General features: G+C 37.1%; 1 protein-coding gene across 1 annotated transcript; it reads right to left on the bottom strand.

Moving 5' to 3' along the window:
- Nucleotides 1–15244: 15244 nt before the first annotated feature.
- WDR36 (WD repeat domain 36) lies at nt 15245–53191 on the bottom strand. Its single transcript, XM_065874903.1, has 23 exons — nt 53027–53191; nt 51745–51772; nt 49987–50087; nt 48437–48554; nt 46495–46627; nt 44961–45015; nt 43562–43694; nt 42818–42993; nt 42379–42499; nt 41808–41873; nt 40774–40860; nt 39432–39577; nt 34097–34211; nt 33432–33597; nt 32527–32635; nt 30460–30539; nt 24375–24482; nt 21578–21675; nt 21003–21148; nt 18650–18769; nt 18381–18462; nt 16714–16901; nt 15245–15588 (listed from the first exon to the last, which is right to left on the bottom strand). Exons 1-23 carry the CDS (start codon nt 53186–53188, stop codon nt 15439–15441), a joined length of 2688 nt encoding a protein of 895 aa, XP_065730975.1. The 5' UTR covers nt 53189–53191; the 3' UTR covers nt 15245–15438.
- Between the last annotated feature and the right edge of the window lie 18898 nt (nt 53192–72089).

Here is a 72089-nt window from a genome sequence, read left to right as displayed (position 1 = left end):
GGAGTATCACAGTTACTACAGAAAATATCAAAATATTTGTAAGCACTAGGGAAGAATAAGAGAGCCAATCACTTGGATGATTCTTAATTACTACTTAGGTTCCCCATGCCCTTTTAACTTTAGAAGTTTATGACTCTTGACTGCATGGCAGTATTGAGATACAGTCCTTTTGAAGTATTGGGAGGGAGAAAGGGTGGGGAGGGGTTGCTTACCTAATAGATCCTTGGTGCTGCAAGGGCAGAGAAATATATCACCATCACATTAGGTGACTGTCAGAGGAGAAAGTGGGACATGTTAGCAGATTCAAGATACCTTTAAAATGATAGATTGACAGATTCCGAGACTGCATTATCTATTAGCTTCTGTCAAGGATTTTATACACGTGAGACCTGAGGTCTCTGACAGAATATGATGATTCTAGCGTTCTCCACACTGATATCAATCGATAAAACGCATAAAAAGCATTATGATGCATCACTCTGGATGAATAAAATAGCTAAAATAATGTTCAAGGGCTACTGCATCTACACCTAGACAAGAACTGCCCTGGGCTTAATCCATTTGGCTAATTAGTATGCTGGGCTCTTCTATCCAGACAACATATGTAAATTTTGGTCAGCTGTACAACTTGAGAGCAATGACTCTGAGTGGGTAAAAGTGAAAGTATTTGTGTCCCATGTGAATAACACCAAAGGGCATTCACTACAGAGGGAGCTTTCAGTAATCCAGTGGACAAGACACATACTGTGGATGTCAGCTGGCCTCTTTCCCCAGCCACCCTAGTGCTTGTTTAAAGTGCCCATGTTACAAAATGGCCATGGAGGCAGGGATGAAAGCAATGCATAGGCTTTAAAACATGCATAGGCTGATATGACTACCGCTATTGTTGTGTGCTTTGCTTTTGCACAGCAGAGACTAACGCTGAGCCCTTAATATGCTTGTACTTCCTGAGAGAACCAGCCAGCCATACAGTGGCAGGTTAATTATATTGGATTTCTTCCATCACAGAGGGGACAACAATTCGTCCTCACTACAATAGACTCATATTCCAGATACGCATTTGTGTTCCTTGCTTTTAATACTTCTGCCAGCACCACCATGTATGAACTTACAGAGTGCCTTTGTCACCGCCATGGCATTCCCACAATATTTTTTCAGGTTAAGAAACTCATGCCATAGCAAAAGAAGTACACCAAAGGGCTCATGCTTATGACATTCACTGATCTTACTATGACCCTGAAACTTCAGAAGAACGTGACCTGATAGACTATTGGAATAGTTTAGTGAAGACTCAGTTATGATGCTAGTTTAGAGAAAATGCCCTAAAATAGGACAGATATTATCTTGCAGAAGGCAGTGTATGTTTTGATTCTACAACCAATATATGGTGCTGATTCTCCCATAATCAAAATATCTGAATCTGAGAATTAAGTAGTTGTGAAAAAGTGGGAGTGACTAACCTATTGCAATGAATAACCCTCTCTCAGAGTGCTTGGTTCCCTTCCCCTCAAGTTTCAGCATTTCTGGTTTGGAAGTCTTGGTTCCTAAGGGAAGAATGCTTCCACCAGAGAACAAATCAAACTGAATTGGAAGTTGAGACTCTACTTACCTACTAGGCTCCTTGTGCCACTGAACAAACAGGCAAAAGGAGACAAAGGAGAGAGGGTCTACTGTCTGGGTGATTTTTCCTGATAACCACAGGGAAATTACATTGCTACTATTTCCCTTGGGGTAGGGAAGACTGGGATTCTCTCCAGAGTCCTGTCAGGCTCCACCAATAAGAGGCTGCTGAAGGAAGACTACAAGACGAGAAGCTGGAGTTGGAAGAAGAGACATTCTCTTTCTTGTTTGCTTTCTTCTCTATTCAGCAGACCTCTAGCAACACTCTTTGATCCAGAAGCAGCAGTTTATTCCAGAAGCAATGGTTGATTCCAGGTTGCAGTTTTTCCAGACTACTAGGGCCTCACAGTATTCACTCAGAGGCAACAGCGCCAGTTGGCCAAAGCAGCCTCCTTAGAGATCTGTTCTATCTCCTTTTGGCACCTCCTCCAAGTTCCTGAGGCAAAAGTAACCAGCCAGGCTGCACCACTGTCCTCAGCATTCTGAGTTCCAGGTCCAGGGCACCAGTAGTATTTGGACAGGGTGCGTGCCTCAGAGATCCTACTAATCCCTGCTACTCAGAGGCCCCTCCTCCAAGCTTCTACATTTTAACAATTCCAACCTTTTCTCCTTGTTTCTCTGATCCTACAAATGGATAGTTTCTGAATAGACTCTGACTGAACTGCTTGTCAGTAGCTGCTCCTTTAGTATAAACAGACCTAAGGAAGCATCTAATAATGAACAGTATTTTCTAAAGTCTGTTTTCATCAAAACCTTTCAGATATTAAGTGTCAACCTTTGCATCAGATCCCCATGTTGTATGCTTTTTCATACTTTTCATATATAATTTTCATTGCTGGGAAAAAATGAACTAAGTTAGTTAAAAATATGTGTTCATGTGTTTAAATTAAACAGTATTTTTAGAAATAAGTAGACAATCTGAGGATAAAGTCCTGCACAAAATAAATAAACAAGGGTAAAAAAGTCAAGGACTGATAAAATACAGACAGATAAACTAGTGTTGACAAATGATGTCTACAAGGCATAATGGAAGGAAAATCTCTGGTTCTTTGCATGTGACAAAAGCGTAATGTCGTTGGCCTACAATGAATAGAATATCAAGAATAAGTAAGGATAACTCCAAGGAAAGACAGTGCAGATGTCAACAAAGACTAAGATACCAGACCATCCAATACATTATAAAGACATGGTGTACAAAGAGGCAGATGTACACAGCTAACTGGGACCTCGGGTGCAAAGACCACCTCAAGGGAAGCATTAGGTAGGCATCTGGGTGAAATCAGAAGGAACAAAGGAAGAGGGGTTTACAATTGTGAGAAAATTTGTAAATCTAGTCCTGTATGTTTGAGAACTTTTGGGGCATTGCAGACCTGCTGTTTCTCTCTCTGGAAAAAGGTGGAGGCTCACTCAGTGATGCCATTGTGACTCAGACAGGGAATAGGTATTAACCTATTTCTCAGACTGCTCCCCAAACTAGGAGGGTTAGGCCTCTCAGAAGCCAGAATAGAATAGGGAATCAACTCTCAAAATAACCTTATGAGGTAGAATTCTTTTTATCCTCTCTTTACAGATGAGGAAATTGAGAGTCAAAGAAGCTAAGATCTCCTGGCTGGCAAGTGGCAGAGCTCTGCTTAGAAGCCAGGTGCTTCTGACTCCAAAGTCTTCTAATGTCATACTTTGTGCCCAACTGTAAGTTCGAAGTGGAGACAGTTTAGTGACTGCAGAATGGCCCAAATATGCTATTTGGGCATAAGGATTATTTTTTGCTAAAGACTCGAAAAGCAGTAGGTGTAAGAAAGGTGCTTTGACCTCAGCTTTTATTCTTGAAAACAGAAAACTCCCATGTGAAAGATGTCCTCCCTGTACTGGGGGAAAGAAACATTATCACCAGAGACTGGAAGTCAAGGCTGAGAGAATTCTGTATAAGCACGCCTTATTAAAATACTTCTCATCTTCCTTTAGCCTCCCCATATATTTAGTTACTTTCCCACAATTGCCTCTCTTCGTTCAACCTAGTATAAAAGCATTTAGATTTTGTCACTTCTTTGGGTCTTCATTTCCTTATAAGGATTCCCACGGCACATGAATCTTATATGGAATAAACCTGTGTGCTTTTCTCCTGTTAATTGGTTTGTGTCAATTTAGTTTTCAGGCCCAGCCAGAAACCCTAAGAGTGGAGTACTAACTACAACTGGCAATTCAGTTTTCCACAGCCAACAACTTTCTGGTCACTGAAAAAGTGCCAAATGATATGCGGTTTTTAAGCAGGCACTTTTGTGGCTGCTGTTTTTGAAGGAAGGAGAGGAAGAGATATATTTTTAAGTTGCTATAATTAGGCATAATGAGAAAAACATGGATTACTCTATAGTCTATGTTATTTACATTTGTTTTCTTTAAAAACGTAGCATTTCATTTAAAAACGTAGCATTAGTTAACTGTCCCTGGAAAGTGGCGTGACATGTTTTCTCTCCTTAAAACATGTCATTTCTCTTTTTGTCACTTCTTCTTAATGGAAAGTAAAATTTATAGCTATGTCTTTATTTTTAAAAGTAAACATTCTTTTTTCTGAATGTAACATATTTTCATGCAGATCATACTGAGATGGCTTTCAGTTCAATATAAACCCCTGGAAAATGTTCTAAAATCTTCCCTAGCATCTTCTGTCCGATATTAAGTTACTTAACATTTTTAGATGCGAGAAAGAGATAGAATCAGCTGTTTGCCATCCCTTGATTGAAAAGTCCTTTCGATCCTTAATTTTCACAAGGTGTTGCTGCTTACAGATGAGATGCTGAGAAGACTGACTCATCAGCACTTTGACCACACATCCTGGACTAGACCTGAGTAAGACTGCTTTAGTTAGTGCTGAATGAACATGGGACTCTGGGAATCAGCAGAGGGCACTCTGATTCAGCCAAGGTGGGGCGATGCTATCATGGGTCTATGCATATGCCCCAAACTCATCAAAACATATACAGTCCATGCAATTTTTTATATCCATTATACTTCAAAAAAAAAAAAAACACAACTATGTGAGCAGCTACAATGCTCATAATGACTTAGCAGAGTGAGGACCTGAGGCGGGTGGGGCAGCTGAGAGCAACGAGACCACCCGGCACCACCCCTTGAATTGAAAGGAAGTCTGGAATTTAGGCTGCTATTAAAAAGCAAATTTATACAGGAGAATACTGTCAGACCTTGTCACAAATGTCACCTTTGGCTTTAAATCTTCCCTTCTAGATTGTTTTCTAAGAGCCACATTGCTGCCAATTCTGGAAGTGTTGTGTTCATCACTCATAGCTACTCAGAAATGGTGAGCCAGGCTCACAAGGCAGAATAAGCGGGACTATTTGGACCATTTTCATCCCTTAATATCCATTCCCTTTCATTTCATACTAAAATATTTGACCACTATTAAATTATACACCAAATTTCATTTAAATCATATTTAACTCATAACTCAATAAGAACAATCTCCAGTAGACAATGAATGTAGTTTTTATGTTTTTGGTTATTATGAACCAAAGACAGTGTCTATTGCCAATGTAACAGCAATGTCTGCCATTTCTTCCCTTCTAATAGCACCCCAATTTCATGTTTAGATAGTGCCCATTGCTCTCTTTCCCAGCCCTTGGGGATAAATCATGTTTGGTCTAAGTTAATCATTTCTCTTTATCAGTGATTGGCCAAGTGGTAGTCATGTGAGCCAGTTCTGTCCAGTGATACTTAGGGAGAATCTGTTTGGGTGGTGATTAGGGGTCTTTCCTATTAAAAGAACAAAGCCTCAGAAGAATAAATAATTTTGCCAATCTCCCTTCTTTCATGCTTGGGAAGGTTTGATAGGTCTGATGTCTACAGTTGTTGGCAGCCATCCTAAGACCACAAATGACAGATATGAGGAACTATGTTCCTGTCATAAAAATGAAGCAGGGAAAGCAGGAAAACAAAGCAAAGCAACACAAAAAACCCCCAAAACAAACAAAACCCTATGCCCTTTACAGCATCACTGAATAATTGAACCAATGTGAAAAACTACCTACCTCTAGACTTCTTGATGTATGAGAAAAATAATTCCCCATTTGTTCTAATCATGGTTAGTTGGGATTTTCTGTTACTTAATCCTCAAATCATTTATAACTGATAGAGAATTGTTTCTCCATTTAAGAGAAAGGGTGAGTGTGTTTTTATTTGTATGAAAGATAGTATTTTATTATTGTTGCTGCTGTTATTGTTGCTGGGAAGAAGGGTGTGTGTTGGACAGCCAAGGTAAGAACTATAGGGATATCTATCCTACTTCTTCACTCCAAACACCTCCTGAACATTCTTCTCACTTAAAGTCCCTGGATCCCCAACACAGAATCCAGAACCTCACTCTCTTGGCCTCCCTTGTGGCTTGGATATAGGCATGAGCCTTAGACTGTTCCAATTGGATGTGTCCACATAATATGAATTGTAAGTCATTGCCATGGAGGAGGTACTGTACAGAATCTGTTCCACTGAGAGTGTTTGCCAAGATCCCCAGCCTTCAGAGGTACCAGAGACACCCATCACCCAGGGTTGGCCATGCAAGTGACTTGGGGTGATCTGGACATCGTTCTTAACTACGAAGGCCACAAAAGATTTGGAAAGATTCCTAATGTTCTTTTTTTTTAAATTAATTTTTATTGTAGTTACTTTACCCTAATGTTCTTTAACATTTTTTTCTGCTGAAAATAGCTAAAATTGATTCTAAACACCTGGATTGATTCATTTCATTATCTTAACAATTTTAGCACTCTTGATTTGTCACTTCATTGTCTTAGCCTAAAGTTTGCCATCTAGTCCTCACTGAACTCAACAGACCACTGATTCCAACTAAATATGACGTTGAATGGGATCTCAAAACCTGACAGCTGCCCTGGTCCCACCGGCCCTCTCAGAGAATCTAAGAGCAGTACTGATTCATATTCCATATCTTGGAACATCAGGTTTTAAGGCATTTTCAGATATGAGCATAAGGTATTGCATAGTTTATGCTAGCACCTCTTGGTGAGGTTATGTATTTCTTTAGCCAATTAATAAGGGCAGTAATTCTCAGCATTTTTGGTCTCAGGACTTCTGTACTCTTAAAACTTATTAAGGGCGCCACCAAGCTTTAGTTATATAGATTATACCTATTAATATTCCTGTATTTGAAATACCGAGATCCGAAAGAGGCAACTAACTTCTGAGTCTTATTACTAAAATGTTTTTTTGTAATATTTTGCTGACCCCCTGAAAGCATTTCAGGAACCCCCGGGCAACTGTATCACGCTATGAAAACCATGGAACTAGGTATTTATTGTACACCTGTTGTGTGCACAACACTGAAATGGACTTTATACCAAATCTGGAAGTTCAGACAGCACAAACAGAGGCAGATCTATGAGAACATGACTGCCATGTTAACAGAAGAGGAGGAAACCAACCAGGCAGAGCAATTTGAAGATAACAGAAAACAATGAGAGACACTTTCCCATATGATCTAAATTTACCCTAAGTGTCTCTGCGCAATGCTCTTTGTTCAGGGGTTTTGCTACATAAGAACTATAAGAAAAAGGCCTTTTGTTTTAAATAAAGAATAATTTTTTTAAGGCTTAGTATTTTTTAAAGATAAGCTTGGTTTCAAGCGATACAAGGTGTGGTATATTTGTTGTGAGACTGTTACTTCCCAGCAGGAAGGAGAATGGTAATTTCCTTCTGTGGGCTCTAGTAAAGGGTAAAGAGATAAGCTAATGTGATACTGTGTCTCTATTAGACATTTAGTTCATGAGGAACCAAGTGGGTTATTTCTTTCTGCTTACCGCTGAAGAACAGTGAAACTCTCAGCCCCAATATTCCTCAAGCTTTCTGGGAAACTTCAGGCACGCACCACACCATTTATTTAGGTGTGGATCTCTTTTGCCAGTTGTCCTTCCCACCACTTCCTGGAAGAACTCCAGGCTCAGCCCAGCGCCAGGTGAGTCATGGACACTTCCATGGGTCTCCTACATCCCAGCTCATGTCAACCAAGTGCCGAGAGAAGACGGGAACTGGAGAGTATCACCTCCTCTCCAAGAGCCAATGCTAGGGACTTGCAACCCCAAGCGAGTGTCATCAGCTTAAGTTTGAAGGTCTGGGTGAAGGTCCAGTAATTAGGGCAGCAAGCACAGTTGTAGCTCCAGTGGTGCTTTCCAGGAGGAAATGCAATTCTGGCCAGCCACATAGCATATCTGTGCATAACAGGATGTATGTACATTTGGGTGGATGGATGTTAAGCTATATACATAAACAAATTTTATTTGAAAAACTAAATGAAGAGTAAAAAATAAAGTAAAATAGAGTAAAAGAAACCAAACAAACACCTAAATATAAAGAGTACTGAAATGTAAGCATACAACACCCAGAATCAACATTTTATCCGATTTTGTCTAATTTTAAGTAAGAATACATAAAATATTGCAGAAAAGTTCGTTTCCTTTGTACTTAGTTCAAGGACCATTGGTCTCCACACTCCCCCAGAGGTAACAAAGAGCAAGTGGCCACCCCTGACTTTCCACTGCCTTTTTCATCTCCCCTTGGTCTCTGAATTCTTGTCTCTCTCTACTCCACCACTCCCCTGGCCACCCACCTCTCTTTTTTTTTAAGTGTTTTTTTTTTCCCCTCCCCCCGGTACGCGGGTCTCTCACTGCCGTGGCCTCTCCCGCCGCGGAGCACAGGCTCCGGACGCGCAGGCTTAGCGGCCATGGCTCACGGGCCCAGCCTCTCCGCGGCATGTGGGATCTCCCCGGACCGAGAAGATCCCGTGTCCCCTGCATCGGCAGGCGGGCTCTCAACCACTGCGCCACCAGGGAAGCCCCACCCACCTCTCTTTGAGCTCTCCTGACAGTTGTCCTCTTCTCCACGCAGCCTGCCCGGGCTCACAGAGGCAGATGTTCTCCTCCTGTGTGGCTCATGTCTTGGAGTTTGGGGTCAAGTGGCCTTATTTGCATCGGTATCTCCAACACCTTGTCCAATACCACATAGGATTGTGAATGAACCACTGAGGAAAGGTAATGGGATGGATTGAGGGAAGCACACGGTCCCCACGTGTACCTATTATTTCCTCACCCGTTACAGTCCCCGCCCTTCACCTCACCTTGTCACCGCAGCAACAGGCATCCTGTCTCCACCTTCCCTTCAGGTCATACTGTGTCCAGTGTGCCAAGAGCGAACACTGGCACCCAGCCGCCTGGGGTGTGGCCCTCAGATCCTTGAGCCCAGTCTAACAAGTGGGGCCGGGCCGATGCCTCGCTTCCGTTTCCGCTTCCGCTTCCGCTTCCTCAAATCTGGCCGACTGGTACCAACCCGTTGTCTCCAGAGAACGAAGAGGTAGCGTCTTCTGAGTAAAAACGTAGGTTTTTTTCCCCCCTTAATTATTTAATCTCATTATATGCATTGCTTTTCTAAGTTGTAACCAAATCCTTTGTTAAAAAAGAACCGCAGCGAAAGAGCAAGCAGGCGTTTCCTCACGTCGTACTCTCTCTCACATAGGTATCTTGCACGCTTAGAAGCTGCTTGAGACCTTCTGTCAGGCAGGCACGCACGCACACGGGGTCTGCGCTTTGTAACAAACTCCGGGCAGTCGCTGGTTTTGCGAAGTGTGGAGGCTTAGAAACGGTCTCTTTTGTCTTTGCACTAAAAGAGAGCAAAGGAAAATGGCCAACCAAGAGATTTTGAAAGAATGGTGAGTTAAAACTCAGCCCCACAAGGACCAGAGTCCTTGTATGTTTTGTTTTTCTGAAGTAGTTCAAGAGCATAAAACAGCACCTGAGACAGAGTAGGTGCTAAGTGAGTAGCATTTGATGAGGCAGAATGAGTAAGTCAGTGACTGAAGGAAGGAGCGAAACACTGTGCTGGGTGGGGAGGCTGTCACCTTTTCGTATGTTATACTGCTTAAGAGACCCAATCAACAGGGCAAGGTGAATCCAGGCCAGAAAATCCTCGCACCTGCCACTAATTCGGCCACTGTGCTTGCATAATATTTACTCTAGACAGCAGGGTGTGGCTAGGAGTGAGGAAACAAAGCCAGAGTTATGGGATAGAGGCCAGACTTGGAAAGTTCAGGTAGGGAAAAAGAGCCAAAATAAGTTGTAACTGGTTAGTCAGAGACAGTGGAAAAAATTAAAATGGTAACAAAACTTTTTGATTTGAAATATACATTCTTGGCTGTAATAGAAAATAAATGATATTGCTAAAAATTGTCTGGGATTTGTGCCATTCTTATTTTTTCCCATGAACATTAAATCATTGTTATCTGCATGTCTGTGTAGATAAATCACTTTAAAAGATGAAAACTAATACTTTATGTACTCCTTTAGAGATATTTAGTAGAATTCAGCTGTAATTGGAAATTAGCATAATTGGAATTGGAAATTCAGCCTACAGTACAGACACTGAAAAAAATCCCACAGAATTCTGAATTTCATCCTAAACCGTCATGCCACTGGATTCAGGAGTTGGGGGAAACAAATTTACCAAATAAAAAGTATCTCAGTGTCTTTCACATTAGTTTAGGCTCTTTTGAATACACATTTTGTGAAATTTTATTTTCAAATTATCCACTAAGGCTTGCTTTCTTCTCAGTGGTTCAATCCACTCCCTGCTCCTTACCAAGATGGCATGTGGATAAAAACCTTCTGTGTTGCCAGATCCTTTCCTCCTCCCTCCACCCACCACTGTCATCCCATTTAGCCTGTGCCTTAAGTCTCAGCTAGCCTTCCAGCTGCACCCTGGGCTAGGATGGTGCAGTTACACTCTGCTATGGGGTCATGGCTCACTGTGTCATAGTGGCTCTGCAGCCAGCCTGTGGACACTATACTTTCAGCTCTCCCTCGTTCCTCTCGTGAACAGGTGGAAAGTTCAGAGCTCTCCAGATGTCACCCACAGTCATGGAAAACTGTGATGTTACAGGCCTCTCTCCCTCTGCCTAAATATATCACCATACAGTCACCCTTAACTATGGTTCAAAGTTTAAGTAGGCTCATTGAAATTCTGTTTCAGGATTTGTTTAAAGATAATCACTTTCTAATTAGTTTAAGTGGAAAATATGTAAATTCAGAGCTGCTGGCAGCTGTATTTTTTCAAGTTTTGATCGCTTATATTCCCAGCACAAATAAGATGCTGGCACATACTAAGTTCTCAATAAATATCTGATGAATCAGGGAATGAAGAGAGATCTTGACTTAACAGTTAACCATAATGAGAATAAAAAGGAGAGATGGAGAAAGGGACTAATTCCTATGGAACCCATGGATCCATCAATAGGCAAAACCAATTTTTATCCCTGGACTTTGCAGATACTCATGTATTTGAGTTAGGTTTTGGTCACTTGCAACCTAGTAATTAATAAAAAGGCATAATCCTAATATAATTTACACTAATAAATTTGAAAATCTAGATTAAAGTCATGATTTGTAAGGAAAATATAGTTTACCAACATTGGCTTGAGAAGAGACAGGAAGTCCAATTAGTTCAGTAACCACAGAAAAAATTAAGTAGGTAAAAATCACCATATAATAAAGACTTTATGCAAGGTTTTTTTTCCCTTTTGACAAGTTTAAAAAAATATATCAAGGATAGCTGAATTCCATGAAGCAAACAAATGCACCAGTTTCATCTCACTTATAAAAAGTTCTATTCCAGAAATAAAAATGACTCAGTGTTAGAAATCTTTGAATAAAATTCACCAATTACAACAATTAAAGATATTGATTTTCCAATATATGCTGAAAAAAATCACTTGATAAAATTCTATACCTCTAGTTTAAATTTTTTAAAGTAGCAAATTAATAATAAAGTAGAACTTAACCAAGGATATCTACCAGAAATTCAGAGCATACATTATCCTTAATGATGGAACACTAAAAGCATTTCCACTCAAGTCAGTAACAACACAAAAATCTCTGCTAAGCACCACTAGTATCCAACATTCTATGCCAGAGTGCTAAAGCAATCCTAACTAAAAACAAGTGAAATATGAATACTGGATAGAAAATAAAGGCCAATCAATTGAAGAAGATGGGATTCTCTTGGATTTTCTAAGACTATACTGACAAACTTTTTTTTTTTTTTTGCGGTACGCAGGCCTCTCACTGTTGTGTCTTCTCCCGTTGTGGAGCACAGGCTCTGGACGTGCAGGCTCAGCGGCCATGGCTCACGGGCCTAGCCACTCCGAGGCATGTGGGATCTTCCCGGACCGGGGCACAAACGTGTGTCCCCTGCATTGGCAGGCGGACTCTCAACCACCGTGCCACCAGGGAAGCCCTATACTGACAAACTTTTAAGAGTTCTGCAGTGTCATAAAAGATCAACACATAAAAAGCAAATTGCTTTTACCATGACAGCAATAACCAACTATAAAATATATTAGGAAAAGTATATTTCACTGTAACAACAAAAATAAAATCCCCAGAAAAGAGTCTGTCAAAAAAATGTATGATTATATAAAGAAATCTTATGAAATCAAGAGAAGCCCACTCCTGGTTTAATGAAGATACAGAGTTTTCTCAAAAAGAAATACTATTGTATGGTTGACCCTTGAACAACATGGGTTTGAACTGTGTGGGTTCACTTATACATGTTTTTTTTTCAGTAGTATATACTACAGTACTACAAAATCTGCAGTTAGTTGAATCCACAATGCAGAACCACAGATATGGAGAAACCACAGGTATGGAGAGCCAACTATGAATTATGCTCAGATTTTGACTGCATGAAAGGTTGGCACCCCTAACCCCTGCCTGTTTAAGGGTCAACTGTAATTCTTTTCAAATCAATACTATAAATTTACAGCAACTAAAATCAAAACTTCAAAAAGATATGCTCACCAATAGCCAAAAATTTTTGAAAAACATTAGGAATGCTTTACCCCCATCTCTGAAAACATACCAGAAACTATAAGCAATGCATTATTTATTAGGAATATCAAATACCTTAATTAGAGAATTTAACACATAATAAAACAGCATCCCAAATCAGTAAAAATGAACTTCAAATGGTTTTTGGACTTTTGAGTAAGTGTAGCTCTGTTCCTTGCACTCTTCACAGAAATCAATTCCAGATGGAGATCTGGATGCATACATAATTATCTTAAAAGAAAATATAGAATATGCTCTATATTTTGAAATAAAAGTCATAAAAATACTTACCAATTTTACTATATATAAAACATCTCTTTAAAAGAGACACCAAAAGTAAAGCTAAAGACTTAAGTGACCAACTGGGAGAAAACATTGCAGCAGTCATAAAAGACTAATGTCTATCCAAACTATATGAAAAACTCCTAACAAATCCATGAGATAAAAAGACAAATCATTCAACAGAAAAATGAGCAGTGTTGGCAAAAGGCAATTCACATGTCTAAAATAAATGTATGAAAAGATGCCCATCTTCACTAGTCAGTTTTTTTAAATATAAACAATAAAAATGGTAATTTTTACCTATTAGATTAATAAAAAAAATTTAAAAATCTAAATCAAATGGGATTTGATTAGGGATATGGGGAGCAGGTACTCATTCCTTGCTGAGAAGCTGTAAATTGCTACCAGTCATTTTGGAAGCCAAATGAAGTATCTCTTTAAAACTGCCTAACTCTGGCCCAGCAATTCAAAGCTTAGGCATACACTAGAGAAATCCCTATATGCACATAGTCATACAGGATGACATTCTTTCAGCATTGTTTGTAAACAAAAAACGAAAGGGAAACTACCATAGTGTCCCTTATAGAGTAAATAGCTTGTGGCATACTATATAAATGTAAACAGGTGAGATTATACTCAAGTAAAGAAATCACATAGAAAAGTTGAATGATATACATATATTTATGTAAAACCTGAAGCTATACATTTTATTTCCTGTAGCTATACATAACATATATATTTACAGAAAAAGGTCTAGATGGAAGGTTAACAACTGTTACTTCTAGGGAAGGTATTAGGATTGAAGGTGACTATAAAAAATAGACTTGTTGGGCTTCCCTGGTGGCGCAGTGGTTGAGAGTCTGCCTGCTGATGCAGGGGACACGGGTTCGTGCCCCGGTCCGGGAGGATACCACATGCCGTGGAGTGGCTGGGCCCATGAGCCATGGCCACTGAGCCTGTGCGTCTGGAGCCTGTGCTCCACAAAAAAAAAAGAAAAAAATGACTTGTCTTTGATGGTTTTACAAGTAAAATGTAGTCATATACTACACTTGTAATTTAAAATGTAAAGAAAAAGCAATATGCACAGAATGATACATTTTAAGAAAAAATATACACAAAAAATTATCCATTGTATTTCTTTCTCCCTCCCTTCCTCGATGGCAAACATACAGGAAAGGTTTTAGAAGATTACCTGACAAAATGATGCTTTAATACTATCTAAAGCTATTGCCAATAAAAACAATACACTCAACTCCTCTATTCTCACCTGAAAAAGAAAGCTCAGTTCAAGATTTGTCACAGCAATACAAATTCAGTTTAGAACTCTTGTTTTAGATATTTACAGTCTTCACATAGTACATAATTGTATACTGAAATTTTGCCATATCTTTAGAATATAGTATTTGGGGCAAGGGGAAATAGTTTTTAAAGTTACAACTTAAATCACTATTAACATTTAAGTCGATGGCTTAAGTTTATACACATTTCTAAAAGAACAAAGTACCAAACCAGATTGGCTTACTTCCTCAGCCATTTACTACTTCTACCTTTCACCATTAAACAAAACCACTTTGATAGTTAAAGTTATCGTTGATCATCTCCTTGTGAGGACTATTCCTTCTGGAGATTATTCTGTAAAGCTGCATCCTAATCAGAATAGAATAGTATTGGTGTTCAAATACACCCAGCTGAATTTTACGAATGACACTACTTTTGAGTGTAAAAACTAACAAGTTTTTAGAACAGTGTGCTTTTGAGAATTGCTTACTTTTAATTCACATATTGAAATCTTGAACCACAAAAACAATGACGATGAGAAAAAAAAGTACCAGAACTATCTGGTTTCACAATGGTTATGACAGGAAAGTACAGTCAGCAGTTTCTTCCCAAATAAAAAGGTCATCAGTGGGGAAGAAAAACCTTTGAAGGATATCTTCAATGGAATTCGGAATTTCCCTCACCTATCCTAGGTATGTGTTCAACTGCCTCCTATAGCAAGTTGCCTTGTGAAAGTGCCTCTCATATAAAAGAATAAAAGAATAAGTTCCTTTAGAAAGGCTACAATGTAGAGAAGACTAACTAGGCCAGTGTTAGAAAATCTGGATCTGTTTCTGAGATCCTGAGCAGACCTCAGCAGTTTCCTCTTCTGCAATGCAAGAGGGCTGCACTGTCTGACACACCTTCCGGCTCTAACTATGTTTTCATCAAAGGCCACCAAGGAAGGAAACATGCCTTTTTACCTTATAACATGAAGGCATTTTCATAACTGTTTTATGTATTGGTTTTATCTTCAGTTTAGTTCAGCAATATTCTACATTAAACACCCAGCATACCTCATATGTTACAAATATTCAAAAAACACGAGCTTGGTGATGACAATTCAAAAGAAGTCATATCCAAGTAACTGATGTGAAGAGACTCAGAAAATAAATCATTTGAGAATACTCTTTATGTCTTTAAAACAAAAAATAGGTATACTTTTATTTCAAGAAAGTATTCAGCATTTAAAGTGGAGAATGACGGACTAGTTGGTAGTGCTGGCATTTATTTTCTTTTCACATTGACACTTGGAAAACAAGGTTGTAAGTTAAACTCAATCTCTTTAATATAAAAGTCTTTATTTAGTCACCTAAGTTTATTTTTACAACAAAGCACTTTTAATGTAATTTAAAACACACATGCTTTGATTGAAGAGTGATTGTAAATGGATCCAGTTTTCTTCCAACTGTGATGACAACTTAGTCATTTCCTCTAGAAGTACTGGCTCTGAAGGAAGCATTTTAAGGTGTAACTGAAAAGAAAAACGATAGTTGAACATTTAATTTAAGAAAATTAAAATTTTGTTTATTCTGGATTTAACTGTTTTACCAAGGAAGCTCAGAAGGTACTATTCTTAATTTTTTTTCTTAAATGCTGGTTTATTACCGTCTCCCATCTCCCTCTCCTCTATTATAAGTTCCTTTATGGTACTGTCACTCTTTTAATAGAATTCAAGTGGTCATCACTCTCCTCCACATAAGGACAGTCCTGATACAGATCCAGAAACAAGGTCCCAGTTCTAACACTAAATCTGTATTTCTGTGCTTCTTTTAAGTTTCTCCTTTCATAGTAACCCATTGTTAATGAATGACCTATGGGCCCTTTGCTTTATCTTCTAAAGATTTAAGTAAACATATTCAGGAAGGTAAATTTGGGAAAGAATATAGAAACAATTTATGGCATTTCTATTTTTAATTCTACATACTACTTTTCAAATAATTTAAAATAATTGGATCAATTGAAAAGTTGTTTTAGATATTTATGGGATAAATGAAGAATCATATCTGCTATTACTGAAAATCAGCATCATCTACCTCCTTCAATACATTATACTACTGAGATAAACATGAGTTCTCTATTATATTAGTCATAAAAGCAACTGTCATTGTCAAATCATTTGAAACTCCTTCAACCAGAATAGAAGTAAATATTTTGATTTCAACAGTAGAAAAAACAAAACAAAAAATAAACATAAAACCTGACTCTCTTCATGATCATTAAAAAAGTCTGCCAAAATGTAACTACATTAAAAAGTTAAGTTTAGTATACTGATCAAATGGATGACACATAAAAGTCAGGAGGTTGAGTCAAAATTGTGTTAAAAAACAAAAGCCAACAAAAAACAATTACAAGCTGGTGCACTATCCAGCCATCCAGTATGGTAGTCACTAGGCACAGGAAGCTATTTAAATTAACTAAATTTCTATAAAGTGAAAAATTCAGTTTCTCAGTCACATTAGCCACAATTCAAGTGCTCAGTAGCCACACACGGTAAGTGTGGATATGGAACATTTCCATCTTTGCAGCAAGTTCTATCAGACAGCACTACTCTAGAGGAGGGCAAGCTGCGAAGTACTTTTTTATATATTAGACTTACCTTTAAAAACAACGCAAGGTATGCCTGGGCTAACTCAAAGTCACGCTTTTTGTCCAACATCATCCTGATCATTTTCAAGAAGCTCTTCATAACTTCTACAGAACCACCACAATCAGGAGACAAACTTCGCAGCTCTGTTTCAATTCCTGACGGGCCTAATTCTTTCAGAAGGTTAAGAGCAGCTTCATCTACATTAAGTTTTAATAAGAATCCAGTTATTATCTACAGTCATTTCTTTTAGGAAACTAGTTTACATTTCAAACCCAACATATACTTAAATTGCACAAGAAATTACTTCTATGGCTTTTTTTTTTTTTTTTTTTTGCGGTACGCGGGCCTCTCACTGTTGTGGCCTCTCCCGTTGCAGAGCACAGGCTCCGGACGCGCAGGCTCAGCGGCCATGGCTCACGGGCCCAGCCGCTCTGAGGCATGTGGGATCCTCCCGGACCGGGGCACGAACCCGTGTCCCCTGCATCGGCAGGTGGACTCTCAACCACTGCGCCACCAGGGAAGCCCTATGGCTTAATTTTTGTTTTGCATTTTCAGTAAGCTTTTTTCCTATTAAGGCTGTTAAAATCTAATTAATACCTAGCAACAGACATTTTAATATGCTCATAAATCAGTCAAACAAATCCAAATGTAAGAAGGCTACAGAGGTATATGCCAAGTTATTAATAGTATTTGCCACTGGGAACAAGATGAGGTGACGGAATTTATTTTTCTTTCTTTCTGTCGTTATAAAAATTATAAAAATACCACGTGATTATTAAGAAACATTAACACTACAGAAATATATGTGGGGAAAGACTCCACCCTAATCTTACCCACCCCAAATCTGCTTCTTTTCCCTAGAAGTAAGCACTCTTGTTTCATATGCATCCTACGAAAACATATTCTATACACTTACAAATTTTATACGAGGTATTTGATATTACAATGGCAATGACTATGCTTTTAGCTTTCTGAAAAGGAAGAACACCAATGACAAAGTCTAATACGTTTTATTTTCTGTTCTTCAGTATATATTAAATAGTAGTGCTTTTTTTCTTTGTTCCTCCATAAATATAACAAGTTACTCCCTGTTTAATCCTGCTATTCTTTAGCCATCAGTACCATTCTTTGACTTTTGCCAATGTGCACTCGAGTGACAGTGGTATGAAAACAAAGCATTTGGATCAGAAAACAAGAGTATAAGTCAAACAGGAGAATGTGATTTTTGTTAATTGCTTACAGCTCGTACTATCATTATTAGCTACAGTCTGTAGCTTTCAAAGTTTAAATCTATTAAAACACTCAATAAATTTTAAAATTACCTTTTTATGTGATAATTTGGTAATATCTGAAATTATCTAAGACAAATGTCTCTGCTGTATTGCAAACTATATTGCAAACTGTATTTGTAAGTAAAAACAAAAGCAAAAAAAAATCCAATTTTCCATAAAGAATGAAAGGTTCTCAAAAGATTATTATAATCTCAATATCATCTGAGTTTAGTGTCACTCATTTAATATAACACAAAGCTAAAACTACTTAAGATTAAAACCAAAATTTCAGTCCTTCTGGTCTTTACTTTCAGCTATTGAGAAATCTAATATTTCACTCAATTCTCTTCATATAAAGTAAAATAAACTGAAATACTTGGTAAAATATTTTATAATTTAACTTACATTTATTATTTACCAGTCCTTCCTCAAGTTTCAAGCAGAAATCTGATTTTTGAGCCAAAATTCCAAGATTTACCACTTTAGACTTAAACAGAAACAAATACACATTATTCAAAAACCATAAATGTAACAAAAAATTTATAGTTTATAATTAAAAGCTATCAGTAATTTACTCTATATCTGTGAAACTGGGTCTTGGTTAAAACTGCAAATGTAAAACACAAAATACGCACCCCATATACTTAGAATGTTCCCTCCAATTTGCTTCTTACCTGTTGAGGATCACTATTTTGTTCAGGTGCAGCATATCTGGGTACAAGGCCAGGAACTGTTGGAATAAAAAATGGTGCTGATTTGGGTACTTTCGGTGGTTCCTTTGGTTTATTCTTTTTCTAATTAAGAGAAAATGAGAAAAGGAAAAAAGACTAGTAAGTAATTAAGTATTTAATTCCCACTTAATTTTTAAAAAGTCCAAAAAGTAAAGAAAGGGATGAAACTTTTTCAGACTAGTTTGCTAAAATAAAATCCCAACCAACCAAAACCACAGATATCCTTAAACTGGGATTCCCAGTGCAACCCTCCAGTATTCTTGCTGATAAGGCAGAAGGAAAATGACAGAGTTCAGGAGAAGCTCTAAGGCAAAAACAGCCCATTTTCCTGAAACATGAATATTTACGTGAAGAAGTAACAAGTAATTTTGAACTTCCTTTTTACTGAAATACAACCTTTTCTGCAAAATGGGCTAGAAAGCAAAATTTACATAATGCTCAACAGTTTTTCAAATGTTTTTTCCAAAAGAAATTTGGAGCCAGAGTTAGACTCCACCATTAGAAGTAATTTGGTGAAATTCTTCTGTGAAGCATGGCCCTCATTCTTCTATTTTGTTGGAATTTTTGTTTTTCCTTAGTACTTTGTGCTTTTAAAAAGAGAATACTGTTGCTCATTTATAAAATATTTCAAGTGTTAGCAAAATTCTATCATGAAAACCTCCCTTGGAATTCCCACTGACAGAATTCAGTTTTGGTGACTACATTGTTACAGATCACTATCTCAGGAGCATATGGTAAACTGCCTAATAAAGGAGTCGCACAATTTTACCTTACACTATTCCTCTTCCATTCTTTAGGAACCCTGGGGAGTTGCTTTTTGAAAGAAAGCCAGGGATACTTGTGGCCTCCTGGAGGCACAGCATAAAAGAAAGTTGTTACATGAAAGCCAGACAAAGCACTGCCACTAGCAATGAAAGCACAGCCCTTCTTTGTGATGGTAGAAAGTATAGTAAAAGTCACAGTTACTCTTCTAACTCATGGTTCTTGAGTTAGAAGGCAGACGGTCACTGAGTTGTAAATAAAAACAAAGGGCTTTGGAGAAGTTCCACAGGGCTCTGGAAATCACCTAATTTCATAAAGAAAACCTAAAGTAGAAAAGTTACCCAAAGGACAAAAATAAAAATTGTAACCTCTTTCATTCAGAAGGAAATAAAAATATTGGAGGTGTTAGCTTATTTCTCTCATAAAGAGCATTCACTCAGGTTTCTGGATGTTTTTATGCAGAACAAACTATATCTGAGCAGCAGATATTTTGTCCCTTTACGGCTGACAAACTAGACAACATAATGGAGAGATTTCATTAACTATGTGCCTGGACAGCACACCTTTATGCTGATGCCCAATCTTTCAAAAAGTGAGCGAAAGAAGCACTTTTAAATTCTGTGCGTCAAATTAACATGTGAAAACCTCTCTTTTCTTACCCAAGACACACACAACTTTTCTTATGCTAAGTTATTAGTTACAAAAATACTTGCTGCACCTTGTCATAGTTATGTCAGTGTTCCTTACACTTTTTTTAATGCCAGCCCTTAATGTGACTTAGTACACACATAACCTCTGGTGACTGTATGCATTTCATAAAACAATACTTACCCTAATTATCAAAGGATAGTCTCTGAAGTTTTCTACTCTAGTCTATACCTTTCAATTGCTTTTGCTACTCACAAATAGGGGTCATGAAACATGCTTTTTAAAAATTAATTTATGCCATAATTGTCCATTTTTAATGTAAAATTGTAAACTCAAGGACAAAGGGCCTAAGTTTTTTTCCACTGCTGTCTCAGGACACTACCCCATACCTAGTTCATATTAAATTATGTGCCTGAACCCAACAGCAAATCTTCTTATAGCTGACAGAGCAGGGTGTGGTATGATAAAGGATGACTGAAGCTTACTTTTAAAAAGACCAGTGAAAGTATTCTAATCCCCAAAATGTCTAGGAATAGAAACATCACACATTATGGCAATATTTTTTTTCTTATTTCAGAAGTTAAAAAAGTAATTTATTAGGCTGGGCTTAAAACATCCAATTTCTAATAGCTCTGTAGTTGCAGGCTATACTTTTGCTATATCCAGAGGTCCTTGATTGCCCTCAAAGTTGATACATATATAGAGAGAAAATCTTGCGACAATCATACTAGATTAAACAGCATTTAACCAAATGGTATTCTCTTTACTACCTTAGGCATCACCTGCTCCTCCTAAAGCCCTCAAAGTAAGGGAAGCTATCTCTACTAAAGAAAATACTTTTGGAATGTGTCTTTAGGGGCCAATATTAAGTGTACTATAGTATTACCTTAATAATATCAAGATTTAGAAGATTTTTCCACCGGGATTCAGGAAGGAGTGACAGAGTCACCAGCTGCTCATTCAACTGTTCTGGGGAGTCATACTCTATCATTTCATCACTTGGTTCTGTGGTTTCTTCTAATAATTCTACATCTTAAAACAAAAAATTTTCAGGTAAAACAAATTAATGCTGAATGAGATTTTTTACCATATAAAAGCAAATTAGTTCATTCTAAATGAACTAATTAGTTCATTTAGAACTAATTAGTTCCATTAGTATTTCATAACATGTTCACTCAATATAGCCTTGTAAAATCTTTCTATTTATATAGTTCATCTTCTTATTTTCTCATATTAACTACAGTTCCCATCACCAGACTCAAAACATTTCTCCACTGGTATACTATTCGATATCAATACCACATCAATTATACCTTTGCATAAATTCATGAAGTCATTCAAAATATTTCATATAAGCTAAAAAATACTTTGATTGAATGCATTAAATTTTGCCTTCAGTAGCAATATCCTGCACATTAGGTTTATTATATTACACTTCAAAAACTACTATTTTGTGATTACCTTGGGTTTGACAAGTACCAGGAAGCATCACTACTGAAGGAACATAATCTGTGGGAAGTGGCCGTAATGAAACAACTGAATACAGGGAAATATTGGACCTGAGAAACAAAAACATAAGCAATATTGTAAAACTTATAAAAATATGTTCAGGGAAACTTCAATTATTGGTAATAATCTCCACAATCTTGAACTTGGCTATAAATTCTGTTCACTTGTAAGTTAAAAAAAGATCTCAAAAATAGATAGTATTAATTTGAAAATGCTGATTCATATCATAGATGTCATCACAAGAAAGGTGTGTATACACATTATAAATGGAGTCTTTATTTCTAATGTAGCACAAAAAACTATTGGGTTGGCCAAAAGGTTCGTTCGTTTTCTCCCCTAATATGGCTCTAGTAGCACTTAGTTGTCTTCAACTTCATTCGAAACAATTTTGTTAGGTTGTATGTGACAGCTGTCGTATCAGCATACATTTAGAAAAAGACTTAGCAAATTGGTGAATTTTTGTGTAGCCATTTTAATACTGAAAATGGAAGAAAAAAAGCAACATTTTTGGCATATTATACTTTATTATTTCAAGAAAGGTAAAAATGCAACCAAAATGCAAAAAAAGATTTGCACAGTGTATGGAGAAGGTGCCTTGACTGATAGAACGTGTCAAAAGTGGTTTGCAAAGTTCTGTGCTGGAGATTTCTTGCTGGACGATGCCTCACTGTCAGGTGGACCAGTTGAAGTTGATAGCAATCAAATAGAGACACTAATTGAGGACAGTCGACGTTATACTAGGCAGGAGATAGCCAACATACTCAAAATGTCCAAATCAAGCATTGAAAATCATTTGCACCAGCTTGGTTATGTTAATCGCTTTGATGTTTCTGTTCCATGTAAGTTAAGCGAAAAAAACCTTGATCGTATTTCCGCATGTGATTTTCTACTTAAACGTAAAACGTTTTAAAAACATTCCGTTTTTAAAACAAATTGTGACGGGCGATGAAAAGTGGAACTGTACAATAATGTGGAATGGAAGAGATCGTGGGGCAAGCGAAATGAACCACCACCAACCACACCAAAGGCCGGTCTTCATCCAAAGGTGATGTTGTATATATGGTGGGAATGGAAGGGAGTCCTCTATTATGAGCTCCTTCCAGGAAACCAAACAATTAATTCCAACAAGTACTGCTCCCAGTTAGACCAACTGAAAGCAGCACTCGAGGAAAAGCATCCAGAATTAGTCAACAGAAAACACATAATCTTCCATCAGGATAACGCAAGACTGCATTTGTTTCTTTGGTGACCAGCAAAAACTGTTACAGCTTGGCTGAGAAGTTCTGATTCATCTGCCGTATTCACCAGACAATGCACCTTCGGATTTCCATTTATTTCGGTCTTTACAAAATTCTCATAATGGAAAAAATTTCAATTCCTTGAAAGACTGAAAAGGCACCTGGAACAATTCTTTGCTCAAAAAGACAAAAAGCTTTGGGAAGGTGGAATTAGGAAGTTGCCTGAAAAATGGCAGAAGGTAGTGGAACAAAAGGGTGAATACATTGTTCAATAAAGTTCTCGGTAAAAAATGAAAAATGTGTCTTTTATTTTTACTTAAAAACTGAAGGCACTTTTTGGCCAACCCAATATTTATTTGAGAGATCAGTAATGGCTAATACTTTTATAAGGTAACATAACATCCATATATTTATGTTCCTTTGACAAAAGGCAACCTTCATGTAAGGAAATTATAAATGAAGTAAAGATGGACTGAGAGAATTAAGTCAGAGAGAGAATATGCTGATCAGATTCTTGGGGGGTTGCTGAACAATCATGGATTTCTCCTTTCTAGAAGGTCCTCTAAGCGCTACCTGACCCTGCACCATGGCCTTGGATGACTAATCAAGATGTGGATACCTGTCCCAAAGTGGGCTAATCACATTCTGTCTCCCAAACATAATGAATCTGGAATGGAAAATAAAAATTGGAAATATCAGATTCTGAGTTAATAGCTGTACTATATGCTCTTGTTGCTGAAGTACCACAGCTACCATTCTTCTCTTGTCTTGATTGTTCAAGCCTCAAAGATTCCAGGAGATACCCCATTTTACTTATTAAGATGGCCAGAATCTATTTTTATTATATAGTGAATTTACTTTCATATCCCAAAAAGCCAATTAGAAAATCTTGTAATTACAAAAGGAATTCATTTTTTCCTCTTCCTCAATAATAAGAGTTAAAAGAATTAGGCATCTAAACTCAGAAAACAAACAAAAAATTTCCTAGACCCAGATAATGGATCATTTATTTTGAACTCTTCTATGTTCATCACCATTAGAAGACCACCATTAAGATCTGTACATGGCTATGAAAAGTTATGCAACTAAAATGAATCTTAGAAAGCATTCTGCCCACACTTACGCATTACTTTATAGATAAAGGGGTCTGAAGTTGAGAAGTGACTAGCCAAGGTCATAAAGGGGTATTGAGGCAGTGGCAGGAAGACCAGCCTGGCTGGAGATATCCCTTTTTTAAGATTTTTAAACTCACTTATCCTTTCCGCAAATAAAAGCCAAACAGTATAACAGATAAAAATCAATCATGTGGTTTAGAATACACACTTGAGCAAAGCTATCTAAATTATCAAGCAGATGTTGACTTAGTCATAGACTTATGGTGAACTATGTGACATTTCCATTTTATAAGTTAAAAAAAAAACCTAAAGGGCAATGTTAGCAACTATGATTGTCTGACAATATCATCTTCCTTTTCCTTCTTACCCCAAAGAGAACTGTATACAAGAACTTACCATAGATAAATTCCAAGGTGGTCTACATGGGAAGTGGCCAGAAAGTCTCCGGTAGGGGACATAGTAACATTAAGAGGAGCTGAGTCCAACAAAAAGCTGTCTATAAGGCTATAGAAAGAATCAAGATGTTAAAATATTTGAACTCTACCAAAAAGGATATAATTCACAAAATACATTTTTGCTAAAAAAATCAAAGGGTAAGAAATGCAGAAATTTTTTTTTTAAATCACCAAAACACCAGAAAGTCATCACTAACAAAGAGCTTTGTTAACTAAGTTACTATGTGAAAATAATCTCCTTAATGAGAAAGACCCAGAGCAGAGCACTAAATAGACCAATTAACTGGAGAGAGCTTCAACAACAGGGAGAATACAGGAGGAAATGCTGTTTTTCTGGAATGCCATTTTGGCAGACTTGGAAACAATTCTAAAGATGTCACACATTTAAAATAGATTATTAGTACTCTCCTGTATTTGTTATTTCAGTGAAAATAATAAAAGGTGTAGGCAATAGAAGAAAGTAATAAAATCATTATAAATAATAAGGGAATGGTAGTAGAAAAAAATTTGAGCAATTCTGTTTTTCAAATAGGTAACCATGCTATACATGAAACATGAAAATTCAGTCTATAGAGCATAACCATAAAGCAGCTTATAGAAACTAGTCTCACAGCTTCAAAAAGCTATGAGCAGGGGTTGAAATTGGGGAGGAAAAGGGAGCAATCACACTCAAGAAGACGACTCAGAATAGGCTTCTCAGAAAACTGTGTGAGGTGAGCCTTACAAATGGACAGGAATTCAATGGATGTTGATGGTAAAGAAAGCATCTTCTGGATGAGGGAAATGTGGAGGGCAAGGTGAGGGAAAACTGTGTCTAGCGAGGAGTGCAGTTTGGTCTTGAATACCAAACATCTGAGTTTGTTTTTGTCTTTTAATAAATGGAAAGTCACTACAGGCTTTTGAGCAGATAGTGCTGTAATCTTCACTTTCATAAGAAAATCTGCTAGCAGAATGTAGAATATATCTGAACAGAAAGAACAGTGAGATTATGGTAGTAGTCATCTAACAAGCAGTGAAGATTTGAACTAGGACGGTGGAAGCAGGAAATTTAACGAGGTGAATTTAAGGAGCAAAAGGAAGGCCTAATACATTGGCATCTTGCAGAAGAGGCTTCTTAGGCTGGCTAAGAGTGTGAATACCTTGTATACTTTAAGAGGAGTATACTGGTTTTAATCAGGGCTGTTTTAAAAACTACTTTACTCACTGAAGCCAATACATTATCCATGAGAAGGCATGGCAAGATGACTGAAGCTCAGAATCTACATTAAATAAACCAAATTATTTCAAGAAAGCAAATGACAGGAGTTAACACCTTTTTTAGTGCTCCATGCTAGGAAGTATCCTGAGGACTTGTGCCTACTAATTTAATCCTCACAACCCTATGAGGCAGATCTGTCCTAACTATACACATTAGAAAAATGAGGCCCAGTAAGATTTAAAAACTTGCTCAAGGTAGAAAGTAACTGAGCCATATCTGTCACCAAGCAGTCTGCACACTTAATCACTATAAGCTCAGTAAAACCATTATGGAAACTAAAGGCACAACAGTTTGATAGCACACACACCCAAAAGATGCCTACACTGGTGATTCATGAAGCACACTCTGAGCAGCTCAAAATGAAGACTTTCCAATGGAAGCATTAAATGACTTATCCATGATAAAATCTCTCTCAGTGTGTTCAGAGAGTGATTAACAATGTGAACCTTAACTAGGTAGTAGGACAAGACTAGATTTAGGAGCACTGCAAACAAACCAGAGTGTGCTCAGGACAATGACTGATGTTTAATTTTCACTTATGGGGAAAAAAGAGTAATAATCTGTCTGATTTCTGCTCAACCCTTCTTTGGAAACTCACAAGAACAGCTGCTCTTGGGGATCAAAGGAATTGGGAAGAAGGACGATTGCTAAACACTTACTATAACCAGAGACTGTAAAATTATTTGTTAATTCATTTAATGCAAACAACCCAGAGCAGAAACTTTATCTCCATGTATACTGATGATTAAACCTAAACTCAGCAATTTCAGATCTTACCATTTCTTCTTTGTCTTAATATTTGTTCACTACAAGTGTAAGTGTGTGAGGGGTGAAACTCCCTAACATGTTCAGAATCTATCTGTTAAAAAAAGAGATCTACTGCTTGAGCAAATTTATTTTACTTGATACTATAATTGCTTTGGCAAATTCATTGTGCAGTGTGACTTCCACAGCTGTTGTGTGTGGGTAGGCTGGCCTTCCATTATGTAAAAGCATCAAACTGAGGAAGGTGGTTTCCACATCCACAGCATATTTTACATGGCCAAATTAGTTCATAAAGCTTAGGTCTACAGGCTTAATCCCAGACCTAACTACCATATAGTCTCCTGCTAATCCTACAAAATGAAGTCTCAGGTAAATTATGTTTTTTGAGAGAAAAACTGAAAAAAAATTCCCATTTTAAGGGATCAGATTTTCAAGTACAAAACTCCTCATAAACAGAGGTAACATGAACCCACTCCTGATTATATTCTAAACAAATGCAGAGAATGTTCAATCTCCAGAGTGATGGAATCACCTTACAAAGGAAACTTTAATGAATAGAATAAAGGGATAGTTTTGCCTCAGTGAGAAATGCAAAACAATGTTCTACTGCAATTATTCTCATGTAATCCTCCTCAGAAAGCAAGGTCAGGTGAATGAGACAGAAAAAAAATGCAAAATTCTATTAAAACTATTTAATTTTATATTTTTCTCACCCCCAAAAGAGTTCAACCTAAACTTCTAGGAGATTAAAAGCAACCAGAAATTACAGGTGGTAGTGGTAGGGGATGACAGATAATTTCAGGGATAAAAAATTTCAACTCTGGGGACTTCCCTGGTAGTGCAGTGGTTAAGAATCTGCCTGCCAATGCAGGGGACATGGGTTTCAATCCCTGGTCCAGGAAGATCCCACATGCCACAGAGCAACTAAGCCCATGCACCACAACCGCTGAGCCTGTGCTAAAGCAGTATTTTATCAAAAGAATAAAAAAAGAAATAAAATTTAAAAAAAAGAAGTTAAAAAAAATTTCAACTCTGCTTCTCTGAGAATCCTACAAACACAAGAAAATTTTCAGCACTTAAACAAAAAAACCTTTACAGTAAACAGTTCAGTACCTATGCAATTTGTTTTAATTATTTTTTTGGATGCATTGGGTCTTCGTTGCTGCATGCAGGCTTTCTCTAGTTGCGGCAAGCGGGGGCTACTCTTGGTTGCGGTGTGCGGGCTTCTCATTGCTGTGGCTTCTCTTGTTGTGGAGCATGGGCTCTAGGCACACGGGCTTCAGTAGCTGTGGGGCGTGAGCCAGTAGTTGTGGCTCACGGGCTCCACAACACAGGCTCAGCAGTTGTGGTGCATAGGCTTAGCTGCTCCGCGGCATGTGGGACCTTCCTGGACCAGGGCTCGAACCTGTGTCCCCTGCATTGGCAGGTGGACTCTTAATCACTGCACCACCAAGTAGTCCCTGCAATTTGTTTTAGATAGGCACGATTCCGGATGGATACATCTGTATGTTACCACACACACCAAAGGTTTACTCATACGTATCACTTTTTAGCCTTCGTAATGTGTATATTCATTCTTTGCATATTTAACATGTTATGTAAATGATAAAACTGCTTACTGAAGAAAAAACTAGGACTCTCCAAAGGTTGCCATACTAATTATGTTTAAAAAAAATAGGGGAAATCAAAAAACCCAACAGAGGATTTCCCTGGTGGTCGAGTGGGTAAGACACTGCGCTCCCAATGCAGGGGGCCTGGGTTCGATCCCTGGTCAGGGAACTAGATCCTGCATGCATGCTGCAACTAAAAGCCCACATGCCGCAACTAAGAAGTCCACATGCCTCAGTGAAGATCCCGTGTGCCGCAACTATGACCCAGCACAGCCAAGATAAAAAAATAAATACTAAAACAAAACCAAAAAAACCCAACAGTTACCTATGGTTGTATGGTGAAATACTGATCCTTACTTCCTTACTATCTTCTACATCAAGAAAACCAAATCATCCTTAGAACATATGACACAACCCAAGCAAGGCTGATATCACAACTATTGGGAAATGTCTTTCCCCTATGCTTATTACAGCAAAATCTCATTAACAAACTATGTCGCCTTGGGCAAATCACTTAACTTCTCTCTGAGCCTCCGTTTCCTCATTTGTAAAAGAGGACTAAAAAACAGTACCTATACCTAATAGGATATGAGAAAAGATGAAAAATAAAAGCGTATCAAGTGCATAGCAGCTCATGGTAAATGTTAGCTTGGCTGCAGTTAGGCAGCAGCAGTTGTATGATACTGCTTTTCAGCCTTTCTCATTTGCTCCACTTCAAATCTTAACCAAAAAAGTAGTTTTTCCTTTATTAAAAATATACTTTGGTCCAATCATTATATTTTCTTTTAACAATCCCTATGTGACTCACTTCTTGCTCTGGTGTTTCTCCCAGCTTAATGCTTCTGTATTCACTTAAAAGTGCCTGTGTTCACCGAAAAATAAGATACCAGAGTTGAAAATGTATCATATTTGAATCTGTTCATCTTTTTACTAAAATAAGAAATTCAGCAAAAAAGGCTAATGCTGAGTCAAAGACTGGTGGCTTTGAATGCTACTTTCAGATCCTAATTCTTCCATTCCAAAAAAACCTTACCACTTAAAAAAAAATATTTTGCCAATGTAGTACTACTGAACATTAACCTGTCTCTCCCATCTAACGTGAACTTAAAATACTAAAAAGGAAAATGAAAAGGGCATTGTGTCAATTCTATTTTCTGTACAACTTTCCTACTGTAAAGTAATTCAAATTATAATGTTCACTTTTAGATAGAAGCAAAAGTCCAAGAAGCAAAAGACTAATCAATATTTCTAATGGTACCTTTAGAAAAAAGTTGTGTTTCTTTTTTTTTTAATTAAGAAAGTACCAACTTGAGGTGAATGTTTTGAAGCTGAAGGACACAGGCAACTAATTATATTTTGCTTTAAGTACAAAAGAGACCCACCTGTGGACCAAATTCCCTATTTATTAGAGTTGGACCCATTAGTGACACTCTTGCTGTGCATATTTCCAAACCCAGTATGTATGCTGTATAGACAGCTTTGCCTCATTCCTTTATCAAACTTAAAGGGAAATAAGTACATCAGGGTTTTTCCTTTCTAAAGGTCAAATTGCTTTCAGGTATGAGCTTATCTAATTCCTGAGAAAGAAGAGTAATAGAATTGGACAAAACTTAGTTTAGGAACATTTCAAAAGATTGAAAAGTACTAGCTTCCTTCTCATCTTTCTCACGTATCTCTCTTCTTATGGTATGTTCCTTTCCCCATCACTCCTTTCAAACTCAATCTAAGCAATTCTATGTTAAGTGATATGATTTCAAATTGTATCTATTCCTACATAATTTTTAACAAAGTACTCTCTCTCTCAAATTACTGAACAGAATTAATGTTTTTTCTTCAAGTGCTGTTTTAGTAGCAAGTTTCAATCTATGCCAGATTTCTGAACCCTGTTGGGTTTTACCCAAATCTTAAGACACACATTTTCATTACTTTAAGGTATCTAAATGTCTTTTTTCAAGAATTAGTTAGAGACAGAAAATATATAATACACACAAAGCAAAGTGTTCTGATCTCTTAACTAAATTCAGTATCAACAACAACAACAAAAACAAAAAAATACTCAAAATAAAAATTTGTAGTCCTAAAGTATGATCTCTACTTTGGAGTATCAAAAAGGCCAAATGTGCTTTCTTAAGGTTTATGCAACTCACTTCTATATCTCAATTTTGTAGGAATAGAGAACCTAAGAGGTTGGATTTTCCTATTATCTTTTATGGCACTAATCTCTGCTGTTTGAGATCAAAAACATTACAAGGATAAAATAGAGTCAGGTTAGAAAAACTCCCCAAATATATTCAAATTCTAAAAGTACATAATGCATTAACAACAGGTAAAAGTCACATGTAATGACAATGACTGAGAAAACCTCAGATAAGGTTAGAGATTTAAAAACTCACCATCCAGATGGAAGGTCCCAAGTTCTAATAGAGCAATCCATTGAAGCACTTATTAACCAACGACCATCAGGACTGAAAGCCTTTAAATAAAAAAAAAAGAATGCATATATAAATATATGTGTGTGTGTATATGTATGTATTTCTGTATGTATGTTTGTATCTGTATATTTAACAGCTTAAAGAATAAAAGAAATGAAAAGATAACGCATGCTTCATTAAAAAATGTTTGAAGTATAAAATTTACATCTTATTACATAAAATGCCATCTTATATACCACTGATTTGGATACAGCTAAGGACTAAGCTTTTACATGAATTATAAAAAGTTTTAAAAATGAACAGTTTCACCCAATTTTCAATTTCTACCCCATAATCTCCTATATTTATAGACAGTTAACAAACTGACTACTAATTGTTTTTAACATAAAACTGCTGTTTTGAGAACATTCTATTAGAAATATTTTGTGAGCCTAATTTCAATAATAAAGTATCTGTGAAAGCAACAAAAGCTGCATTTCCTTGAAAAGCATCTATATATTAGAATGGCTTTCTAAGAATGATTTTGAAGAATGCAAATTCTCTTAATATAGTGAAGTTACTGAAGAAGTCCTTCAGCTTGTACTTATAGATTCAGTTAAAAGTCTTTTCTCCCTTAATGACCTTTTATTTCCAAAGTAGAAATTAAAACCACAATAATCAGATTTTCAAAATAAATTTAAATAATAAACTACTTATGCCACCATGAAGAAGTTATATCTTCTCTGTAGATAAAAATGGAAAAATAATAGCTCTCTTCCTGCAGCACATGAGCTTTAAACCAAGTCAAATGTAAAAGAAGACCCAAAAGGAAAAACTTTAAGGTTTATAATTGTAGTAGGTTGTTCATCCAGGAGTGTAAACACACCATAGGGATTATGACCATCCAGATTAGCAAATAATAGTGGGATAAGTGAACTCCAACTTGGTCATGGGGCTGCGATGATACTGTGGAAACTCAAACATTAAGGTGCAGAGAACTCAATTTACAGAAGGATAGTGCAGATGATAAAGTATGGGAAAATGACTTTGATAGGTGAAGTCATGTTATAAACGCTCACAGGTTTAATGGAACAGGAGTAATTTGTTATTGACTAGGGGAAACTCCAGATGTATAACTCGAAAGTAAAGTTTGAAAAGGAAAGAAATAGGAAGAGCAAGATGGCATTGACAGATGTTTTCAAAAATGCAATTTCATCAAAATTACTCCACTCCCACCCCCATTTCTATAGATGCTGTCACAACAAATTCTGTTGATGGGTAGTTCTGCTAATCTCTTATCTGCAGAATAACACAATTTCCCGACCATTAGCCCCCCACCTCTGATTTTTAAGGAAATGGGGGTAAACATTGCAAATTCAGATTTTTGGTGTGAGAACTGATAAGTAAAAGTAGCTGTTGGGAGTGTCACTAAGTAGGATTTTCTTTTATTTTTTCTGTTTCAAGTAAATAAAGGTATCTGCAATTGATGCAAAGTCTTCAACTTACACTTTTTAAACTAGAGTACTTATTACCGTATTTCTCACTATAACAACATAATAGTAAGCTAAAACACATTTTTATTAATTAAACTCTTTTGAAGTTAAGATATATAAACTGTAGAAATAACACTAAACTAGACTGAACCAAGAATCAGATATTCCAGGTCTCCTATTAATTCATTATGAATGTAGAAAAACAGAAATGAGTTCTCTCAGCTTAGTTTAATATTAAGTCAAAAATGATACACTTATGTTTCAATGATTCACTCTCCAAAGTATATTTTGGCCTTGTTTAAAGAGAAAAAAATGAACTCTGGGATTTATACTTTAATGGCATTAACTTCCTGAGAAATATTAAACTTCTTTTAATTCTAAATTTTCCTTAAAAATCTCTTTTTTGAAAAATTAGTCTCCTAATTATTCATTTTGAACATCTCCTATGATGAGTTTAATGCTATTAAAAGATAAGTTTCAATTATTTGAACTTTTTAAACCTAAACAGAAATAGAAATGAATCAAGTTTTATTTAAACATCTAAAGTTTGTTTTACCATGTCATTTATTTGGCCTTGGTGTCCAGAAAACTCTCTGACAATCTTCCTAGTTTCTATGTCCAAAACAGTAATGGAGAAGTCGTCCAAGGCGAGTCCCAGAATGCCACTAGCAAGATAAATGCAACAGTTTTAATGAAAAAAACAAACAAACAAACAAAAACCCTTGAACTAAAATCTCACAGTCATTTAAATTTTGTTAATCAAGTATACCTCTGGGGGAAATTAAGCAAAATGCTGTTCTTTTATATGAAAAGTCTGGTTTTTCCCACTTGGTAAATTACCTATAGTTGACCACTTTACATGAGGGTTAGGGTGCCACCCCTCTGCAGACAAAAATCTGCATATAACTTTACAGCTGGGGGACTTCCCTGGTGGCACAGTAGTTAAGAATCTGCCTGCCAATGCAGGGGACATGGGTTCGATCCCTGGTCTGGGAATATCCCACATGCCACGGAGCAAATAAGCCCGTGCGCCACAACTACTGAGCCTGCACTCTAGAGCCCGTGAGCCACAACTACTGATGCCCACGCATCTAGAGCCCATGCTCCACAACAAAAGAAGCCACTGCAATGAGAAGCCCACGCACTGAAACGAAGAGTAGCCCCAGCTTGCCGCAACTAGAAAAAGCCTGTGTGCAGCAACAAAGACCCAATGCAGCCAAAAATAAAATTTTTTTAAAAAGATGATATTAACTTTACAGTTGGCCCTCCATGTCCATGGTTCTGCATCTGTGGACTCAACCAACAGTGGATCATGTAGTGCTACAGTGAGTATTTAGTGAAAGTTGTGTATAAGTGCACCTGCACAGTTCAAACCTGTGTTGTTCAAAGGTCTACTGTACTTAAATTAAGAACTAAAAACATCAAGAAGAAAGTCCATTATCATTAAAAGAAAAACTCTACCTGTCTCTATGTAGCAGCATCATATTTGGAGATGAATCAAGGCTCAGAGAATGAATTAAAACTTTGTTTTTAAAGTTCCAGAACTTGAGTACTCCTTCACTACCAGTTGTAATTGTCAACTGGTTTAATCCATCCACTGCAACACCTCTAACAGATCCTTTATGGGCTTTAAAGCATATGTTAAAAGAAAAAAGAAATAAGAATTGCAACTGACTCTCTGAACACTACACAAACAGTGATTCCTTTATTTAAATATCTAAGTTCCCACTATTTAACACTCTTTAAATTAATATGGATTTTAGGGAGCAGAGAGAAGATTATTATACCACTTGAGTAATAACAAAATCCATCAGGTTGATGCCATGAAGATTTCAAAAAATAGCTAAGATTTTCTGCTTAATGCAAGAAGAAAAAAAGAACCTTTAATTTCTATAATATCCACTTTCCCCTAATACAACTATGACTCCATTCTCTTTATTTCAACATGGTGTTTCAAATAGATATAATGGCAGGAACTGCCACATACGGCTGATGATAACCCATATACAACTTTAGCAAAATGACTGGCACTCAAGAATTTAATAAATGCCAGCGACAGTTATTAGCCTTGTATCTATCTATATTACTTTTTTAAAAAATAAGAAAAAGAAAAATAAATTCAATACCTTGATCCTTGCCAAAACTTCCTCGGTGTATACTCGACTGCATGTTATATACATCTACAGTTCCTGATGAGAGACCAATCACAGCAAAGTTTCCACAAGAAGTTATATCCACTGCCTTAAGGGAAAAAAAATTAACACAAATGACACAGAAAATAGCTAACATTTTTATTGTACTTTATGGTTTCCAAAGTATTTTTTTAAATCTACTAATTATCTCATTTTTAAAAAAAGAATGATAAATGAATTGCTTCATTAATTTTCTTAAACATAATGTAATTATATTTGGGTGTATTAGAAATATCTGTTTGATTCTATCTCCATTCTCTAAGAAGTATGGAGAAATCCATACTTCTAAGACAGCAAAACATAACCAAAGTTAACTCAACTGAAATTCACTCAGGAGAATGGTATATCAACTGGTCTTCAATTTTTAATTTATTCACAACGGTACTAAAGTCAAAGCATTCCACTGCCTAATTTCTCATTACCTTACTTTTGTAATTGCTTTTATAGCAGATATAAAACTGGAACCATATCAGTTGGGATGTCCAATGAAAAAGCCCAAAATATTTTAATTACAACGTATTAGGAAGGAAATACATGAGATACTGCATGGAAAACATTGTTTATAAGCAGTTTCTGTAAAATAAACTCATATTTTAATACTTAAAGTAGCAATATTATATTAAAAAGATGTCTTTTTTTCTGTTAAAAACATGAGACTGGCTATGTGGTGGGTCATGCTCAGAGAAATCCTTCATTGCCACTGCATCAGTCAGATGTCACCCACCCAAGAGTTAATTCAAAACACTGTTGAATTTATGCCTAAAGAAACAGATGACTTCTAAGACCTAAAAGAAAATATTCAACAGAGGATATTTGTGCAAAGCAGCATAAGACTGATACACCACTGAGTCAAGATATCTTTACACAGCATCCACAGAAGTATGCTCCACTTACATCTATATTTTTTCTAGACAATTATAGCTTATAACTTAAAAAAAGTTTTAGATAGGAAATTATGGACTAACCTTATAAAGCATTCTATCTTCTCAAATAGAACACTAACATAATTTTACCTATTCTGAACAACTCATAAATGTTTATGCTATGTTATATATTTATACTCTCAGGAACTAATAAAGATACTAGACTATAACCTACAAGTAATGGCCCCTGACGGCCCTGCTATACAGTAGTCCCCCTTATCTGCAGGGAATATGTTCCAAGACCCCCAGTGGATGCCTGAAACAGTAGACAGCACCAAACCCTATATATACTATGTTTTTTCCTGTACTAATGGGCAGGTAGTGTATAGAGCATGGACACGTTAGATAAAAAGATGATTCACGACAGAGAGGGACAGTGCTACTCAGATGGCATGCAATTTAAAACTTATAAATTGTGTACTTCTGGAATTTTCTATTTAATATTTTCAGATCAAAGTTGACTGCAGATAACTGAAACCATGGAAAATGAAACCATGGATAAGAGGGGACTGCTGTACTTTCTGGAACTTGCATTTATTTTAATAGGATTTATTGTTGTTAATGGGACTGCTTCTCCAAGTCTCCTTTTACTTACTTACTTATTCATTCTAACCTATTGTTGAAGACAGCACAAGCAAAGCAAAAATGAATAAGCTAAGAAGGTCACCTCTGATTGACAGATTGTACTCTAGCACATGGGTTCTCTGATAAGTACTTACTGGTTTACTACTTATGGGCTCCTGGCTTTGATCCAGATAGCTGACTCCAACCCAGCACCAGTTAAGTATCATTGTGTGTGTGTGTGTGTGTGTGTGTATACACACACACACACACACACACACACACACACACAATGTTCTATGAGTGATCATTATAGGCTATAAGAACATAGGTTCTAGAAGGAGTGGTCCTAGGTTCAAATCCCAGCTCTTCCATTTACTAGTTTTACTGATCTCAGGCATATTACTCGTTACAGTAAGCCTCAGCCTCAGTTTTACTGCCTATAAAAAGAGGCTAACAATACTCCATTATCATAGGACTATTGTGAAAATAATGTAATACTGATATGTGCTAGGCAGAGAGCCTAGAACAAAGTAAGCACACAAAAAATGTTAGCTGTAATTATTATTACCACTACTATTACAATAGCTACTCAAAACTTTGCAGGTAAACTTAAGAAGTTTAAGATAGACTCTCTATGGCTTACAGATAAAAGCTTAAGAGTAGATGTTTGTACTATGGAGAACAGAGCATACATACTGACAAAAAAAATTTGTACAAAATAGGATCAAATGTGGTTATACTTTAAATATGCATTTTCAAAAGCAGAGGCATCTAACAAACTAATAGAGCTAATAGATAAGTTCAGCAAGGTTGTTAAGATACAAGATCAATGTGCAAAAATCAATTATATTTCCATACATTAGCAATGAACAATCCGAAATGAAATTAAGGAAAGAATTCTATTTATAACAGTATTGAAAAGAATACAATTCTAGGAAAAATTACCCAAAGAAGTATGAGGCTTGTATACTGACAACTACAAAACACTGCTAACAGAAATTAAAAACCTAATTAAGTGGAAAGACATCCCATGTTTATGGATCAGGAGTAATATCACGATGGTTAACACTCCTCAAACTGAGGTGTGGAATCAACAAGATCCCTATCAAAATCCTAACTGCCTTCTTTGCAAAAATTGACAAGCTGATGCTAAAATTCATATGGAAATGCAATAGACCAGAATAGCCAAAACAATCTTGAAAAAAGAAGAACTTGGAAGATTCAATCATCCTGATTTCAAAAAACTTACTAGAAAGGTACCATAATCAAGACAGTGTGGTACTGGCATAAAAATAGACATATAGAACAATTAAAGAAAACTGAGAATCCAGAAAAAAACCCTCACATTCATGTCAAACAATTTTTGGCAAGGGTACCCAGGCCATTCAATGGGGAAATAACAGTGTTTTGGGCAAATGATGCTGACATAATTAGATATCCAAACGTAAAGAATGAACTTGGATGCCTACATGACATCATACACAAAAATTAACTCGAAAAGGATTACAGATCTAAATTTAAGAGCTAACATTATGAAACTCTCAGATGAAATCACAGGAGTAAATTTTTCATGGCCTTGAGTTAGGCAATATTTTTCAAAAAACCACAAGAGGGCTTCCCTGGTGGCGCAGTGGTTGAGAGTCCGCCTGCCGATGCAGGGGACACGGGTTCGTGCCCCGGTCTGGGAAGATCCCACATGCCGCGGAGCGGCTGGGCCCGTGAGCCATGGCCGCTGAGCCTGCGCGTCCGGAGCCTGTCCTCCGCAACGGGAGAGGCCACGACAGTGAGAGGCCCGCGTAACGCATAAAAAAAAAAAAAAAAAAAAAAAACCACAAGAAAAAAAAAAAAAAGGTTGGACTTCAAAATTAAAACCCCTTATGCTGAAATGACACCAACATGAAAAGGAAATGACATCCCACAGAATGGGAGAAAATATTTGCAAATGACATATGTGATAAGGGACCTGTATCCAGAATATATAAAGAGCTATTTCAACTCAAGAGGAAAAAGATAAATAACCCCATTAAACAATGGCAAAGAATTTGAATAGACATTTCTCCAAAGATGTATAAATGGCCAATAAGTACATGAAAAGATGTTCAACATTGTTAAGTCACTGGGGAAATGCAAATCAGAAACCACAGTGATATACTACTTCATACACACTGGGACAGCAATAATCAAAAGAACAGATAAGCACAAGTGTTGGCTAGGACATACAGAAATTGGAACCCTTATACATTGCTGGTGGGAATGTAAACTTGTGCAGCCACTTTGGAAAACAGGTTGGCAGTTCCTCAAAAACGTTAGTTACATTATGACCTAACAATTCCACTCCCAGATGTAAATATAGAGAAACAAAAACGTATGTCCAGGGCTTCCCTGGTGGCGCAGTGGTTGAGAGTCTGCCTGCCGATGCAGGGAACGCGGGTTCGTGCCCCGGTCCGGGAGGATCCCACATGCCGCGGAGCGGCTGGGCCCGTGAGCCGTGGCCGCTGGGCCTGCGCGTCCGGAGCCTGTGCTCTGCAGCGGGAGAGGCCACAGCAGTGAGAGGCCCGCGTACCGCAAAAAAAAAAAAAAAAAAAAAAAAAAAAAAAAAAAAAAAACGTATGTCCACACAAAAACTTGTGCACTGATGTCCACAGAAGCATTATTTATAATAGTCAAAAACTAGAAACAATACAAATGTCCATCAACTATCAATGGCTAAACAAAATTTCAAAAGTTGAAAATGAAATATTATTCAGCAATAAAAGGAATAAAGTATTGATACATGCTACAACATGGATGAACCTTAAAAATGCTAACTGAAAGAAGCCAGTCACAGAGACCATATATTGTATGATTCTATCTGTGTGAAATGCCCAGAATAGGCAAATCTATAGATAGAAAGTAGGTTGTGGTTGCCTAGGTTGGGGAGATGGCAAAGGGGAAAAGTGAGAGGATGGGGCTTATTGCTAGTGGGTACAGGGTTTCTTTCTGAGGTGATGAGAATGCTCTAAAATTAGACTGATTAGATTTTGGTGATAACTGCACAACTCTATGAATACACTAAAACCCATTAAATTGTACACTTTAAATGAGTGAATTTTACGGTATGTGAATTATATATCAGTAAAACTTATTTTGAAAAAGCAGAGGCAACGATTCTGCAAACCAAATTTGACATCATTTCTTTATACCTTAAAACCTGAACCCAATAGATGACTTACATTATTATCAAAAGAAAACAAAATAAAATTTTAATAGAGGAGTAAGAAGTTATAAGTTAACAGTGGCATTTAAAAACCATATTTAAAAAAGGCTTAGACAGTACTCAATCAGACAAATGTAAGAAATGAAGGATTTAAATAACTTCTACATCTTTAACTCATTAAAGATTTAGCTGAATCTTACTCCTACATTGAAAGAAAGAAAAGGAAGGAAGAAACCTTAAGATTCACTTTCACTGAATATAGTACTATATACTCAACATAATTCAGGTACGAAAGTATATTGATAAATGCTGAAATCCCCCTCAAAGTGTATCCTGAGTAATCCTATATTAATCAGAAAATTAAAATAACCAATATACAACATCTAATTAAGCAAAACTTAACTTAAACTTAAAATAATTCTCTCCAAGCTGGAAAACTTAACACTATTAGGGAAAATTTCAAAATGTTAATAAACTATGTTCTTTGTTCTTTCAATGAATATTATCATTAATAAACTTGAGTATAATAAGATAACCACAAGACAGTTTTACAGGAGAAAACGCCCTTAAAAACAAGTTCACTTACTGTTGCAGTTATGTCATCTTTCTTCAGCTCTTTTGGCTTGAGAAAGTAAGCACCTATTGTAGATCTTTGATAGTTCCAGGTTGAGCAAGATAGCTTACCTTGATGGCAAGCAATGATACCATCCCAGTCACTTTCACGAGCTTCCTCTAAAACATAATTAAAAGCATAAATCAAATTGCTTTTCATTCCCTCACTCATTCATTCACGTATTTTATTTATTAAGCATTTAATATTCTATGTTGTAATTAGGCACTAGGGACAGGATGGTAAACAGGTAATTTCTGAGAGCAATGAGCTTCCAATCTAACAAGAGATTCTGATTAGAAGAAATTACAATAAAGTAAGATGGTGTCTTGTAAGAGCACTCAGGAAGAGTTTACTAAGAGAACTGGGGAGAGTAATAAATGGTCCTTGAAAGAAGTAAAACAAGTAGAAATTAATTGGGGGGCGGGGGTTGCTAGATCAGAGAGAGGTTGAGACACACACACAGGCCCAAGAGTAACTTGTACAAAATTAAGCACAGCAAGTAAGTGTCTTGAGAGGGGTGGGAGGAGGACAAGGCCACTAGGTCACATTACCAAGGGTCTTGAAAGCCATGTGAAGGAGAGGAGGTTGCACCCAAAAGGTGATAAGGAGCCATGAAAGATTTTTAAGCATATAAATGACATGATTCAGATCTTTTAGAAAGACCACTCAGGTTCTAAGATAGAAAATAAACAGGAGGGGGGGGTTAAAGTTAAAAAAAAAAATTACCAGTCATCAGGTTGTTATAAATAACCTGGAAATGGTGCCTATACAATTATTTCTATGATAGTTTTCGCTCAACAATCTTATCACCTATTTACATTTTTCTTAAAATCACTTCTTCGAATGATGCACTGCTCAAATGACACAGTATACTAAGACCTCAGTATGTTCAGATGTTTATTAAATTAGCCAGAGCTCTATGTTCTCAGTTCTCACCTTTTTACATTAGTGACTTTCTTATACCAGGCATATAACAGAATAAATAGAAGAGCTACAAAATGAAATAGCAAATATTGTTTATTAATAGCTTACAGAGAACAAAGCCTAAATTATTAGATAACAAGTTCAAATTATAGATAACTCATTTTCAGTCTTCACACAAGACTAGCATGCACTTGGGATGCATCCTGGATTCTTATTAATATTTGCTGAAACATTTATTAAAATGGGAGAAATAAAGAAATATATTTTGAGTTACCCTCCGGATGCTTATTAATATTTGTAAAAACATTTATTAAAATGGAGGAAATGAAGAAATACATAGGAGGAAATAAATGACAGAGCAGAACTTGAAACACAGTATGAAGTTTCTTACCAGCTGCAAACTTTGTGATGGGTGGAAGTCTCACTGACATGGTATTCTGAAGTCCTTTACGTTTGACTCTCTTTTTATTTATTAATCCTGTGGTTAGGGGAGAAGGGAATAGAGCTATGAATCCTTCTTAATGAAAAATGTATATATAAAAAAAGCTATTCATTGTCATATAACTATAAACTTCAAGACATTCCCATTTAAGTCAGGTGCAAAATAAAGATGATATTACCACTATTATCAGTAGTATTAACAATGACAGAAATATAAATGAACAGACTGCAGTCACAATATTAGCAAAAAAATAAATATTAGCAAATTATATTAAAATATATAAAATACCACTGAATAATCTTAAATATGTAGGACCAATAGGAGGAAAACTAAAAAAACTTCACTGAGGAACATTAAAGACAACTTGAATGAGGATATATCATATTCCTAGATGTGACGATTCTTAAAAATATCAAATCTCTCCAATTTGATTCTAAGAAGAATTATTTTGGATATTGATTTTAAAATGATCCTGAAATTCATCTGGAAGTATATACATGCATGAATAGCCAGGAATATTAGCTAGCAAAGAAGAGTAATTATAAATAAAACTGAACATTTTTGTTTAATAAACAAACTCTTTCAAATAACAGAAACCATGGGAAGGGATACAGAAGAGCCCTTTTTGCAAAAAGATGGGATGCTTCTTACTTTGATGCTTTCTCTAAGCTTCCTTCCATCTTTAAAATGTTATAGTCTGCAGATGGCTCAAGTTAGATCATTAATGTCTTTTCGGTGGCAGCAGTATGTTTTTACCACCTAAGATATCTAACTCTCCAATAACCTTACAGTAGCACCTCAATCACTTCTATAGCAACATCAATCTTAAGTATCTTACTACTACTCTTTCATACAAAGGATTTTTATTTCATCTGAAGAAAGAGGAAATTATCAATGAAACCTCCTCTGATTATCTTACAGAATCTTGAAATGATTTTTTGTGTGTGACCACCAGTTTTTTTTCCATCTTGCAAATGACGTACCATGTCCCAAGCTCTTGTTAAATTTTTCATGTATTGTGGAAAACGACTGAAGAGTTCCATCCTGACCTGTTGATATACAGAGAAAATGCCTAATCAAGCTTCATCGAAACAATGGACCATTTAAATCACAGCTCTTATAATATTAGATTCTACAAAAAGCTTGAAGTTAGTTTGCAGCATTTTAAAAGGCGAGCTGATTGCAACTACCTAATTTATCATATTCAACTGCACGCAGAATGCCATTTAGTAAGAACAAAGGATAAAGTGAGGTGCTAATAGCTGCCAGTAGATTATCTGTATAGGCAAGGGCCACATTTCTGGAATTTGCCCTTTCTGTCTCTGAGGATTAGTAAATAGAATGACACTCCAAATAAAAGTAATAGCAGCTACAGTGTTCCCTGAAGTATTCAAAAACAATCACCTCATTTTACCCAGATTTCCAAGTCACTCAAAGGGGCATTTGAATCTAAAACTGTGTAAATACCAAATAAATATTAAATACCTAATAAATATTAAACACTCTGCTCTCATTACTTGCTGAAATAAATTAATGCACAAAGCAGAAACTCACTTGCGCTAAGAATTTGTTGTCCGTTTTGTCCATAATATCTTATTTTGGTAAGAGGAGCACTATGTCCCATTCTGAATCTCAAAAGCCGGCCTTCACCTGTGGGACCATCAAATATCCATACCTGCCAAGAAATAAAAAAGTAAGGTTCTTCCACAATGTTTTAAGTGATCTGCAAGCAGTCAAATCATCTCCTATACAAATGTGGCACTGGGTATTGCGTGCAGACCACTGACCCTGGAGTGGGGGCTGGGGAAAAGCTAAGCTGTAACTCTCTCACTTTACTAAAATCATGTAACCTGCTATGCGTTCTATTTCATCTGTATCAATATCTTAACCCATATTCCCTTCATCTGCTAGGTTCCAGGCTGATACAGTACAGCAGGCTTATAATAACCAAAGGGTAGGACACATGAGCCAAGAAAGATAAGAATCATAGTACCCTGAGAGCATTGTCAGCACCATTTGTGACAAGAAGTGGTTCTCTATGGAGAAATGTCAGTCCGGCAATTGCTGTAGAATGTGCATTTCTCATTTGATTGATTAACTTTTTGTCTTCTAGATCCCAGAGTCCAATATGGCCACATGGGCTTCCAGCTGCCATTACTGGATGACCATCTGTTGTTAAAATAGAATACATAAAGAAAAATATGCAACATAAAACAATTAAACTTAAGAATTTCTCTCTCCATCCTTTTAATCCATAAATATAAAGTTTAAAAAAAGACTATACACCAATTATCTATCAATATTCCTTTGGCTCTTTATATTCCAGTATTTCATTCATTTCTATTAGATTAAATTATAAGAAAATATTAAGAAAATCTCTATGAGCTTCAAACTAATGCATTTCAAGTGTTCTTAATTTTCATCAATAAATAAATTAAGGACTTCCCTGGTGGCACAGTGGTTAAGAATCCACCTGCCAACGCAGGGGACACGGGTTTAAGCCCTGGCCCGGGAAGATCCCACATGCCGCAGAGCAACTAAGCCCACGCGCCACAACTACTCAGCCCATGAGCCTAGAGCCTGTGCTCTGCAATAAGAGAAGCCACCGCAATGAGAAGCCCTCGCACCTCCGCGAAGAGTAGCCCCCATTCGCTGCAACCAGAGAAAGCCCCTGCACAGCAACGAAGACCCACCGCAGCCAAAAATAAATTAAAAAAAAAAAAAAAAGTTAAGTTACCTGTGCGAAATGAAATCGAAGTAATAGGTCCCCAGTCTTGACGAAACTTCATTAATGTTTCATCAAACTTAATGTTGTGAATGATAATCTGACCCGACATAAGACCAACAGCAACAACGTCCACAGCTGGTGCCTGAAAATTAAATTACTCAACTTTTTATTTTCTTAATCAAATTAAATTAATAGCTTTAATAATACTGATGATTACACATTACTTATGTGTTATCAAATTATTAATAGCTTTAATAATACTGATGAGTACATCATTACTTATGTGTTATCAAAAGAAATAATGGAATATCTAATCTAATAGTCTATGATTATAATCATTTTTTTTTTTTTTTTTTGCAGTACGTGGGCCTCTCACTGTTGTGGCTTCTCCCGTTGCAGAGCACAGGCTCCGGACGCGCAGGCTCAGCAGCCATGGCTCACGGGCCTTGCCGCTCAGCGGCATGTGGGATCTTCCCGGACCGGGGCACGAACCCGTGTCCCCTGCATCAACAGGTGGACTTTCAACCACTGCACCACCAGGGAAGCCCTATAATCTTCATTTAGTAAATGGCCTTACATACAGACTCCATAAATTTCTTTATTTTAGCACACAAGATCAACGTCTAATACCATTACAAAATGGAATCAGGCTAAACATGTTATTAATTTGCCATCAAGTAACTACTACGCATGAGACCCTGTGTAGAAGCTGGGTATACTAAAACAAGTATGATGTCTTGCCCTCAAAGGACCTAATCATCTGATACCTTTGGGGTCTTCTAGGTAGGTAAAAGCAGAGTAAGGCTGACGGTAGTGTGAGAGAATAAAGGAATGTATATAAACTGGGCAGGTATAAGCAACTGGTATTTAGAAAGACAAGGGTACATGGCTGTATATGTGTCCAAAATAGATATAAGATTCTCTGCAGTCATTCATTCATACATGTCCTATAGACTCATAAAAACAAAAAGCAGTTATTTCTGGAAAAGTCAAGCATTTAATGAATTATTAAGATTTGGGCCCCAATTATCTCAAGCTACAAATCTCAACATCCTGACAAATTTCTCCGAATGACCTAAAATCTCCCTTGCTTCACTGAAAAACTCATCTCCGCTCTTTACAAGGCACTGGACTACATGCTTACAAAATGATTGGTAAACATGGTTCCATAGCAACCACAGATTTAGAGCCTAATTCCAGGCAAAAAGGTTTCCACAAATGTTTATAGACAAAGGCGCTGTTTTCAATTACATTTCCAAAACACTATTTTTTATGGTAATATTTGTAAAGATACACTAGTCTATATATTATTTTGTCTTTAGGTCCAAAAATATGGTTGCCCCTGAAAATGAAAGATGCTACTACTATGAGCTTTATTTCTTCTTTGACGTAACAGAAAAATACTAACCTGCTGAAGCGCTGTCACTCCAACTTTCCATCCCGCAAATGTATACAGAAGTTTACTACAACAAGAAAAATAGTTGAAAGCTATTTTTTTGTGGGGGGGGGAGAAAAACAAAATCAACTACATATTAAAAAATGAAATAATAACAGGTGATATTTATTAAGTTCTTACTCTGCCCCACACTATTCTAAGTATATATATTAAAACAATTCCATGAGGTGGATACCACCATTTTCCAGATAAAGAAACTAAGAAACTTAATTATGTGAAAAAAATCAAGCTAAGATCACATGGCTAAAATTGACAGAGCCCAGAGGACCAACTCCAGATCCTAAGCTGCTAAGAACTACTCTACTATGCAACATCTTTAAGAAATTAAATAGAAAGAAAAAAATACATGAGTAACCATGTTATATGACAGATACAATTTAAAATAAAATCTTAGAATATTGGCAGATCTCATTTTTCACTGCAACGTGTTCCTAGAAACATATCACAAAAGGGAATATATTATAATTACAATACTCCTTGTATGTTACACGACTGTTATACGACAATACTGACGCTGCTCTAAATTTCAGAATCAAGCCATAAATGATAAAGAATCCATAGAGCAGAGATATACGAAATTGTTATAATGACAAAGTACTTAAGCATATGTTAACTTTTTTAAGGGGCACAGATTAGATCACTCAATGATTATCCAAGGGATACTTAATGTACAATAAAGAGTGTAAACATCACATAAACAACCTAAAGAGATAACCTTAGGGCACAGAATATTTCAGTCATTATCCCTCAGCCTAGTGCAGAGTAGGTAGTCGATGATATTTATTAAATTGAACAGAGACACTGAATTAGAACTAGGATAAACATTAAACCTCTGAAAATCTTATTTCCCTTTTCGAATTTATACGGGCTTTGGAAAGAACAATTTGGATGGTCAAATATTTTTGTTTGCCCTTTTAATGCTATACAAAGAAAAGTGAGCTGACACTTTTTTCTCTGGATAAACGTTCAAATAACAGGCAGAGGTATCTAAAATCATTTATCTAGACCCCAAGCTATACCAATAATATTAAGTAGATATCCGTCATGTCTGTGGTTGATGATCAATATACTTTTACCCTGAAAACCATTCCTAAATGCTAGCACTAAATTAACACTGATTTGCTTTGCCATCTTACCTTTCTTAGTTTACTGAGAACTAAAAGCTTCCCAGTGACAATCTCATAATTATCTTCTGATCCTGTGTACTAGAGCCTTCTTTACAGCTTTATGAATTCTTTACAGTGACTAAGGCTATTAGTATATACTTTTCAACGAGGATTTATGAAGCTGCCTACCATGTTCCAAGACCATATCCGAGCTTTCACATATGTGATGCCGTGAGTATAACCCCAAAAACAGGTATATTTACTGAAAGCTCTCCAAATAAACATATAAAGGCAAGGAGAATTGAGAGACTTAAGTACGCATCAGGGAGTAGTGATGAGGATTAGGTAAGAATCACTTATGTTCTAAATATTGTGCTTACTTGGATTTTACATTCCACAACTGGAGGCTTCCTTGTTCACTGCCAAGAAGTATTTTATTCAAGTAGGTACTCGGATGCAAAATTGCAGAAATTTTAAATACTGATTTATCAAAAGACAACTGCAGGTATTCTTCTATGAAAGTAAAAGTTATAAACAATATGTAACTTTTTAATAAAATAGTTTAAAGTATTTTTCATATACCCATATATTTAGCACTTAAAATCTACCATATCAAAGATTTATGTACTAATATAAATCAAAGACATATGCTAACATAAATATTCCCTGAGAAATTAAACAAATGTGATGAGGGTCAACTTGCAAATTTAACTTTGACTTGTCAAGAATTTTCTAAAAGTTCTAATATCAATACTGTTTAAAATTTCACTGACAAATTGGTTTACAGGAATGAAAACAAGGGTTCAAAAAAAAAATGATGCTAGGGATCAGACTTAGTATTTTTATAATTTGATCAAGAGGCAGCAGATGTTCCAAGTGAAGCGCGTGCACTGAGCTGAGCTATTCTAGGGAGTGAAGGACCAAATATCTAGAGAGCTTGACTGGCTCCTCAAACATGTAAAAGTCAGAGGTAAACTTCAGTGAAAGGAGCAGTGCTTCTCACATTTTCACAGGAGAACCTCTAGCAGAGGAGAAGACCTTATAGCCCCGTGGAGTAGAAAATGGCATAGCCAGCTGTCTCTCGCTGCAAGATCAAAACACTTTTTGAAATGCCACGTATGTTTAAAATTCCTATGTGTGAATTTTCTTTTCTACTTCACAGTTCATCCATGATGAAAACAATTTTTCACTGAATTTCCTAATAAATTTGAATATCAGAGAAGGTACATTTCTTTTAATCTTTAGTTTCACATACTATCTGGTTGCTACACACTCCCAGGGGTATGTGTACCTCAGTTGAAGGAGAATAGATTAACAGGTGAGAATTACACAAATTTTACTTAACTACTATTTTAAAAGATTCTTGCCTCTGTTCCTAACTAACAGTTTTACTTAAGATCACTACAAACAGCTCCCTGAAGACACTGTGCTGCAGCAACAGCAACAAAAAGCTGGACATAAGGATCAACAGAAAGCCTACTGAACTCTAAGAATCAGGTTCTCTAATTTTATAAAAGGCCTTTTAACATCCATCTGCACAGGTACTCCTTTTGGAATTCTGTTCCCTCCATCTGAGCAAAGACAAAACAAACAGTGACTAATCTGAACAAGAACATGGAATGACTCCCAGGAGGGCAATCTTTCTAGGATTTCTACTAAAAATAAACACATTACATCAAAAAATGAGTTAATCAAGAGATAACAAAAGCTAAAAATGGAACAGATTAAAAAACTTAAAAGCTTTAATTCATGAGAGACCCCACAGTCTTTTACATGAAGAAAGCTGGGGATATTCTGGTGATAAGTTCCTAACCTTTGAAGATAACATGGTCCTATAAACAGAGCTCAGTGACACTATTTAAGAATATCACAGTTAAAGGACACTGACTCATAGTCTTAGAAAAAGGATGTATATTTTCCTTCAGATTACTGGATCTTCAAGTTTACTATTATAATTTCACTTACTGCCAAGTTGAAAATACAAACCAAGTATTACTCAGATGTGAACATACACCAAAATTCACCCCACAGAGAAAATAATATAACATGTCATTAAACTTGGAGAACTGCTATACTAATACTGAACTAGTCTTAGTTCAGAAAAACACATTAAGCAGGTTATAAACAGTTAGCTCAACTAGCTGACTAAAATTATTGATACTTTCCCATTTTTTACTTAGAACCTTTTTCCTTACACGTGTTAAAGATTCTTAAATTTTTTTTACTGCTTTACTCCTCTGATATAGAAGTTATGCTTGCCTAGATACTTAATTTTAGCTACACACATACTACCCCAAGATAAAGCAATAAATTGGTTCTTACCTTCTGAATATATGTGCCAAATAATAAGAATACCATCAGTATCAACAGAAATAACGTGATCCCCAAAGGGTTGCAAAAGATGGATTTCTGCCTTATGACCCTTAAAGGTATGTACTACCTACAATGTCAAAGTTCAAAGGAATTTCATATTATTATTCATTCATCATGTATTATTATTCATATTATCCAAAAAACAGGCTAATCCTGAAGATGCTCATGTTAAGAAATGTGGTCCAACTTTTGATTACCCAAGGTTAGATTAACAAATAGCAAGGAATCAGGCATTTTTACCTGCTCCTCCAGCCAGTCCAATAAGGAAACATGAACTAGGAACACAGAAATGAGATCTCTGAGGCTCAGCTTCTCAACCGAGCTTAGGAAGCATGCACACAGCTGGGTCCCTCACCCCATCCAATCAGCGCAATTCCATGTTGATGGTATGTTCTAGAAGGCTGACCTCTACAGCCATCACCAGCTGGCTTCCACATGAGACAAGGGAGAGAGATATAGGATACTCCTTCCATATAGCTTTCTGTCTTGACACAGACACCCTTACCCTTACAGCAGCAGCTGCATCCTCAATAACTACAGTCCCCTCCCCCATGGTTTCAGTTCCCACCAGGCTCCAGAAACACTATTTCTTCTCCTTGTCCCTTTGGCCCTAGGGATGGTAACCGCTTCCTACAGTTGATAGTCTCTGATACCTTTCTACCCCTACTTTCTATGTTTATCTCCCAGGGAAAACTACAAATTGCAATATTTTGCAAAAAAAAAGACACTTTTCCTGACTCTCTAAAAGTGAAAACAACTCCCATTAAAGAACTGTACAGGTAAGTTGCCTTCCTCTGCCGTGATGATGGAAAATGTTGGGAACAAACATCATCAGTCCAAGTTAAACTTTGAAAAGCATAGTGATTCTATCACTTGGCTATCTAGGCATCCCCATGGCCACTTTCCCTTTTCATTCTGGACCACTAGAGCCAGGTTGCCTCTCAAGTCAGTTGTTCCAGGACAAACTTAGAAATGAATGAGTAAATTAACAAGAAAAGATCCTTCCTTAGTAGAGAAAACAGAGAATCTAGCTTTCTCTATATAGGAAACAAGCACTTGGTTCTTAGAAAATGAGTCATGGGCTGTGTTGTTCATAATGAAAAAGTCAATCCACATAAAGCAGTAGTGCAAATAGGAATCTCTTAGGAAAACATTTTCAAACTACTCTTAACTAAATCCTACCCCAACCAAATAAACAAAGTAGAAAACTCCAGAGACAGGATGTGGCTGGTCACAAAAATGTTTTACGAGCTGTGCAAATAATTCTAACATTGATCCTTGGCAAAGAAAACTGAACTAAAGCACCAGTTTTAACTAATTTTGAGAATTTGATGAAATCAACTTTCTCTTCCTCCAGAAAAGTGAATATACATTAAAAAAAAAAAATGTCCAGAGTGTCCCAGATGAAGAATAACAACATTAAAGTTCCCTCAACTACCATGACAATGAACTACTGACTGCAAAAGACAAACAAATTAAAATAGTTCAGTGATACAAACCTCTTTATTACGGGCAAAGGCAGAGAAAACATTCCCATAAGCAGCAAAGACTAGCCTCCCATCAGCTGCCATACAACAGATATCCTGTGGAAGGGAGTTACCTAGGAAAAAGGAAATATAAGAAGTAAGGATTTTTAAGATCTTGGAACAAATAGAAACCTCAAGTATATGTATAACATTTTTCCTGACTATAATTTAAAAATATGTATGTATGAGAATCAGAGTATAAAATTTAGACTTCAATGTTATTTTAAACATCTAATAGTAACTATCACACTAAAAATATGACATCACCTTGACCTTCCCTAGAGAATTAATGTCTGGTATTTGCAGACATAAAAATGTAATCCTAAAGAAATGAGAAGAAGCTTTTGAGGTTATTTGGAAAAAAAAAAAATCCTCACTAAATACACAAAACTCTGGCAGATGGTCACCTAGCCTTCATGTGAATGCCTTCAGGAACATCAAGTTCCTAATAACTGCAGGAAAATTTTAAAAGTAAATCAAAACCTAGAACTCTAACTCTACCCTTTAGAGTAACCTAAAAAAACCTCCATATGATATTCTACATGCTGACCTTTCAAGTGAATAATACGGTTTCCACTCAGTCTTCTCCAAGATAAATATGCCTATCACCTCTAGCCATTTCTTATGATAGGATTTCTTGATTCCTCTCTCACTACCATGGTCACACTGGCTTTTTCTTTTTATTTCCTATTTTGGGGGCGGGAGGCTTAAAATATAGAGAATCGCTTTAAGTATCTTTCATGCTGGTATTCTGCTTTGGGATTTCATTTCCAAAATACTATTTTTATTGGTTTACCATTCACTTTAGTATTTGACTTAGGTTTTAGTGCCCTTCTACTGCCTTCTATAATTTTAAAAATGTAAGTTTATCAGACATGTACACTGGATTCTTTATAGCTCTGTTTCTCTTACAAAGATCATATTTGATGGTGAAACTAGAATCTCTCAGCCCTGGCAAGCTCTTTATTCTATTAAAGAGTTTTCAAAAAAAAAAAATTCCTTCCATTGGAAAAAAAAAAAATCAAAATGCGGAAAAACTCTTTCTTACAATAGAATGATAGAATCAGAAAATCACTGATAATCATCCTACTAATAACTGATTCAGGCAAGAATCATCACTAAATGATAAACCTAGCAGTAGTTGAAACTTTGTAGAGTAAGAGGACACTTACATGGTCTCAATGTATCTTACCACTTATTACATTTATTAGTTAACAAAGGGTAAAACTTTAAAATGGAGCCGCCTGATAAATGTCACCTTAACCAAATGATCAAAGTTTTCACTGCCAGGAATAAGACTAACCAATAGCATGTGCCTCCTGATATGGTTCATTGAGAATTCAGCATCATTTCTGTTATTATTGCCATACTGCATAACCTGAATCTAATCATCAGGAAGCATTAGAAAAAGTCAAATTGAAGAATATTCTAAAAAAGAACTAGCCTAAAAAAGAAAAAAACAAAAAAGAACTAGCCTATACTCTTCAAAAAATAAATGTTGTAAAACACAAAGAAAGTCTGATGAATTAGTCTAGATTAAAGAAGACCAAAGAGACATGACAACTGAAGGCAACACACGATCCTGTCTTGGACTTTTTGTTGTTGTTGCTATGTAAGTTTACTATAAATACACGCTGGAGTCCTTGTTCTGCAAGTCTTAAATTATGTCAAAATTATAAAAAATTTTAAGATACTAAACATGCACAAATTCAGGATAAAGTCTATACTTACTTACTGCAACCAGACTAAGTTTCTGAACCTGTCTTAAAAAAAAAAAGAAATGATTAAATTTTTACTAACAAAAACAACTATAATAATCTAACATTTGAAGATTAAGATCTAACTTCATACATAAATTTGCTATTCTGTCCTTCCTTAAAGAGACACTTAACTGACCCTAATTTTCATTATTAGGAAAGCTTATATTTTCTACTATTTCATCAGATGGAAGGGTAGGTGTCACACATAGTTTTCTATATGGGTCATGTAGTAAATATTTTAATGCTTTGCATGCTGTGTGGTTTTTGTTGCAATTACTCAACTGATAATGTACCACGAAAGCAGCCATATATGACACAAAAACAAACGTGCATGGCTGTATTCCAATACATTTGACTTATGGATATAGACTGTAATTTTCAAAATTTTCATATGCCATGAAATATTATTCTTCTTTGGATTATTTCCCAATCATTTAAAAACGTCAAAACCATTCATCTCAGCAGCACAGAGCTCAGAGGGGTATAAGGAGAAATTCATACCCTAGAGATGTGTAAGACTGAAAGAGCCCTTGAAGATGAATTAAATAATCTGTTTCTTAATCAAGAGTAGATGGATGTCTCCATCCCACGTCAAAATTTGATTATACTGCATCCTACTACTATGCAAATTTTACTTGGAGATTATGCTATATTAGAATAAACACAAACATACACAGATAAATAAATAAATAAAAACGTCATGGGTCATACAAAAACTGTTGGCAGAACTGGCTTGCAGGCTGCAGTTTGTGGACCCCAATTTATGGTTACTGATCCAGCTATGTGACTTTGAGAAAGTTACTCAGGGGAAGTTTAGGGAAATTAGCTTTCTATCAAATGTGGACTGTCCCTTACAACATAATTAATCGCACCCCCTCCAGTTATCCCAATGTTTTTTAGCCTGTATTTCTAACCCAGCTCTTGTCGCGAATTGCACAAAATTGCTTGCAAGTCTTTCTAATGAAGAAGGTGGTGGCGCCAGAGAGTTTTTAAAATCACATTTACATCTTCAAGAGAACAACAAATATTTACAGAGCAAATACATTGCTATTGAACTGAAATGTTCTCTAGTACCACCCCCTAGACAGACTGCCTCCGAAACTCTTCCCAAGCAGACTTCAAACGCTAAATCAACACGTGGATGTAACGCGGTGGCGAAAGCCCTTGGTAGGTGACGGAGGAGAGCGGGATTGCCACAGAGTTGGGGGCCGGGGAGGGTGATTCCCGGGAAGCGGGCGAAAGAAGTCACTCACGTCATAGGTGTGGAAGCTTTTGCCCACGCACGTCGTCACATAGAATCGGCGCTTCAGCGCACTGAACCGCACCACGTGTGGAATGTCGTTGCTGAAAAGCCCCAAAGCCCGGAACCCCGCGAAAAGGGCGCTGGCAGTGCGGTCTCCTGCGCTTCGCTCCATTGCTGCCGCGGTGGGGTTCCCTCTGGGCTCCAGTCCCGGTGGAAACCGCGCACCCAGGTTCTCTGCACGTCTCGTGGCACAATCCTTTGCCGGGTTCCCAAGCGCTTCCGGTCCCCGCTGCCAATCGCGTGAGCGGAGACTGTCCTCAGTGCATTTGAAAAAGAGCTCCCTGCGGAGCTCGAAGGGGAGGCGCGACTTCAGTTCCGCCGTCCACAGTCTTCAGCAGTTTAACGGTGCTCCCAGCTCTCCCGGACCCGGAAGACACTCGAGTCACTTTTCAGCGGGACCTTAGGGGAGGGGAAAGACTGGGGAAGCAAGCACAAGGGCCAGGAGGGTGAAGGGGAAACCGAAGTCTTAACTCAGATGGAGTCAGGTTAAACGTGTGATTTTGAAAACGTGTGAAACGATGAGACTGCCAAGAAAATTTGAACACTGAGTGGATATTTGATGATATTAAGACATTATTGTTTAAATATGTGATAGTAGTATTATAATTATGTTTTTAAAGGTCCTTATCTTTTGGAGATATGTATTTATGGATGAAATTATGTATCTGGAGATTTGTTTTCAAAATAATTGGGAATGAGGTGTATGGTTTAGATGACATAAGATTGGTAATTATTTAATCTTGGGAATGAGTATGTGAGAGTTCATAATACTGTCCTTCTGCTTCCTTTTAAAATCAAAATTTCCCATAATAAAAATGTTTTTGTTTGCTTTTTACTGAGTTTGTTTAAAGTAAAATATAAATTGGAATATTAATGGATTATTAATTTTTACCTGTGAGTCATGGAAATATGTACAAATGTTTTTAATTACTAGATAAACATTAAGAGTTCTCTAAATTTTGTATAATGCACATATTATTTTTATAATCACAAAGACTTCTGTCTATATTGACAGTTTGGGGAGAAAATTGAAAATGTTTCCTGTTCAGGACTTTACAGTTCACAAAGCCTTTGATGACACCCATTATCTTAATATAATCCTCAAATTAAGACTGTGAGGTGTTTAGGGCAAAAATTATATTGTTGTTTTACAAATGAGGAAATTGATTCATTGGGATTAAATGATTTGTTCAGTTCCAAGATTATTTAGTGCCAAAATCCAGAGTAGCACAAGGTTTAGAAAAGGATAAGTAGAGATCACTGAGGGGCAGCTGGAGGGTGGGAGAAATCATTCAGCAATCTGATTTTCAAGATCACATCATGGGCCACATGATGGGTGTGTGTTCGCATTAGATAAGAAACCTGAGGTTCCCAGAGATTACCTGACTTGTCCAGGGTCACTTAATGGTAGTGTAGCAATTTGAATGTAGGCCAATCTGACAATTAGATTTATGTTCTTTGACCTACATCTGGACAATAAGACAAAAGTTTAAAAATTAGAACTGTCATGGAAAATCTAGTCATATGGTAGCAGTAGACGTGCATGTTAGCTATTTTGCTGTGATCTTTTAAAGGGACCATGTTACGGGCTGATTGTGAGTTTTCCAGTTTTAGCAGTTGGTCAGAGTACATTTCTCCCCATCAGTTGCCTCCCTGAGTTTCTTGCTATTTAGCTGCCAGCAAAGTGTTTGAATGTGTAGTGGGAGAGAAGGACCTAGCTACTGCTCTTTTTACTTAGAGATGCCCCTAAGGATGGTAGTCCCAAGTTAGAATAAAAGAAAAGGTAGGGAATTCCCTGGCAGTCCAGTGGTTAGGACTCCAGGCTTCCACTGCAGGGGGCCCGAGTTTGATACCTGGTAGGGGAACTAAGATCCTGCAAGCCACGTGGTGGATGTAGTCGATCATTGACAAATGATCATTTTCAATTTGATTCAATGCATTGGGACTTCAGAATATTCAGGTAAATTAAAAGTATAGCTATGTTGTGTTGTCATATCTAACTTTTAAAAAAGGGTTAAATATGACTTTTCTGATTAGTTTATATAATAAAGACCATTTCTTTTTTGTTACTGGTATTGTGATTACCAGCCTCCAAGATGCCCTCAATGACTCTTACCTCCTGGTATTCACGCCCTTGTGTAGTCCCCTCTCACACTGAATAGGGTTGACCTGTAACAGGGCTAGGTCATAAAAAACATTGAAGCTTTTGACTTGCTCCTTCTTGGGTCATTTGCTCTGCAGAAACTCAACAGCCATATTGGGAAGATACTCAAGCAGTCCTATGGAGTGTTTCACATGACAAGGAACTGAGGGCCTCCTGCCAGCCACCAGCACTACCTTGCTAGACATGTGAGTAAAGCATCTTCTCCAGCCCCAGGAAAGCCTTCAGATGACTGCAGCCATGCAGACATCTTGACTACAACTTGATGAAAGACTCTAAGCCAGAATCACTCTCTTAAGCCACTCCTGAATTCCTGAGTCTCAACTGTTTAACATAATAAATGTTAATTGCTGTTTTAGGCCACTAAATTTGGGGGTAATTTGTTACACATTAATATATAACCAGTATATTTATACTTACCTTGCTAATCAAATTTAGAAATGCATATAGTTCATTTCATCGTATTGGCAGAAGCATGTCAGAAACCCAAGGAGGTTTCAAGATATTGCTTGTCCACCCCCATATTTCACAGATGAGTGAACTACTAAGGACTACAACTGTGAAGTTAGGTGATAAAAGAGCAGGCACCATATATCAGTACTCCTTATTCTCAATCTAAGACTTTCTACCTTGGGGAGTTGTTCATTCTGGCTGCCCCAATTTTTCCTCTGCTGGTGGAAAATGTACACAAACATGTCTGTTGCTGGTTGAGCAGAACGACTAAAATACACGTTGCTCTGAGATATTGCTAACCAGGGTAGAAATAAGAGATTTGCTGAATATGTCAGATCTATTTGTTCTACAGGTAAGCATGTACAATTCACTAAAATCTTGTAATGGCAATTCTGATCTAGAGTTTGGAGACTATAGGAAATGTTTGTTTTAGTCAGCTTCCTTGAGAAATGTCACTTACATGTGGCAGCATAGAGAAACCTCTTTAGCAACAAACCGTTTCTTTTCAACGTGTAAATCCTTTTTTTTTTTTTTTTTTTTTTTTTTTGCGGTATGCGGGCCTCTCACTGTTGTGGCCTCTCCCGCTGCGGAGCACAGGCTCCGACGCGCAGGCTCAGCAGCCATGGCTCACAGGCCCAGCCACTCCGTGGCATGTGGGATCTTCCCGGACCGGGAAGAACCCATGTCCCCTGCATCGGCAGGCGGACTCTCAACCACTGCGCCACCAGGGAAGCCCTGAATCAGTTCTTTGATAGTGCCTATGGTAACACTTAGCCTGAAAGAAGAGTCAATTCTCTGGAAAGAGTATGCTTAGGATTTGCCATCAGTATAAGCATCCACATAACATTATCCTCTTCCATAGTCAGGCTGGAGCAGTTCTCTTTATTTTAAATATCCTTTTACTTCTTTTTTCAGTCATAGTGGAAACTCAAAGCTGAAGTTCTCTATAGCCATGAGCTAGGATTAGAGGACACATGGGCTATCAGCATCAGATGACAATATTGTAGAAATAACCTTCAATGTTCTGCTGTTCTCTTGAGGACTTTTCTGACCCAAGTGCCAGAAATCCTGGCCCCACAATGATTTGTAAAATGTTACCTTCCCAAATGACATTGCCTTTCATGTAACAGCTTTTCCTAAATATTCCATGAAGTCTTTTCCCTGAATAGAATATCTGGTATGAGACCAGACCCATGTAGGCCCACTGACAGTAAGGTCACTGTCTTTCTTTTATCCTCATTTAAAAAAATATCCTATGCTACATTGGTAGTAATAGAGACTTTTCTTCCCCATTCATTATCAGACCTTCCTGACACTGAGAGACTAAGAGAACTGGAAAAAAAAAAAAAAAAGGAAAGAACAAATGGAAGAAATTAACCAGCAGTTACCGTTAGAGGTTCTTAACTTGCAATGGATCTTCATGATATAATTATCTAGAGGGCAGTGTGAGCATGGTTTGTTGTCAATATGATTTGAGCAGATTTTAGGTACATAATAAACACAAAATGAGGATATTATGATTAGAGGTATCCACCAACCTGGAAAATTGGTAAGAAGAATTGTGAGTGCATAATTCCCCATGCTTATCTTATTGGTACAGAATTAGCATCCACCGGTGCAAAAATGGTCTCCCCAGAAGCAATAACCTGCCAATCAAAGACCTCTCCAAAACTAGAAATTTGAAAGGAATAATGGATTCTTGCGGTTCTCTTTCTCACCTTTTTAAATTTATCCTGCTATAAATCTCAAAAGGCCATATAAAACTATATTCATGGATCAGTTTAGAATTCTAAATAAGTGAATACATGGCTGAATGTCTGACTAAATTATTGTCGCTGGTGGTGGTCAGTATGTGAAAGGATCACTGAGGCCTTACCACCCAGTATTCAGATTCAGAAGGAGAGGGGTGGACTACAGGTATCTGCATTTAACAAGCTTCCCAAGTGATTCTGATACCAGTAGTCCACAAGCCACTTTGAAACCTACTGACTGTTGAGGAAATGGCTGGTGAGAAAACAGTGATGCTGTTGGATACTGGCAATGCATGAGATCATAGAATGTGTGCTTCCAGTACTTGTTATCAAGGCTTCAAACTCTCTGGCACCAGTTGAGAAAGGGCTTTGCTGAAATTACATGGTCTTGCATGATGGAAAACCTCAGTCATATATGGTCCTGAATCTCATTACATTCACCCTGAATTCTTCAAGGAAGTTCCAGGGAGAGGAATAACTGAATCTCATTAAGAATTATTTGCAGCCCTTTAAGAATAATGAGACTATTATTCTACTCTTCTAGAGACTAGTTTATTTTCTAGAGAAGTGAACCCTAAGTAATCCAGATTTGGACAGCAGGCACAGAAAGACGTTGCAGCTGAGACTGGCAGATGAAGTGAACATCACACACTGACCAGTGGGTCTCCCAATTTCTTCCACACCATGCTCCCAGAAAGCCAACCTTCAGGCCTGTATACACCTAGAAGATTGCAGGAAAACTCAGGAAAACTGAACAATTCCAAAGAAAAGACCTACAGATGCTTCCGTTTGGTGATCTCATGCTGAAAATGCCTGTCACCTAAATAACCTACATTTTATTCAGGAAGTATTTATACAACATCTAATGAATGCCAGGCACTTCTAGATGCTTCTGATATCACCATAATCAAATCAGATATACAAGACTTGTTTCAGATATACACATAATCAAAACATACAAAAACTTGTCCTCATGAAGTTTGTCTTCTATGAAAGAGAGGTAGACAATAAAGAAGAAGTAAATAATAACTTTGAAGGATGTTGATAAGTGTTCTGGGGGAAAAACAGCATAGAGACGGATAGATAGTGTCTGAGTTACAATTTTAAAGACTTTGCCAGGTAAATTCTCATAGAAAAGGTAATGTTTGAACAATATATTGGATAAAATATATTTTTTGTATCCTATATACATTATGAGTATGTAGGATACAAAAAATATATTAAACTCATATAACTAAATATTGACAATATTATTTAATACCTACATAGCATATGTATTTTCAAATAATGTTAATAAAACAAATGTCCATGTAATCACCATTCACATAAAGTAATTAAACATTGATAGTAACTTAGAAGTTTCCCAAGTAACTTTTCAACATTACATACCCAATTCTCCCTAATCATAAATAATTGTTACTAATTCTGTGATAATCATTCTTTTGCTTTTTAATTTATTCATATACCATAATTTATTTAATCAGGTCTTATTGTACAACATTTAGCTATTTATAATTTTTTACTATTACAAATTGGATCCCTGGATTGTAATTCTGGTTAAGCTACTGTTTCTCTGGGTAACTATTACTTTCCAATTTTCCTATGAATCAGATGCTTGCCTGCCACACATCAAGAAATTAGCAAAAAAGCAGTAAATGAACAAATGTATGAGTGTGTGAATGAGTAAATAACTGAGTAAAACAGGTTATATTCTCAAATATGTCACACGATGTCTAGTCCTTAAGAAACAAAGCAAAACAAGAGAAGACAGCTCTATTCCAAAAATCTTGGATGGAGAGGCTAAGGTAAAAAATCAGAATGCTATAGGAGAGGTTATCTTTTAACATAAAGCTTTTATCAAAATATTTCAAAAATAAGAAATTGACTTTCCTAAGAAAACTCTTGTTTTGCCCCTACCCATCCTCCTTCATTCCCCTCATACCCTGTATTTCTGTATTGGTTGGAAATGTTCAGGTTGGACACACAACAAAACAAGCAAACTGGAAAACAAAATGATCTGCCTAGTCTATGGGGGGAAAAAAGAATGGGAGCAATATGGGATTACATATAGAACTAAAGGAAAAGTTAGAGAATGGTGCTTCAAAAAGGACAGCAGCCAGCCCAGTTCCTACTTTTTATTTTTAAATTTTTCTTTCTTTCTTTCTTTCTTTCTTTTTGCTATCCTTGCCCCTGCCATCTTGAGTCTACTCCTTTGGGATCAGGGAAGGAAGAGGATGTGAAGAAAATATCCCGTTTAGATGGTACTCTTGGTAGTACTTTCTTGACTGTGAAATGTCCTCTGTCTCATGCAGCTTGCCCAACTCTTGATCCCTTTCAAGAGCCCAGTAATTACAGGCTATTCTGACTAATCTCCCTCCCTCAGATTTCTCCTAATGAGAGGTAGGCATTATTTTCTATGCACTGTGCTCTACCTGGAAAGATACATAAGAGGATCTTCCAAGAACTGTCTTATATTTCATTTAGGTGGGCATGGATTTGAGCCTACAAGATTATGCAATTCAGCAAACTTGGAGTAAGTCGTCAATTTCACATGCTTGTACATAACCCTAGTCTCTATAATTGTTTTGTTTTGTTTTTGGAGCCACATACTTAGATTGAGAATTGGAAGTGTTGGGAAACGCACTTCCCTCCTTGGTAAGATTGGTGAGAAAACCATAGCTCTCTCTACATCTACAGATTCTCTCCAAAGAACCCTCTAATTACTATCTAGCTTTCTCTTACTTTGGCTGTGATCCAGTTACAGTCACTAGATCAGGCTGGCAATATCTTAAGCAAGTCCTAACTGAATGTCTTGCAAGTTTTCTTCAGAAGGTTCATGGGCAGAGGAGAGTTATTTATCATTTATTGTTCTCAGCTTTGAGACTTTATAAAAAGTTTCACTCTGTAGTAGATCGTTTCCAAAAATGATCATGACATTATTGCCCATCCCACATGCCTGTAACACAGTGTGATCTTGACATTACTACCATAGAGTCTTGAGATCTCTGTCTTCTCCTCTTGAACCTGGGTGGATCTTTGACTGCTTCAAACAATAAAGTATGGTAAGCATGCTACTATGTGACTCTCAAGACTAGATCATATGGGATTGACATATATACACTAATATGTATAAAATAGACAACTAAGAAGAACATGCTGTATAAAAAATTAAAATTCAAATCAAAATAAATAAATAAATATTACAAGACAAACAAAAAAAGACTAGATCATAAAAATCCCTGGCATTGCCACCTTGCTCTCTGGGAATGCTCACTCTTGGAGTCAGCCTCCATTCAGAGAAAAAGCCCAAAATAGTTCATGCGGAGAAACCACATGGAGAGGCCATGTGCAGTATTTCAGCCTGTCACCCAGCTGTGGTCTCAGCTGACAGCCAGCATGAACCATCAGGCATGAGAGTATGGGCTAGAATGTTTCAGCTCATAGCTGTCGAGTCACTCCCAGATTTCAATTCTCTCAACTGACACTCCATCCCAGCTGTGCCCTTTCTGAATTCTAGACCCAGAGAATCCATAGCACAATACAATGTTTATTTTAGGTCACTACGTTTTGAGTGGCTTATTTTACAGCAATAGTAACTTGAACACATTAAATACCTTGTTATAATAGTTATGCGATTACTTAAGCTCTTTTCTCTGCATAGTGTCCTCAAAGCTCCCCTCTGGATAGCAAACATTCTCCCTTATATTACCGGCCCAGTTCAAGTTCTGCCTTCTCTGCAAGCCCTTCTCTTTTTCAGTCCATAAGGAGCTCTCTTTTCTCTGAATTCCTAAGTATCACTTCACTTAGTGCTTGTTTTCTGTGGCAGACACATACTTCTTTTCATTCTTAATTAACAGAATCCCCACTATGTTCACATAGCAGAGGGCCTCATGGTTCACAAAGGGTTAATCCCCTCCCCTGAGTAGGTGAATATTAATTAGTCTAATATAATTATGGTAATTAATATTTTTCTCACCAGAGATTAGTTTAAGCAAAGGCTTGAGACCTAATTCTGGCCAATTAGATTTTAAGGGAAGTCTTTTGGGAGGTTTTGGGAAAAGGTCTGTCTGTTTAAACAAAAAGGTGGGGGGGACATAATTGAAAATGGCTTTCTTCTGCTTAAAGTTATTGCATCTGCATATAAAAACTAAAAATTCTGCAATCACCTTAAAACCATGGGGAGAAAATCCTGAGGACAAGGCAACATGATGAGAAAACAGAGCAGAAAGACAAAAAGAATCTGAGTCTTTGATGATATATTTGAACTACTAAGTTACTAAACCCTGAAACCATCTTTTCTCTCATATTATTATATGACATAGTACATTTTTCTCATTATTTAAGCCAGCTGAATGGAGGTCCACTATTACACACAGAGATGGATTCTGTTTTCTGCTGAAAGTTCTAGAGTACTCAATTAAATGTGGCTTAAACAATAAAGCTATTTATTATCTCAAGTTTCAAGGAATTTAGAGGTAGTATGGACCCAGAGTTGGTTCACTAACTCAACAATATCATCACAGACCAAGATACTTTCCAACTTTATACTTTGCCATTGTCAGTAAGTCAGTGATAATCTTCACTTCATGGTCACAAGGTGGATGTAGTCATTGTAAGCACAATATGCAGAAACAAAATATCCAGTTAAGAATAAGGCAGAGACCTTCAAGATGGCAGAGGAGTAAGATGCGGAGATCACCTTCCTCCCCACAAATACATCAAAAATACATCTACATGTGGAACAACTCCTACAGAACACCTACTGAACGCTGGCAGAAGACCTCAGACTTCCCAAAAGACAAGAAACTCCCCACGTACCTCGGTAGGGCAAAAGGAAAAACAAAAAACACAGACAAAAGAATAGGGATGGGACCTCCACTTCTGGAGGGAGCTATGGAGGAGGAAAAGTTTCCACACACTAGGAAGCCCCTTCACTGGCGGAGACGGGGGTGGGAGTGGGGGAGGAAGCTTCGGAGCCACGGAGGCGAGCGCAGCAACAGGGGTGTGGAGGGCAAAGTGGAGAGCTTCCTGCAGAGAGGATCGGTGCCGACCGGCACTCATCAACCCGAGAGGTTTGTCTGCTCACCCTCCGGGGCGGGCGGGGCTGGGAGCTGAGGCGCGGGCTTCAGAGGTCAGATCCCAGGGAGAGGACTGGGGTTGGCTGCGTGAACACAGCCTGAAGGGGGCTAGTGCGCCACAGCTAGCTGGGAGGGAATCCGGGAAAAGTCTGGAGCGGCCTAAGAGGCAAGAAACAATTGTTTTGGGGTGTGCGAGGAAAGGAGTTTCAGAGCATTGCCTAAATGAGCTCTAGAGATGGGTGTGAGCCACGGCTATCAGCATGGACACTAGAGACAGGCATGAAACGCTAAGGCTGCTGCTGCAGCCATCAAGAAGCCTGTGTGCAAGCACAGGTCACTATCCACACCTCCCCTCCAGGGAGCCTGTGCAGCCCGCCACTGCCAGAGTCCCGTGATCCAGGGACAACTTCCCCGGGAGAACGCACGGTGCGCCTCAGGCTGGTGCAACGTCACGCTGGCCTCTGCGAGCTCCGTACCCTTGCTCCCCCCGGCCTGAGTGAGCCAGAGCCCCGGAATCAGCCGCTCCTTTAACCCTGTCCTGTCTGGGCAAAGAACAGACGCCAGAGGGCGACCTACACACAGAAGCGGGGCCAAATCCAAAGCTGAACCCCAGGAGCTCTGCGAACAAAGAAGAGAACAGGAAATCTCTCCGTACAGCCTCAGGAGCAGTGAATTAAATCTCCACAATCAACTTGATGTATACCCTGCATCTGTGGAATACCTGAATAGACAATGAGTCATTCCAAATTGAGGAGGTGGACTTTGGGAGCAACTGTAGACTTGGGGTTTGCTTTCTGCACCTGATTTGTTTCTGGTTTTATGTTCATCTTAGTATTTAGAGCTTATTATAATTGGTAGATTTGTTTATTGATTTGGTTGCTCTCTTCCTTTTTTTAAAATATATATCTTTTTTCCTTCCTTTTTCTCTTTTTGTGAGTGTGTATGTGTATGCTTCTTTGTGTGATTTTGTCTATATAGGTTTGCTTTTACCATTAGTCCTAGGATTCTCTCTGTCCATTTTTTTCTCTTTTTTTTAGTATAGTTTTTAGCACTTGTTATCATTGGTGGATTTGTTTAATGGTTTGGTTGCCCTCTTTCTTTTTTTAATTACATTTTTATTTCTTTATTACTTTTTAATTTTAATAATATTTTTTTATTTTAAAATAACTTCATTTTATTTTATTTTATTTTTTTCTTTCTAGCTTTTTTTTTTCTCCCTTCTCTTCTGAGGTGTGGCTGACAGGATCTTGGTGCTCTGGCTGAGTGTCAGTCCTGAGCCTCTGAGGTGGAAGAGCTGAGTTTAGGACATTGGACCACCAGAGACATCCTGGCCCCACATAATATCTATCAGCAAGAGCTCTCCCAGAGATCTCCATTTCAGCGCTGAGATCCAGCTCCACTCAAAGACCAACAAGCTCCAGTGCTTGACACCGCATGCCAAACAACTAGCAAGACAGGAATACAACCCAACCCATTAGCAGAGAGGCTGCCTAAAATCATAAAAAGTGCACAGACTCCCCAAAACACACCACCAGACACAGTCCTACCGACCAGAAAGACAACATCCAGCCTCATCCACCATAACACAGGCACCATAACACAGGCACCAGTCCCCCCCACCAGGAAGCCTACACAACCCACTTAACCAACCTTACCCATTGTGGGCAGACACCAAAAATAACGGGAACTACGAACCTGCAGCCTGCGAAAAGGAGACCCCAAACACAGTAAGTTAAGCAAAATGAGAAGACAGAGAAATACACAGCAGATGAAGGAGAAAGGTAAAAACCCACCAGACCAAACAAATGAAGAGGAAATAGGCAGTCTAACTGAAAAAGAATTCAGAGTAATGATAGGAAAGATGACCCAACATCTTGGAAATAGAATGGAGAAAATATAAGAAATGTTTAACAAGGACCTAGAAGAACTAAAGAGCAAACAAACAATGATGAATGACACAATAAATGAAATTAAAAATTCTCTAGAAGGAATCAATAGCAGAATAACTGAGGCATAAGAACAGATAAGTGACCTGGAAGATAAAATAGCGGAAAAAACTACTGCAGAGCAGAATAAAGAAAAAAGAATGAAAGGAATTGAGGACAGTCTCAGAGACCTCTGGGACAACATTAAACACACCAACATTCGAATTATAGGGGTCCCAGAAGAAGAAGAGAACAAGAAAGGAACTGAGAAAATATTTGAAGAGATTATAGTTGAAAACTTCCCTAATACGGGAAAGGAAATAGTTAATCAAGTCCAGGAAGCACAGAGAGTCCCATACAGGATAAATCCAAGGAGAAAACAGGCCAAGACACATAATAATCAAACTATCAAAATTAAATACAAAGAAAATATTAAAAGCAACAAAGGAAAAGCAACAAAAAACATAGAAGGGAATCCCCATAAGGTTAACAGCTGATCTTTCAGCAGAAACTCTGCAAGCCAGAAGGGAGTGGCAGGACATATTTAAAGTGATGAAAGGCAAAAACCTACAACAAAGATTACCCAGCAAGGATCTCATTCAGATTGGACAGAGAAATTAAAACTTTTACAGACAAGCAAAATCAAAAAAAGAAATCAGCACCACCAAACCAGCTTTACAACAAATGCTAAAGGAACTTCTCTAGGCAGGAAACACAAGAGAAGGAAAAGACCTACAATAACAAACCCAAAACAGTTAAGAAAATGAGAATAGGAACATACATATAGTTACCTTAAATGTAAAGAGATTAAGTTCTCCAACCAAAAGACATAGACTGGCTGAATGGATACAAAAACAAGACTAATATATATGCGATCTACAAGAGACCCACTTCAGACCTAGGACACATACAGATTGAAAGTGAGGGGGTAGAAAAAGGTATTCCATGCAAATGGAAATCAAAAGAAAGCTGGAGTAGCAATTATCATATCAGACAAAATAGACTTTAAAATAAAGACTATTACAAGAGACAAAGAAGGACACTACATAACAATCAAGGGATCAATCCAAGAAGAAAATATAAAAATTGTAAATACTTATGCACCCAACATAGAAGCACATCAATACATAAGGCAAATACTAACAGCCATAAAAGGGGAAATCGACGGTAACACAATAATAGTAGGGGACTTTAACAGCCCACTTTCACCTACAGACAGATCATCCAAAATTAAAATAAAAAGGAAACACACGCTTTAAATGACACATTAAACAAGATGGACTTAATTGATATTTATAGGATATTCCAACCAAAAACAACAGAATACACTTTCTTCTCAAGTGCTCATGGAACATTATCTAGGATAGATTATACCTTTTTTTTTTATTGGAGTATAATTGCTTTACAATGTTGTGTTAGCTTCTGCTTTATAACAAAGTGAATCAGTTATACATATACAAGGATAGATTATATCTTGGGCCACAAATCAAGGCTTGGTAAATTTAAGAAAATTGAAATCATATCAAATATCTTTTCCGTTGACAATGATATGAGACTAGATATCAATTATGGGAAAAAATCTGTAAAAAATACAAACACATGAAGGCTAAAAAATATGCCACTAAATAACCAAGAGATCACTGAAGAAATTAAAGGGGAAATCAAAAAATACCTAGAAACAAATGACAACGAAAACACAATGGCCCAAAACCTATGGGATGAAGCAAAAGCAGTTCTAAGAGGGAAGTTTATAGCAATACAATCCTACCTCAAGAAACAAGAAACATCTCAAATAAACCACCTAACCTTACACTGAAAGCAATTAGAGAAAGAAGAACAAACCCCCCCCCCAAAGTTAGCAGAAGGAGGGAAATCATAAAGATCAGAAGTAAATGAAAAAGAAATGAAGGAAATAATAGCAAAGATCAATAAAACTAAGAGATGGTTCTTTGAGAAGTTAAACAAAATTGATAAACCATTAGCCAGACTTATCAAGAAAAAAAGGGAGAAGACTCAAATCAACAGAATTAGATATAAAAAAGGAGAAGTAACAACTGACACTGCAGAAATACAAAGGATCATGAGAGATTACTAAAAGCAACTCTATGCCAGTAAAATGGACAACCTGGAAGAAATGGAAAAATTCGTAGAAAAGCACAACCTTCCAAGACTGAAACAGGAAGAAACAGAAAATATAAACAGACCAATCACAAGCACTGAAATTGAAACTGTGATTAAAAATCTTCCAACAAACAAAAGCCCAGGACCAGATGGCTTCACAGGCAAATTCTATCAAACATTTACAGAAGAGCTAACACCTATCCTTCTCAAACTCTTCCAAAATATAGTAGAGGGAGGAACACACCCAAACTCAATCTAAAAGGCCACCATCACCCTGACAGCAAAACCAGATAAAGATACCACAAAAAAAGAAAACAACAGGCCTGCATCATTGATAAACATAGATGCAAAAATCCTCAACAAAATACTAGCAAACAGAATCCAACAGCACATTAAACGGATCATACACCATGAACAAGTGGGGTTTATCCCAGGAATGCAAGGATTCTTCAATATACGCAAATCAATCAATGTGATACACCATATTAACAAATTGAAGAATAAAAACCATAGGATCATCTCAATAGATGCAGAAAAAGCTTTCGACAGAATTCAACACCCATTTATGATAAAACCCCCCCAGAAAGTAGGCATAGAGGGAACTTACCTCAACATAATAAAGGCCATATATGAGAAACCCACCACCAACATCATCCTCAATGGTGAAAAACTGAAACCATTTCCACTAAGATCAGGAACAAGACAAGGTTGCCCACTCTCACCACTATTATTCAACATAGTTTTGGAAGTTTTAGCCACAGCAATCAGAGAACAATAAGAAATAAAAGGAATCCAAATCGGAAAAGAAGTAAAACTGTCATTGTTTGCAGATGACATGATACTATACATAGAGAATGCTAAAGATGCTACCAGAAAACTACTAGAGCTAATCAACGAATTTGGTAAAGTAGCAGGATACGAAAGTAATGCACAGAAACCTCTTGTATTCCGATACACTAATGATGAAAAATCTGAAAGAGAAATTAAGGAAACACTCCCATTTAATATTGCAACAAAAAGAATAAAATACCTAGGAATAAACCTACCTAAGGAGACAAAAGACCTGTATGCAGAAAGGTATAAGACACAGATGAAAGGAATTAAAGGTGATATAAATAGATGGAGAGCTATACCATGTTCTTTTATTGGAAGAATCAACATTGTTGAAATGACTCTACTACCCAAAGCAATCTACAGATTCAATGCAATCCCTATCAAACTACCAGTGGCATTTTTCATAGAACTAGAAAAAAAAATTGCAAATTTGTATGGAAACACTAAAGACCCCAAATAGCCAAAGCAATCTTGAGAAAGAAAAACGGAGCTGGGGGAATCACGCTCCTTGACTTCATACTATACTACGAAGGTACAGTAATCAAGACAGTATGGTACTGGCACAAAAACAGGAATATAAATCAATGGAACAGGATAGAAAGCCCAGAGATAAACTGATGCACATATGGTCACCTTATCTTTGATAAAGGAGGCAAGAACATACAATGGAGAAAAGACAGCCTCTTCAATAAAGTGGTGCTGGGAAAACGGGACAGCTACATGTAAAAGAATGAAATTAGAACACTTCCTAACCCCATACACAAAAATAAACTCCAAATGGATTAAAGACCTAAATGTAAGGCCATACACTATCAAACTCTTAGAGGAAAACATAGGCAGAACGCTTTATGACATAAATCACAGCAGGATCCTTTTTGACCCACCTCCTAGAGAAATGGAAATAAAAACAAAAATAAACAAATGGGACCTAATGAAACCTAAAAGCTTTTGCACAGCAAAGGAAACCATAAACAAGACCAAAAGACAACCCTCAGAATGGGAGAAAATATTTGCAAATGAAGCAACTGACAAAGGATTAATCTTCAAAATATACAAGCAGCTCTTGCAGCTCAATATCTAAAAAACAAACAACCCAATGCAAAAATGGGCAGAAGACCTAAACAGACATTTCTCCAAAGAAGATATACAATTTGCCAACAAACACATGGAAAGATGCTCAACATCACGAATCATTAGAGAAACGCAAATCAAAACTACAATGAAGTATCACCTCACAACAGTCAGAATGGCCATCATCGAAAAATCTACAAACAATAAATGCTGGAGAGGGTGTGGAGAAAAGGGAACACTCTTGCACTGTTGGTGGGAATGTAAATTGATACAGCCACTATGGAGAACAGTATGGAGATTCCTTAAGAAACTACAAATAGAACTACCATATGACCCAGGAGTCCCACTACTGGGTATATACCCTGAGTAAACCATAATTCAAAGAGTCATGTACCACAATGTTCATTGCAGCTCTATTTACAATAGCCAGGACATGGAAGCAAGCTACGTGTCCATCAACAGATAAATGGATAAAGAAGGTGTGGCACGTATAAACAATGGAATATTACTCAGCCATAAAAAGAAACGAACTTGCGTTATCTGTAGTGAGGTGGATGGACCTAGAGTCTCTCATACAGAGTGAACTAAGTCAGAAAGAGGAAAACAAATACTGTATGCTAACATATATATACGGAATCTAAAAGAAAAAAAAAGGTTTTGAAGAACCTAAGGTCAGGACAGGAATAAAGATGCCTACGTAGAGAATGGACTTGAGGATAGGGAGGGGGAAGGGTAAGCTGGAATGAAGTGAGAGTGTGGCATTCACATATATACACTACCAAATGTAAAATAGATAGCTAGTGGGAAGCAGCCACATAACCCAGGGAGATCACAGGGAGATCAGCTCGGGGCTTTGTGACCACCTAGATGGGTGGGATACGAGGATGGGAGGGAGACGCAAGAGGGAGGCGATTTGGGGATATATGTATACGTATAGCTGATTCACTTTATTATACAGCAGAAACTAACAGAATATTGTAAAGCAATTATACTCCAATAAAGATGCTAAAAAAAACAAGTATAACTCCCAGCATATGTGTTTTAAAAAAAAATTCCACTTTTGTAGATCAGGGGTTGGCAAACTTGTATAAAGGGCCAGTGAGTAAATATTTTAGATTTGCAGTATGGTCTCTATTGTATCTACTCAGCTCAGTCATTGTAGCCAAAAGCAGCCACAGTAAAATGTAAATAAATACATATAACTGTGTTTCAGTAAAACATTATTTATAGACAAGGAAAAAATAAAAATAAGAAGAAAAAGAATAAGGAAGGAAAGCTCTTCCAGAAGACCCACAGCAGACTTACCTCAGGTTCTTTTGACTAAAGCTACATTCTACATTCACTCTTTAGTGGCAGGGGAGGCTGAGAAAACAACTCTTTGGCATTTTTCAACATTGCTAGAGGGAGGTGGTCCCTGCCACCAGCTACAGCAGCAACCTTGAAGCATAAGTAGATCATTTCCTTGTACTCTGGCATGTTTCAGCCCAAAGAGCCTAAAAATTTCCAACTTGGAGATGCTGTTCCTAACAGGTAAACATGAAAGTCGAGTTCTTTATGTTTTTTACAGGACAAGATCTTAGCAGAAGAGTTCTTTGTTCTCTTTTTTCCTACTGTCTCCTCTCAGGAAATTAAAACTAAAATGACATATCATAATACTTTAAAAACAATATTAATTTAAAATCCCACTGAACTTTCAATGTCTTGTTCTATCAAAAACTGTAATGAACATTAGTTGACTTTCCTTCCTGGTATCTCCCACCCCTCTTTTATGAACATGGCACCAATCAGAATTACAGGTTATTTGCAGAAATTATAATCGTAGAATTGACAACAATATCTAAAATCTTACAAGAATCCTCAGACCAAAAACCACTTCCAAAATCAGAGTTATAGTAACAGACAGAAAAGAAACTGATAAAATTTGTGATTATTTAAGTCCAAACGTTTCTTAGGAAAACCAGATTATTTTTGTGGAAATTTGCAATATGATGTTTTATCAAATCAGATTCTCTGGAATAGTTTATGATCAAGAGTGATCTCTCTTCCTCTGTGGGTGCAGAAGTGACAGAGCTCCTTCATCTTTTTCTAAAACTCCTTTTGATAATATAAAAATCGCATTTTAAGGCCAGACTCTGAGATTTCATTGATCAGCATTAGCAGCACAGAGATATTTTATATAGCTTAATTTCATTTGCAGAAATGAAGAGTTGAATATGATTTATCTTTTCCCTTTTCTTCTTCCTAGTAAAAAAATGTTACATTAATACTACCTGTGGAAAAATGAATAATGCTTTCCAGTTGGCATTCTTTTCACACCAAACACTTAATAAAGTACAAGACATTATTTTATTTTGCAGATGTGGGGTTGACTTCTGACTCACAGTACCAAGAAAGCATCATTACGTACTAAAGCAAAAATATTCATAACCCCAAATTTCATTTGCAGTGTTAGTCTTCATTCACTGGCACTAATAATCAGTTTAAACTGTAGGCTTGAGATAACTACAAGAAAAATGTTAAGCACTGTCAGCTCTATATCTTTTTATTTTTTAAATTTATTTATTTTGGCTGTGTTTGGTCTTCATTACTGCACACGGGCTTCCTCTAATTGTGGCAAGCGGGGACTACTCTTCGTTGTGGTGCGTGGGCTTCTCATTGCAGTGGCTTCTCTTGTTGCGGAGCATGGGCTCTAGGCGCGTGGGCTTCAGTAGTTGTGGATCACGGGCTTAATTGCTCCGCGGCATGTGGGATCTTCCCAAACCAGGGCTTGAACCCATGTCCCCTGCACTGGCAGGTGGATTCTTAACCACTGCGCCACCAGGGAAGTCCCTCTATATCTTAATTTAAATAAAAATGTATCTGTATAGGAAGAAGAACTTTGCATTTTTAAAAACTCTTCATACCATGGCCACCTAAACAACTTTCTGTGTTTTTTCCTCTCTGCCAGTTTTGAAAAAAAAATTAAATAACAACATAATACCTAAAGTTGGGGATAGACTGTAGTCTCAATACTTACAGTAATCACTTAAAGTAATTACATTCAAATTTGTAGTACCACTTCCCCGGTGGCGCAGTGGTTGAGAGTCTGTCTGCCGATGCAGGGGACACGGGTTCGTGCCCCGGTCCGGGAAGATCCCACATGCCGCGGAGCGGCTGGGCCCGTGAGCCATGGCCATTGAGCCTGCATGTCCGGAGCCTGTGCTCTGCAACGGGAGAAGCCACAACAGTGAGAGGCCCACATACCGCAAAAAAAAAAAAAAAAAGTTAAATTTGTAGTACCATAATTTCTCAATTCTAAGTTGCTAATTTTTCTGCATTTTAATTTTTTGGAACTTGTGATATATTGTACAATTCATTAGGTTAATGTAGATTTCCATTGTTGTGTTTAAGATGATGGTATTTTCTTCTCTGTTCTTTTCTTTTTTAATTTACTTGAAAAGCTGTAAATGGATGTTGGACCTTGCATGGAATTGAGGATGTCAAATGATAACTACCCAGTCAGTTTGGCACTTGATATTTTGAATATTCAAAATGACACACCCATCGTACCCTTTGACTTTATAAGTAGTTTCTATAAAATGCCTTGGTTCTCAGTCCAGAGATATTTTAGGAGAATTTC

The sequence above is a fragment of the Phocoena phocoena genome, chromosome 3, assembly GCF_963924675.1.
Source record: "Phocoena phocoena chromosome 3, mPhoPho1.1, whole genome shotgun sequence".
NCBI lineage: Eukaryota > Metazoa > Chordata > Mammalia > Artiodactyla > Phocoenidae > Phocoena > Phocoena phocoena.
This window is presented reverse-complemented; position numbering and strand designations above follow the sequence as displayed.

Excerpts from the sequence above, each read along its gene's own strand:
- WDR36 (XM_065874903.1), bottom strand. The coding sequence starts at position 53,188 with ATGGAGCGAAGCGCAGGAGACCGCACTGCCAGCGCCCTTTTCGCGGGG. Across the intron at positions 41,874-42,378 it reads ACAACAAATTCTTAGCGCAA|GTCAGGATGGAACTCTTCAG; the intron begins GTGAGTTTCTGC and ends GTATATCAACAG. Across the intron at positions 32,636-33,431 it reads ATGCTGCTACATAGAGACAG|TGGCATTCTGGGACTCGCCT; the intron begins GTAGAGTTTTTC and ends TTATCTTGCTAG.